Consider the following 72,089-nt stretch of genomic DNA (forward strand, 5'->3'; position numbering starts at 1 on the left):
TCAGCATCATTAGGCTCGATCCAAACTTATCCGGCCCTGTTCAGCGCTATTCAACTCTTTTCTACTTTATTCGTCTCTATTTGGCTCCATTCGACTCCATTCCACACCATTCCACTCTGTTCGACTCCATTCTACACTATTCTATTCTCTTCTCCCCCACCCTACTCTAATCTATTCGATTCATTGAGATTTGTCTCATTTCCTCTCCATTCGACTCGATTCAGCTCGAATGGGATCTATTCATCTCTATTCTGCACTACTCGACTCTGACTAGTCTACTCTACTCCACTCTACTCCATTCTACTCTTTGTATTCTCTTCTACTCTACGCTTCTCTAGTCTATTCCTCTGTGCCCTACCCTATTGAATCCCAGCCTAACCTACACTACTCTAAGCTGTTCTATTGAATTCGATTGCATTCGATTCGACCCGATTGGACACAATTGGACGGGATTCGGTGAGATTTCATGAGATCCGATGGGTTTTGGTGGGATTGGATGGACTTCGACGAGATTCGATGCAATAGGATGCGATTAGGTGCGATTTGGCTCGATCTAGCTTGGTCTCTATTTGGCTCATTCCAGCTCCATTCGGCTCCATTCAGCTCGAATCTGGTCGATTGGACTTGATTGGGCTCGATTGGGCTCGATTGGGCTCGACTCTGCCCTATATGTCCCTATTCGGTGCTATTCCGCTCTATTCAACTCTTTTCTAGTCTATTCATCTCGGTTTGACTGCATTTGACTCCATTCCACACCATTCTACGCTCTTCTATTCTACAGAACCCTATCCCGCCCGAGTCTTTCCTCATCTAGTCTCTTCTTTTCGATTCTGTTGTATTGGATTCTCGTTTTCTCTTTTCTCTATCCCATGCGATGCTACTCTACCATACCCTACACGAAACTAAGCTATCCTGACTTATCCTCTTCTATTCTATTGGATTCTGTTTTCTCTGTTCTACCGTCTGCTACCCTACCTTATGACACCCTACTGTACCATACCCTACTCCATGGGGGTACTCAAGAAGGGTACTAGTTTGGAAAAGGGACTACCTCAGGCAAGGGGACTAGTTCAGGCTACTAGTTAGGGCCACTGTACTAGTTAAGAGTACTAGTTCATGGACGGGTACTAGTTAAGGCTACTAGGAAAGCAAGGTACAAGTGAAGGCTACGACTTCAGGCAAGTGTGTTAGTTTAGGCTACTAGTTGATGCAAGGGTACAAGTTCATACTACTAATTAAGGCCAGGGTACTAGTTAAGGCAACTGGTCAAGGCAAGGGTAGTAGTTATGGGTAGCGATAAGGCCAGGGTACTAGTTAAGACTACTAGTTAATGCCAGGGTACTAGTTGAGGCAAGGGTACGAGTGACGGCCAGGGTACTAGTTAAGGCTGGGCTACTAGTCCATGCAAGGCTACTCCTTCAGTGTACTAGTTAAGGTTTTGCTACTAGTTAAGAGGACTAGTAAGGCAAGGGTAGACGTTAAGACTGTTCCTTAAGGCAAGGCGACTAGTTAAGGGTACTAGTTACCACAAGGCTTCTAGTTCAGAATACTAGTTAGGGCCACTGTACTAGTTCAGAGTACTAGTTAAGGCTACTAGGAAGGCAAGGAACGTGTTAAGGCCACTACTTCAGGCAAGAGTCCTAGTTAAGTCTACTAGTCGATGCAAGGGTACATGTTAATACCACTGGCTAAGTCCAGCTTGCTAGGTAAGGCAACTGGTTAAGGCAAGGGTAGTAGTTATGGGTACTGATAAGGCCAGGGTACTAGTTAAGACTACTAGTTAATGCAAGGGTACTAGTTAAGGGTACTTGTTGAGGCAAGGGTAGCCATTAAGACTATTCCTTAAGGCAAGGCTCCTAGTTAAGGGTACTAGTTAGGACAAGGCTACCAGTTCAGGATACTAGTTAGGGGCACTGTACTAGTTAAGAGTACTAGTAAAGGCACGTGTGCTAGTTAAGGCTGCTAGTTAAGGCAAGGTAGAAATAAAGGCCACTGCTTAAGGCAGGAGTACTAGTTAAGGCTACTAGTTGATGCAAGATTACAAGTGAATACTACTAGTTAGGGCCAGGGTACTAGTTAAGGCAACTGGTTACGGCAAGGGTAGTAGTTCTGGGTACTGATACGGCCAGGGTACTAGTTCAGACTAAATGCGAGGGTACTAGTTAAGGGTACTAGTTGAGGCAAGGCTACTAGTGAAGGCCAGGGTCTTAGTTAAGGCTACTGGAGAAGGCCAGGGTACTAGTGAAGGTAAGGCAACTAGTTGAGGGTACTAGTTTAGAGAAGGCTACTAGTTCAGGATACTAGTTAGGGGCACTGTACTAGTTCAGAGTACTAGCTAAGGCACGAGTACTAGTTCAGGCCACTACTTAAGGCAAGAGTACTAGTTAAGGCTACTAGTTGATGCAAAAATACAAGTGAATACTACTAGTTAAGGCCAGGGTACTACTTAAGGAAACTGGTTACGGCAAGGGTAGTAGTTCTGGGTACTGATACGGCCAGGGTACTAGTTCAGACTACTAGTGAATGCGAGGGTACTAGTTAAGGGTACTATTTAAGGCTACCAGTGAAGGCCAGGGTCTTAGTAAAGGCTACTGGCGAAGGCCAGGGTACTAGTGAAGGCAAGGCTACTAGTTAAGGGTGCTAGTTTAGAGAAGGCTACTAGTTCAGGATACTAGTTAGAGGCACTGTACTAGTTAAGAGTACTAGCTAAGGCACGAGTACTAGTTCAGGCCACTACTTAAGGCAAGAGTACTAGTTAAGGCTACTATTGGATGCAAGTTTACAAGTTGATACTTCTAGTTAAGGCCGGGGTATTACTTAAGGCAACTGGTTAAGGCAAGGGTACTAGTTACGGCAAGGCTACTAGTTAGGGGTAGTAGTTAAGGCTTGGCTACTAGTTAAGCGTACTAGGAAGGCAAGGGCAGACGTTAAGACGATTACTTAAAGCAAGGCTACTAGTTCAGGGTACTAATTCAGACAAGGCTACTAGTTCAGGCTGCTCGTTCTGGCCGCTGTACTAGTTAAGAGTACTAGTTAAGGCATAGGTACTAGTTAAGGATACTAGTTAAGGCAAGGTACAAGTGAAGGCTACTACTGAAGGCAAGGCGACTAGTTTAGGCTACCAGTGGATTCAAGGGTACAAGTGAATACTACTAGTTCAGACCAGGGTACCAGTTAAGGCAGCTGGTTAAGGCCAGGGTAGGACTTATGGGGACTGAGAAGGCCAGGTACTAGTTAAGACTACTAGTTAATGCGAGGGTACTAGTGAAGGGTACTAGTTGAGGCAAGGGTACGAGTGAAGGCCAGGGTACTAGTTAAGGCTACTGGTGAAGGCCAGGGTCCTAGTTAAGGCTGGGCTACTAGTTCAGGGTACTAGTAAGGCAAGGGTAGACATTAAGACTATTACTTAAGGCAAGGCTACTAGTTAAGGGGAGTAGTTCAGACAAGGCTCCTAGTTCAGGATACTAGTTAAGGCAAGGGGAGTAGTTCAGATTCAGAATTTAGGGGACTTGTCAGGGCAAGGGTACTCTTCAAGGCTAGTTGTCTAGCCTACTGATCTATACCACTAGTCTGGCTAGTCCAGCTGTCTTGTCTAGGCTACTACTCTAGACTTCTCTGGTCTACTCTACTCTAGTCTGCTTTCGTCTACCCTAGTCTACCCTATCCAAAACCACCCTACCCTAACCTTTTCGAATCTATTCAGTTGGATTCGATTCAAAGCATTTCAATGGGATTGGACGCGATGATGCTTGAATCGGCTCATTCGGCACCATCAGCTCGATTCAGCTCGATTTGGCTTGAATCGCTTCGATTCAGCTTGTTTCAACTCAATTCGACTTGCTTCAGCCTTATTCGGCTCGATTCGACTCTTTTCTACTCTAGTTTTCTCTATGCAACTCCATTCGACTCGATTCTACTCTATTCTGTTCTACCCTACCCTACTCTAATCTATTCTAATGGATTCGATTGGACGCTATTCGACGCGATTCACCACGTTTTGTTTCCATTGGGCTCGATTCGGCTAGAATTGGCTCTATTCAGCTCTATTCTGCACTATTCCACTCTATTCGACTCTACTCTTCTCTACTTTACTCTGCTCTACCGTACTGTGCTATCTTCTGTTCCTTCTATTATGTACTGTTCTATTCTATTCTGTTCTACCCTCCCAGCCGCTCCCCTCCCCTTCTCTAATCTTTGATTCTGTTCGAGTCATCGCATTTTCACGCCATTCGACCCGATTAGGCTTGAATCAGATCAATTCGCTTCGAGTCGGTCCGATTGGGCTCCATTTCGCTCCATTCAGCTCCAATGGCATCGATTCTGCTGGATTCTGCTCGATTAGGCCTTCTTTGGCCCTATTCGGCCCAACTATGCTCTATTCGACTCTTTTCTACTCTATTCGTCTCTAGTCGGCTCCGTTCTAATCCATTCCACACCATTCTGACTATTCTCCTCTATTCTCGTCTACCCTTCCCTACCCTAATCTATTCCAATGGATTCGATTGGACCCGATTCGAAGCGATTCAACGCGATTCATCTTGTTTTGTCTCCATTCGCCTCAATTCGGCTATGTTCTGCACTATCTGACTCTTTTCTACTCTATTCTATTCTGCTGGATTCTTTCTCTTCTGTTCTGTTCTCTCCTATTCTGTTGGACTCTGTTCTATCCTACCCTACCCAAGCCTACTGCACCCCACCCAAACCCACCCTACTTGAATCGATTTGATTCAATTCGATTCACTTCGACGCCATTGGACAGGATTCGACGGGATTCGACAAGGTCCGAAGGCATTTGACGGGATTCAAAGAGATTAGACGAGATTCCATACGATTCGACGTGATTCAGCAGAATTCTGGGAGATTGGACGCAATTCGAAGTTATTTGACGTGATGGGACGTGATTCGTCGTGATTCGACGACATTCGATGCAATCCGATGCGATCCGAAGCGATTCGACCCGGTCCGACACAAAACGATGTGATTTGATGCGATTCGACGTGATTCGATGTGATTCGACGCTATTCAGTGACAGTCGGCGTGATTCTGCTTGATTCAGCTCGATTAGGTGCGAATCGGCTCTATATGGCTCCTTTACGTCTCTATTCGGCTCCATTCAGCTCTGTTTTCTCTATTCGTCTCTATTGGGCCTCTTCGTCTCTAATCGACTCTATTCGAGTCTATTCGACCCTACTCTTTTCTACTCTATTCTATTCCTTCTATTCTGTTCTAATCTCTTCTATTCTAGTCTACTCTATTCTATTCCACCCTCCTCTCCGCTTCTCTAATCTATACGTTTGGATTGGATTGGATGCATTGAACGGGACTCGACGTGATTAAGCTTGAATCAGCTCGATTCGATTCCATTTGGCTCTATTCGGTTCGTTTGGCTTGAATTGCTTCGATTCTGCTCAATTCCGCCTCTTTCGGCCCTATTCTGCTCTATTCGACTCTTCTCTACTCTTTTTGTCTCTATTTGACTCCATTCTACTCCATTCTATTTATTCCACACCATTCTACACTATTCTGCTCTACTCTATCCTACACCACTCTAATTTACTCGAATCGATTAGACGTGATTCCTCTCATTTCGACTCCATTCGGCTCTATTCAGCTGTATTCGCGTCTACCCTATTCTACACTAGCCTACTCTATCGTCCTCTAGTCTACTCTTCTCTATTTTCTTTATTCTTCCTATTCTGTTCTGTTCTATTCTACTCCATTCTACTCTATGCTACCCTACCCTATGCTACCCAACTCTAATCTATTCTAATCCATTTGATTGGATTGGATTCAACCCATTTGGACACGATTCGGCTCAGTTTGGCTCTATTTAGCTCTGTTCGAATCTATTCTACTCTACTCTGTTTCCCTCTACGCTACCCTAGCCTACTGTTTTCTGTATTCGTTCTGTATTGTTCTGTTCTCTTCTATTCTCTTCTGTTTTATTCTATGCTACTCTACTCTATTCCACCCTGCCATACCCGAACCTCCCCTACTCTAATCTGTTCAATTCGATTCCATGAATTTGGACACGATTCAGGTCGAATTGGTTCGATTCATGTCCATTCGGCTCCACTTGGCTCGAAGAGTGTCGATTCAGCTGGATTAGGCTCAATTCGGCTCGACTCGGCCCTCTTCGGCCCTCTTCAGCACTATTCGGCTCTATTCGGCTCTTTTCTCCCCTTTTCGACTCCATTCGATTGTGTTGCACAGCATTCTACTCCACTCAACACTGTTTTACTCTACCCTACCCTAATTGACTGGAATTGGTTCGAGGGGATTCAACGCGATTTGCCTTGTTTCTTCTCCATTTGGCTCGATTCGACTCTATTCGACTCTGTTCTACTCTACACTATTCTGCTCTGCTCTAACCTTTTGGACTCGATTCTCTTGTATTCTTTTTATTCTCTTTTACTGTGTTCAATTCTCTTCTACTCTATTTTAACCAACCCTACTCTAATCTATTCCACTGGATTCGATTCCACGCATTTCGATGCGATTCGGCTCCAGTCGGCTCCGTTGTACTCCATTCATCCCTCTTGGGCTCCAATCGGTTCGATTCAGTTCTAATCGGCTCCATTTCGCCCTGGTCAGCTCTATTCAGCTTGAATAGGCTCTATTCAACTCTATATGGCTCTATGAGTCTACTCAACTCTATTATCTCTTTTCAACTCCATTCTACACCATTCTACTCCATCCGACTGTATTCTTCTCTAGTCTATTGTCTTGTACTCTACCCTTCTCTAGTCTATTCTAATCGATTCGATTGGATTGGACTTGAATGGATGGGATTCAATGCAATTCAACGGGATTCGACGAGATCCAGCATGATTCCGCGGGATTCGGCGCCATTCATCTTGATTTCTATCACGTTGGGTCTTTTGGGCTCTATTTTGCTCTAGTCGGCAATATTCAACTCTATTCTTCTAGACTGCACTACTCGACCCTATTCTATTCTTTCAGTTCTCTTCTATCCTGTTCTGTTCTACTGCATTTTGGTCTATCCTACCCTACTCTAACTTAGCCTACTGTAATCTCTTCTATTCTATTCAACAGACTTGAATGGGATTCGACCTGATTCAGGTCATATCGGCTCGAATCAGCTCCTTTTTGTGCGAATTCAACTCGATTCGGTTGGACTTGGCCCTTTTCCTCTCTATTCGGCTCTTTTCGGCAGGATTTGACTCGATTTGACTCTAGTCTACTCTTCTCTATTCTTTCTGGTCTATTCTAATCTATTCTTTTCTACCCTCCCCTCCCCTCATCTTACCTGCCCTACACTAAACTAGTTGATTGGATTCGACACTTTTCAACGCGATTCGACATGATTCTTCTCGATTCACCTCGAATTTGGTGGATTCGGCTGCATTCAGCTCTCTTTGGCTCTATTCAACTCTATTGGACTCTATTCTACTGTACTCGTCTCTACTTCATTCGATTCGATTCTTTCTCTTGTGTTCTGTTCTGTTCTAGTTTAACCCCTCCTACTCTACCCTCCTCTACTCTAATCTATTCCATTCGATTCAATGCCTTTCAAGGCGATTCCATGGGATTAGGCTTGAATTTGGCTTGATTTAGCTCTCTTTGGCTTGAATCGGGTCAATTTGGCTCGATTCTGCTCGATTCAGCATCATTAGGCTCGATCCAAACTTATCCGGCCCTGTTCAGCGCTATCCAACTCTTTTCTACTTTATTCGTCTCTATTTGGCTCCATTCGACTCCATTCCACACCATTCCACTCTGTTCGACTCCATTCTACACTATTCTATTCTCTTCTCCCCCACCCTACTCTAATCTATTCGATTCATTGAGATTTGTCTCATTTCCTCTCCATTCGACTCGATTCAGCTCGAATGGGATCTATTCATCTCTATTCTGCACTACTCGACTCTGACTAGTCTACTCTACTCCACTCTACTCCATTCTACTCTTTGTATTCTCTTCTACTCTACGCTTCTCTAGTCTATTCCTCTGTGCCCTACCCTATTGAATCCCAGCCTAACCTACACTACTCTAAGCTGTTCTATTGAATTCGATTGCATTCGATTCGACCCGATTGGACACAATTGGACGGGATTCGGTGAGATTTCATGAGATCCGATGGGTTTTGGTGGGATTGGATGGACTTCGACGAGATTCGATGCAATAGGATGCGATTAGGTGCGATTTGGCTCGATCTAGCTTGGTCTCTATTTGGCTCATTCCAGCTCCATTCGGCTCCATTCAGCTCGAATCTGGTCGATTGGACTTGATTGGGCTCGATTGGGCTCGATTGGGCTCGACTCTGCCCTATATGTCCCTATTCGGTGCTATTCCGCTCTATTCAACTCTTTTCTAGTCTATTCATCTCGGTTTGACTGCATTTGACTCCATTCCACACCATTCTACGCTCTTCTATTCTACAGAACCCTATCCCGCCCGAGTCTTTCCTCATCTAGTCTCTTCTTTTCGATTCTGTTGTATTGGATTCTCGTTTTCTCTTTTCTCTATCCCATGCGATGCTACTCTACCATACCCTACACGAAACTAAGCTATCCTGACTTATCCTCTTCTATTCTATTGGATTCTGTTTTCTCTGTTCTACCGTCTGCTACCCTACCTTATGACACCCTACTGTACCATACCCTACTCCATGGGGGTACTCAAGAAGGGTACTAGTTTGGAAAAGGGACTACCTCAGGCAAGGGGACTAGTTCAGGCTACTAGTTAGGGCCACTGTATAGTTAAGAGTACTAGTTCATGGACGGGTACTAGTTAAGGCTACTAGGAAAGCAAGGTACAAGTGAAGGCTACGACTTCAGGCAAGTGTGTTAGTTTAGGCTACTAGTTGATGCAAGGGTACAAGTTCATACTACTAATTAAGGCCAGGGTACTAGTTAAGGCAACTGGTCAAGGCAAGGGTAGTAGTTATGGGTAGCGATAAGGCCAGGGTACTAGTTAAGACTACTAGTTAATGCCAGGGTACTAGTTGAGGCAAGGGTACGAGTGACGGCCAGGGTACTAGTTAAGGCTGGGCTACTAGTCCATGCAAGGCTACTCCTTCAGTGTACTAGTTAAGGTTTTGCTACTAGTTAAGAGGACTAGTAAGGCAAGGGTAGACGTTAAGACTGTTCCTTAAGGCAAGGCGACTAGTTAAGGGTACTAGTTACCACAAGGCTTCTAGTTCAGAATACTAGTTAGGGCCACTGTACTAGTTCAGAGTACTAGTTAAGGCTACTAGGAAGGCAAGGAACGTGTTAAGGCCACTACTTCAGGCAAGAGTCCTAGTTAAGTCTACTAGTCGATGCAAGGGTACATGTTAATACCACTGGCTAAGTCCAGCTTGCTAGGTAAGGCAACTGGTTAAGGCAAGGGTAGTAGTTATGGGTACTGATAAGGCCAGGGTACTAGTTAAGACTACTAGTTAATGCAAGGGTACTAGTTAAGGGTACTTGTTGAGGCAAGGGTAGCCATTAAGACTATTCCTTAAGGCAAGGCTCCTAGTTAAGGGTACTAGTTAGGACAAGGCTACCAGTTCAGGAGACTAGTTAGGGGCACTGTACTAGTTAAGAGTACTAGTAAAGGCACGTGTGCTAGTTAAGGCTGCTAGTTAAGGCAAGGTAGAAATAAAGGCCACTGCTTAAGGCAGGAGTACTAGTTAAGGCTACTAGTTGATGCAAGATTACAAGTGAATACTACTAGTTAGGGCCAGGGTACTAGTTAAGGCAACTGGTTACGGCAAGGGTAGTAGTTCTGGGTACTGATACGGCCAGGGTACTAGTTCAGACTAAATGCGAGGGTACTAGTTAAGGGTACTAGTTGAGGCAAGGCTACTAGTGAAGGCCAGGGTCTTAGTTAAGGCTACTGGAGAAGGCCAGGGTACTAGTGAAGGTAAGGCAACTAGTTGAGGGTACTAGTTTAGAGAAGGCTACTAGTTCAGGATACTAGTTAGGGGCACTGTACTAGTTAAGAGTACTAGCTAAGGCACGAGTACTAGTTCAGGCCACTACTTAAGGCAAGAGTACTAGTTAAGGCTACTAGTTGATGCAAAAATACAAGTGAATACTACTAGTTAAGGCCAGGGTACTACTTAAGGAAACTGGTTACGGCAAGGGTAGTAGTTCTGGGTACTGATACGGCCAGGGTACTAGTTCAGACTACTAGTGAATGCGAGGGTACTAGTTAAGGGTACTATTTAAGGCTACCAGTGAAGGCCAGGGTCTTAGTAAAGGCTACTGGCGAAGGCCAGGGTACTAGTGAAGGCAAGGCTACTAGTTAAGGGTGCTAGTTTAGAGAAGGCTACTAGTTCAGGATACTAGTTAGAGGCACTGTACTAGTTAAGAGTACTAGCTAAGGCACGAGTACTAGTTCAGGCCACTACTTAAGGCAAGAGTACTAGTTAAGGCTACTATTGGATGCAAGTTTACAAGTTGATACTTCTAGTTAAGGCCGGGGTATTACTTAAGGCAACTGGTTAAGGCAAGGGTACTAGTTACGGCAAGGCTACTAGTTAGGGGTAGTAGTTAAGGCTTGGCTACTAGTTAAGCGTACTAGGAAGGCAAGGGCAGACGTTAAGACGATTACTTAAAGCAAGGCTACTAGTTCAGGGTACTAATTCAGACAAGGCTACTAGTTCAGGCTGCTCGTTCTGGCCGCTGTACTAGTTAAGAGTACTAGTTAAGGCATAGGTACTAGTTAAGGATACTAGTTAAGGCAAGGTACAAGTGAAGGCTACTACTGAAGGCAAGGCGACTAGTTTAGGCTACCAGTGGATTCAAGGGTACAAGTGAATACTACTAGTTCAGACCAGGGTACCAGTTAAGGCAGCTGGTTAAGGCCAGGGTAGGACTTATGGGGACTGAGAAGGCCAGGTACTAGTTAAGACTACTAGTTAATGCGAGGGTACTAGTGAAGGGTACTAGTTGAGGCAAGGCTACGAGTGAAGGCCAGGGTACTAGTTAAGGCTACTGGTGAAGGCCAGGGTCCTAGTTAAGGCTGGGCTACTAGTTCAGGGTACTAGTAAGGCAAGGGTAGACATTAAGACTATTACTTAAGGCAAGGCTACTAGTTAAGGGGAGTAGTTCAGACAAGGCTCCTAGTTCAGGATACTAGTTAAGGCAAGGGGAGTAGTTCAGATTCAGAATTTAGGGGACTTGTCAGGGCAAGGGTACTCTTCAAGGCTAGTTGTCTAGCCTACTGATCTATACCACTAGTCTGGCTAGTCCAGCTGTCTTGTCTAGGCTACTACTCTAGACTTCTCTGGTCTACTCTACTCTAGTCTGCTTTCGTCTACCCTAGTCTACCCTATCCAAAACCACCCTACCCTAACCTTTTCGAATCTATTCAGTTGGATTCGATTCAAAGCATTTCAATGGGATTGGACGCGATGATGCTTGAATCGGCTCATTCGGCACCATCAGCTCGATTCAGCTCGATTTGGCTTGAATCGCTTCGATTCAGCTTGTTTCAACTCAATTCGACTTGCTTCAGCCTTATTCGGCTCGATTCGACTCTTTTCTACTCTAGTTTTCTCTATGCAACTCCATTCGACTCGATTCTACTCTATTCTGTTCTACCCTACCCTACTCTAATCTATTCTAATGGATTCGATTGGACGCTATTCGACGCGATTCACCACGTTTTGTTTCCATTGGGCTCGATTCGGCTAGAATTGGCTCTATTCAGCTCTATTCTGCACTATTCCACTCTATTCGACTCTACTCTTCTCTACTTTACTCTGCTCTACCGTACTGTGCTATCTTCTGTTCCTTCTATTATGTACTGTTCTATTCTATTCTGTTCTACCCTCCCAGCCGCTCCCCTCCCCTTCTCTAATCTTTGATTCTGTTCGAGTCATCGCATTTTCACGCCATTCGACCCGATTAGGCTTGAATCAGATCAATTCGCTTCGAGTCGGTCCGATTGGGCTCCATTTCGCTCCATTCAGCTCCAATGGCATCGATTCTGCTGGATTCTGCTCGATTAGGCCTTCTTTGGCCCTATTCGGCCCAACTATGCTCTATTCGACTCTTTTCTACTCGATTCGTCTCTAGTCGGCTCCGTTCTAATCCATTCCACACCATTCTGACTATTCTCCTCTATTCTCGTCTACCCTTCCCTACCCTAATCTATTCCAATGGATTCGATTGGACCCGATTCGAAGCGATTCAACGCGATTCATCTTGTTTTGTCTCCATTCGCCTCAATTCGGCTATGTTCTGCACTATCTGACTCTTTTCTACTCTATTCTATTCTGCTGGATTCTTTCTCTTCTGTTCTGTTCTCTCCTATTCTGTTGGACTCTGTTCTATCCTACCCTACCCAAGCCTACTGCACCCCACCCAAACCCACCCTACTTGAATCGATTTGATTCAATTCGATTCACTTCGACGCCATTGGACAGGATTCGACGGGATTCGACAAGGTCCGAAGGCATTTGACGGGATTCAAAGAGATTAGACGAGATTCCATACGATTCGACGTGATTCAGCAGAATTCTGGGAGATTGGACGCAATTCGAAGTTATTTGACGTGATGGGACGTGATTCGTCGTGATTCGACGACATTCGATGCAATCCGATGCGATCCGAAGCGATTCGACCCGGTCCGACACAAAACGATGTGATTTGATGCGATTCGACGTGATTCGATGTGATTCGACGCTATTCAGTGACAGTCGGCGTGATTCTGCTTGATTCAGCTCGATTAGGTGCGAATCGGCTCTATATGGCTCCTTTACGTCTCTATTCGGCTCCATTCAGCTCTGTTTTCTCTATTCGTCTCTATTGGGCCTCTTCGTCTCTAATCGACTCTATTCGAGTCTATTCGACCCTACTCTTTTCTACTCTATTCTATTCCTTCTATTCTGTTCTAATCTCTTCTATTCTAGTCTACTCTATTCTATTCCACCCTCCTCTCCGCTTCTCTAATCTATACGTTTGGATTGGATTGGATGCATTGAACGGGACTCGACGTGATTAAGCTTGAATCAGCTCGATTCGATTCCATTTGGCTCTATTCGGTTCGTTTGGCTTGAATTGCTTCGATTCTGCTCAATTCCGCCTCTTTCGGCCCTATTCTGCTCTATTCGACTCTTCTCTACTCTTTTTGTCTCTATTTGACTCCATTCTACTCCATTCTATTTATTCCACACCATTCTACACTATTCTGCTCTACTCTATCCTACACCACTCTAATTTACTCGAATCGATTAGACGTGATTCCTCTCATTTCGACTCCATTCGGCTCTATTCAGCTGTATTCGCGTCTACCCTATTCTACACTAGCCTACTCTATCGTCCTCTAGTCTACTCTTCTCTATTTTCTTTATTCTTCCTATTCTGTTCTGTTCTATTCTACTCCATTCTACTCTATGCTACCCTACCCTATGCTACCCAACTCTAATCTATTCTAATCCATTTGATTGGATTGGATTCAACCCATTTGGACACGATTCGGCTCAGTTTGGCTCTATTTAGCTCTGTTCGAATCTATTCTACTCTACTCTGTTTCCCTCTACGCTACCCTAGCCTACTGTTTTCTGTATTCGTTCTGTATTGTTCTGTTCTCTTCTATTCTCTTCTGTTTTATTCTATGCTACTCTACTCTATTCCACCCTGCCATACCCGAACCTCCCCTACTCTAATCTGTTCAATTCGATTCCATGAATTTGGACACGATTCAGGTCGAATTGGTTCGATTCATGTCCATTCGGCTCCACTTGGCTCGAAGAGTGTCGATTCAGCTGGATTAGGCTCAATTCGGCTCGACTCGGCCCTCTTCGGCCCTCTTCAGCACTATTCGGCTCTATTCGGCTCTTTTCTCCCCTTTTCGACTCCATTCGATTGTGTTGCACAGCATTCTACTCCACTCAACACTGTTTTACTCTACCCTACCCTAATTGACTGGAATTGGTTCGAGGGGATTCAACGCGATTTGCCTTGTTTCTTCTCCATTTGGCTCGATTCGACTCTATTCGACTCTGTTCTACTCTACACTATTCTGCTCTGCTCTAACCTTTTGGACTCGATTCTCTTGTATTCTTTTTATTCTCTTTTACTGTGTTCAATTCTCTTCTACTCTATTTTAACCAACCCTACTCTAATCTATTCCACTGGATTCGATTCCACGCATTTCGATGCGATTCGGCTCCAGTCGGCTCCGTTGTACTCCATTCATCCCTCTTGGGCTCCAATCGGTTCGATTCAGTTCTAATCGGCTCCATTTCGCCCTGGTCAGCTCTATTCAGCTTGAATAGGCTCTATTCAACTCTATATGGCTCTATGAGTCTACTCAACTCTATTATCTCTTTTCAACTCCATTCTACACCATTCTACTCCATCCGACTGTATTCTTCTCTAGTCTATTGTCTTGTACTCTACCCTTCTCTAGTCTATTCTAATCGATTCGATTGGATTGGACTTGAATGGATGGGATTCAATGCAATTCAACGGGATTCGACGAGATCCAGCATGATTCCGCGGGATTCGGCGCCATTCATCTTGATTTCTATCACGTTGGGTCTTTTGGGCTCTATTTTGCTCTAGTCGGCAATATTCAACTCTATTCTTCTAGACTGCACTACTCGACCCTATTCTATTCTTTCAGTTCTCTTCTATCCTGTTCTGTTCTACTGCATTTTGGTCTATCCTACCCTACTCTAACTTAGCCTACTGTAATCTCTTCTATTCTATTCAACAGACTTGAACGGGATTCGACCTGATTCAGGTCATATCGGCTCGAATCAGCTCCTTTTTGTGCGAATTCAACTCGATTCGGTTGGACTTGGCCCTTTTCCTCTCTATTCGGCTCTTTTCGGCAGGATTTGACTCGATTTGACTCTAGTCTACTCTTCTCTATTCTTTCTGGTCTATTCTAATCTATTCTTTTCTACCCTCCCCTCCCCTCATCTTACCTGCCCTACACTAAACTAGTTGATTGGATTCGACACTTTTCAACGCGATTCGACATGATTCTTCTCGATTCACCTCGAATTTGGTGGATTCGGCTGCATTCAGCTCTCTTTGGCTCTATTCAACTCTATTGGACTCTATTCTACTGTACTCGTCTCTACTTCATTCGATTCGATTCTTTCTCTTGTGTTCTGTTCTGTTCTAGTTTAACCCCTCCTACTCTACCCTCCTCTACTCTAATCTATTCCATTCGATTCAATGCCTTTCAAGGCGATTCCATGGGATTAGGCTTGAATTTGGCTTGATTTAGCTCTCTTTGGCTTGAATCGGGTCAATTTGGCTCGATTCTGCTCGATTCAGCATCATTAGGCTCGATCCAAACTTATCCGGCCCTGTTCAGCGCTATTCAACTCTTTTCTACTTTATTCGTCTCTATTTGGCTCCATTCGACTCCATTCCACACCATTCCACTCTGTTCGACTCCATTCTACACTATTCTATTCTCTTCTCCCCCACCCTACTCTAATCTATTCGATTCATTGAGATTTGTCTCATTTCCTCTCCATTCGACTCGATTCAGCTCGAATGGGATCTATTCATCTCTATTCTGCACTACTCGACTCTGACTAGTCTACTCTACTCCACTCTACTCCATTCTACTCTTTGTATTCTCTTCTACTCTACGCTTCTCTAGTCTATTCCTCTGTGCCCTACCCTATTGAATCCCAGCCTAACCTACACTACTCTAAGCTGTTCTATTGAATTCGATTGCATTCGATTCGACCCGATTGGACACAATTGGACGGGATTCGGTGAGATTTCATGAGATCCGATGGGTTTTGGTGGGATTGGATGGACTTCGACGAGATTCGATGCAATAGGATGCGATTAGGTGCGATTTGGCTCGATCTAGCTTGGTCTCTATTTGGCTCATTCCAGCTCCATTCGGCTCCATTCAGCTCGAATCTGGTCGATTGGACTTGATTGGGCTCGATTGGGCTCGATTGGGCTCGACTCTGCCCTATATGTCCCTATTCGGTGCTATTCCGCTCTATTCAACTCTTTTCTAGTCTATTCATCTCGGTTTGACTGCATTTGACTCCATTCCACACCATTCTACGCTCTTCTATTCTACAGAACCCTATCCCGCCCGAGTCTTTCCTCATCTAGTCTCTTCTTTTCGATTCTGTTGTATTGGATTCTCGTTTTCTCTTTTCTCTATCCCATGCGATGCTACTCTACCATACCCTACACGAAACTAAGCTATCCTGACTTATCCTCTTCTATTCTATTGGATTCTGTTTTCTCTGTTCTACCGTCTGCTACCCTACCTTATGACACCCTACTGTACCATACCCTACTCCATGGGGGTACTCAAGAAGGGTACTAGTTTGGAAAAGGGACTACCTCAGGCAAGGGGACTAGTTCAGGCTACTAGTTAGGGCCACTGTATAGTTAAGAGTACTAGTTCATGGACGGGTACTAGTTAAGGCTACTAGGAAAGCAAGGTACAAGTGAAGGCTACGACTTCAGGCAAGTGTGTTAGTTTAGGCTACTAGTTGATGCAAGGGTACAAGTTCATACTACTAATTAAGGCCAGGGTACTAGTTAAGGCAACTGGTCAAGGCAAGGGTAGTAGTTATGGGTAGCGATAAGGCCAGGGTACTAGTTAAGACTACTAGTTAATGCCAGGGTACTAGTTGAGGCAAGGGTACGAGTGACGGCCAGGGTACTAGTTAAGGCTGGGCTACTAGTCCATGCAAGGCTACTCCTTCAGTGTACTAGTTAAGGTTTTGCTACTAGTTAAGAGGACTAGTAAGGCAAGGGTAGACGTTAAGACTGTTCCTTAAGGCAAGGCGACTAGTTAAGGGTACTAGTTACCACAAGGCTTCTAGTTCAGAATACTAGTTAGGGCCACTGTACTAGTTCAGAGTACTAGTTAAGGCTACTAGGAAGGCAAGGAACGTGTTAAGGCCACTACTTCAGGCAAGAGTCCTAGTTAAGTCTACTAGTCGATGCAAGGGTACATGTTAATACCACTGGCTAAGTCCAGCTTGCTAGGTAAGGCAACTGGTTAAGGCAAGGGTAGTAGTTATGGGTACTGATAAGGCCAGGGTACTAGTTAAGACTACTAGTTAATGCAAGGGTACTAGTTAAGGGTACTTGTTGAGGCAAGGGTAGCCATTAAGACTATTCCTTAAGGCAAGGCTCCTAGTTAAGGGTACTAGTTAGGACAAGGCTACCAGTTCAGGAGACTAGTTAGGGGCACTGCACTAGTTAAGAGTACTAGTAAAGGCACGTGTGCTAGTTAAGGCTGCTAGTTAAGGCAAGGTAGAAATAAAGGCCACTGCTTAAGGCAGGAGTACTAGTTAAGGCTACTAGTTGATGCAAGATTACAAGTGAATACTACTAGTTAGGGCCAGGGTACTAGTTAAGGCAACTGGTTACGGCAAGGGTAGTAGTTCTGGGTACTGATACGGCCAGGGTACTAGTTCAGACTAAATGCGAGGGTACTAGTTAAGGGTACTAGTTGAGGCAAGGCTACTAGTGAAGGCCAGGGTCTTAGTTAAGGCTACTGGAGAAGGCCAGGGTACTAGTGAAGGTAAGGCAACTAGTTGAGGGTACTAGTTTAGAGAAGGCTACTAGTTCAGGATACTAGTTAGGGGCACTGTACTAGTTAAGAGTACTAGCTAAGGCACGAGTACTAGTTCAGGCCACTACTTAAGGCAAGAGTACTAGTTAAGGCTACTAGTTGATGCAAAAATACAAGTGAATACTACTAGTTAAGGCCAGGGTACTACTTAAGGAAACTGGTTACGGCAAGGGTAGTAGTTCTGGGTACTGATACGGCCAGGGTACTAGTTCAGACTACTAGTGAATGCGAGGGTACTAGTTAAGGGTACTATTTAAGGCTACCAGTGAAGGCCAGGGTCTTAGTAAAGGCTACTGGCGAAGGCCAGGGTACTAGTGAAGGCAAGGCTACTAGTTAAGGGTGCTAGTTTAGAGAAGGCTACTAGTTCAGGATACTAGTTAGAGGCACTGTACTAGTTAAGAGTACTAGCTAAGGCACGAGTACTAGTTCAGGCCACTACTTAAGGCAAGAGTACTAGTTAAGGCTACTATTGGATGCAAGTTTACAAGTTGATACTTCTAGTTAAGGCCGGGGTATTACTTAAGGCAACTGGTTAAGGCAAGGGTACTAGTTACGGCAAGGCTACTAGTTAGGGGTAGTAGTTAAGGCTTGGCTACTAGTTAAGCGTACTAGGAAGGCAAGGGCAGACGTTAAGACGATTACTTAAAGCAAGGCTACTAGTTCAGGGTACTAATTCAGACAAGGCTACTAGTTCAGGCTGCTCGTTCTGGCCGCTGTACTAGTTAAGAGTACTAGTTAAGGCATAGGTACTAGTTAAGGATACTAGTTAAGGCAAGGTACAAGTGAAGGCTACTACTGAAGGCAAGGCGACTAGTTTAGGCTACCAGTGGATTCAAGGGTACAAGTGAATACTACTAGTTCAGACCAGGGTACCAGTTAAGGCAGCTGGTTAAGGCCAGGGTAGGACTTATGGGGACTGAGAAGGCCAGGTACTAGTTAAGACTACTAGTTAATGCGAGGGTACTAGTGAAGGGTACTAGTTGAGGCAAGGCTACGAGTGAAGGCCAGGGTACTAGTTAAGGCTACTGGTGAAGGCCAGGGTCCTAGTTAAGGCTGGGCTACTAGTTCAGGGTACTAGTAAGGCAAGGGTAGACATTAAGACTATTACTTAAGGCAAGGCTACTAGTTAAGGGGAGTAGTTCAGACAAGGCTCCTAGTTCAGGATACTAGTTAAGGCAAGGGGAGTAGTTCAGATTCAGAATTTAGGGGACTTGTCAGGGCAAGGGTACTCTTCAAGGCTAGTTGTCTAGCCTACTGATCTATACCACTAGTCTGGCTAGTCCAGCTGTCTTGTCTAGGCTACTACTCTAGACTTCTCTGGTCTACTCTACTCTAGTCTGCTTTCGTCTACCCTAGTCTACCCTATCCAAAACCACCCTACCCTAACCTTTTCGAATCTATTCAGTTGGATTCGATTCAAAGCATTTCAATGGGATTGGACGCGATGATGCTTGAATCGGCTCATTCGGCACCATCAGCTCGATTCAGCTCGATTTGGCTTGAATCGCTTCGATTCAGCTTGTTTCAACTCAATTCGACTTGCTTCAGCCTTATTCGGCTCGATTCGACTCTTTTCTACTCTAGTTTTCTCTATGCAACTCCATTCGACTCGATTCTACTCTATTCTGTTCTACCCTACCCTACTCTAATCTATTCTAATGGATTCGATTGGACGCTATTCGACGCGATTCACCACGTTTTGTTTCCATTGGGCTCGATTCGGCTAGAATTGGCTCTATTCAGCTCTATTCTGCACTATTCCACTCTATTCGACTCTACTCTTCTCTACTTTACTCTGCTCTACCGTACTGTGCTATCTTCTGTTCCTTCTATTATGTACTGTTCTATTCTATTCTGTTCTACCCTCCCAGCCGCTCCCCTCCCCTTCTCTAATCTTTGATTCTGTTCGAGTCATCGCATTTTCACGCCATTCGACCCGATTAGGCTTGAATCAGATCAATTCGCTTCGAGTCGGTCCGATTGGGCTCCATTTCGCTCCATTCAGCTCCAATGGCATCGATTCTGCTGGATTCTGCTCGATTAGGCCTTCTTTGGCCCTATTCGGCCCAACTATGCTCTATTCGACTCTTTTCTACTCTATTCGTCTCTAGTCGGCTCCGTTCTAATCCATTCCACACCATTCTGACTATTCTCCTCTATTCTCGTCTACCCTTCCCTACCCTAATCTATTCCAATGGATTCGATTGGACCCGATTCGAAGCGATTCAACGCGATTCATCTTGTTTTGTCTCCATTCGCCTCAATTCGGCTATGTTCTGCACTATCTGACTCTTTTCTACTCTATTCTATTCTGCTGGATTCTTTCTCTTCTGTTCTGTTCTCTCCTATTCTGTTGGACTCTGTTCTATCCTACCCTACCCAAGCCTACTGCACCCCACCCAAACCCACCCTACTTGAATCGATTTGATTCAATTCGATTCACTTCGACGCCATTGGACAGGATTCGACGGGATTCGACAAGGTCCGAAGGCATTTGACGGGATTCAAAGAGATTAGACGAGATTCCATACGATTCGACGTGATTCAGCAGAATTCTGGGAGATTGGACGCAATTCGAAGTTATTTGACGTGATGGGACGTGATTCGTCGTGATTCGACGACATTCGATGCAATCCGATGCGATCCGAAGCGATTCGACCCGGTCCGACACAAAACGATGTGATTTGATGCGATTCGACGTGATTCGATGTGATTCGACGCTATTCAGTGACAGTCGGCGTGATTCTGCTTGATTCAGCTCGATTAGGTGCGAATCGGCTCTATATGGCTCCTTTACGTCTCTATTCGGCTCCATTCAGCTCTGTTTTCTCTATTCGTCTCTATTGGGCCTCTTCGTCTCTAATCGACTCTATTCGAGTCTATTCGACCCTACTCTTTTCTACTCTATTCTATTCCTTCTATTCTGTTCTAATCTCTTCTATTCTAGTCTACTCTATTCTATTCCACCCTCCTCTCCGCTTCTCTAATCTATACGTTTGGATTGGATTGGATGCATTGAACGGGACTCGACGTGATTAAGCTTGAATCAGCTCGATTCGATTCCATTTGGCTCTATTCGGTTCGTTTGGCTTGAATTGCTTCGATTCTGCTCAATTCCGCCTCTTTCGGCCCTATTCTGCTCTATTCGACTCTTCTCTACTCTTTTTGTCTCTATTTGACTCCATTCTACTCCATTCTATTTATTCCACACCATTCTACACTATTCTGCTCTACTCTATCCTACACCACTCTAATTTACTCGAATCGATTAGACGTGATTCCTCTCATTTCGACTCCATTCGGCTCTATTCAGCTGTATTCGCGTCTACCCTATTCTACACTAGCCTACTCTATCGTCCTCTAGTCTACTCTTCTCTATTTTCTTTATTCTTCCTATTCTGTTCTGTTCTATTCTACTCCATTCTACTCTATGCTACCCTACCCTATGCTACCCAACTCTAATCTATTCTAATCCATTTGATTGGATTGGATTCAACCCATTTGGACACGATTCGGCTCAGTTTGGCTCTATTTAGCTCTGTTCGAATCTATTCTACTCTACTCTGTTTCCCTCTACGCTACCCTAGCCTACTGTTTTCTGTATTCGTTCTGTATTGTTCTGTTCTCTTCTATTCTCTTCTGTTTTATTCTATGCTACTCTACTCTATTCCACCCTGCCATACCCGAACCTCCCCTACTCTAATCTGTTCAATTCGATTCCATGAATTTGGACACGATTCAGGTCGAATTGGTTCGATTCATGTCCATTCGGCTCCACTTGGCTCGAAGAGTGTCGATTCAGCTGGATTAGGCTCAATTCGGCTCGACTCGGCCCTCTTCGGCCCTCTTCAGCACTATTCGGCTCTATTCGGCTCTTTTCTCCCCTTTTCGACTCCATTCGATTGTGTTGCACAGCATTCTACTCCACTCAACACTGTTTTACTCTACCCTACCCTAATTGACTGGAATTGGTTCGAGGGGATTCAACGCGATTTGCCTTGTTTCTTCTCCATTTGGCTCGATTCGACTCTATTCGACTCTGTTCTACTCTACACTATTCTGCTCTGCTCTAACCTTTTGGACTCGATTCTCTTGTATTCTTTTTATTCTCTTTTACTGTGTTCAATTCTCTTCTACTCTATTTTAACCAACCCTACTCTAATCTATTCCACTGGATTCGATTCCACGCATTTCGATGCGATTCGGCTCCAGTCGGCTCCGTTGTACTCCATTCATCCCTCTTGGGCTCCAATCGGTTCGATTCAGTTCTAATCGGCTCCATTTCGCCCTGGTCAGCTCTATTCAGCTTGAATAGGCTCTATTCAACTCTATATGGCTCTATGAGTCTACTCAACTCTATTATCTCTTTTCAACTCCATTCTACACCATTCTACTCCATCCGACTGTATTCTTCTCTAGTCTATTGTCTTGTACTCTACCCTTCTCTAGTCTATTCTAATCGATTCGATTGGATTGGACTTGAATGGATGGGATTCAATGCAATTCAACGGGATTCGACGAGATCCAGCATGATTCCGCGGGATTCGGCGCCATTCATCTTGATTTCTATCACGTTGGGTCTTTTGGGCTCTATTTTGCTCTAGTCGGCAATATTCAACTCTATTCTTCTAGACTGCACTACTCGACCCTATTCTATTCTTTCAGTTCTCTTCTATCCTGTTCTGTTCTACTGCATTTTGGTCTATCCTACCCTACTCTAACTTAGCCTACTGTAATCTCTTCTATTCTATTCAACAGACTTGAACGGGATTCGACCTGATTCAGGTCATATCGGCTCGAATCAGCTCCTTTTTGTGCGAATTCAACTCGATTCGGTTGGACTTGGCCCTTTTCCTCTCTATTCGGCTCTTTTCGGCAGGATTTGACTCGATTTGACTCTAGTCTACTCTTCTCTATTCTTTCTGGTCTATTCTAACCTATTCTTTTCTACCCTCCCCTCCCCTCATCTTACCTGCCCTACACTAAACTAGTTGATTGGATTCGACACTTTTCAACGCGATTCGACATGATTCTTCTCGATTCACCTCGAATTTGGTGGATTCGGCTGCATTCAGCTCTCTTTGGCTCTATTCAACTCTATTGGACTCTATTCTACTGTACTCGTCTCTACTTCATTCGATTCGATTCTTTCTCTTGTGTTCTGTTCTGTTCTAGTTTAACCCCTCCTACTCTACCCTCCTCTACTCTAATCTATTCCATTCGATTCAATGCCTTTCAAGGCGATTCCATGGGATTAGGCTTGAATTTGGCTTGATTTAGCTCTCTTTGGCTTGAATCGGGTCAATTTGGCTCGATTCTGCTCGATTCAGCATCATTAGGCTCGATCCAAACTTATCCGGCCCTGTTCAGCGCTATCCAACTCTTTTCTACTTTATTCGTCTCTATTTGGCTCCATTCGACTCCATTCCACACCATTCCACTCTGTTCGACTCCATTCTACACTATTCTATTCTCTTCTCCCCCACCCTACTCTAATCTATTCGATTCATTGAGATTTGTCTCATTTCCTCTCCATTCGACTCGATTCAGCTCGAATGGGATCTATTCATCTCTATTCTGCACTACTCGACTCTGACTAGTCTACTCTACTCCACTCTACTCCATTCTACTCTTTGTATTCTCTTCTACTCTACGCTTCTCTAGTCTATTCCTCTGTGCCCTACCCTATTGAATCCCAGCCTAACCTACACTACTCTAAGCTGTTCTATTGAATTCGATTGCATTCGATTCGACCCGATTGGACACAATTGGACGGGATTCGGTGAGATTTCATGAGATCCGATGGGTTTTGGTGGGATTGGATGGACTTCGACGAGATTCGATGCAATAGGATGCGATTAGGTGCGATTTGGCTCGATCTAGCTTGGTCTCTATTTGGCTCATTCCAGCTCCATTCGGCTCCATTCAGCTCGAATCTGGTCGATTGGACTTGATTGGGCTCGATTGGGCTCGATTGGGCTCGACTCTGCCCTATATGTCCCTATTCGGTGCTATTCCGCTCTATTCAACTCTTTTCTAGTCTATTCATCTCGGTTTGACTGCATTTGACTCCATTCCACACCATTCTACGCTCTTCTATTCTACAGAACCCTATCCCGCCCGAGTCTTTCCTCATCTAGTCTCTTCTTTTCGATTCTGTTGTATTGGATTCTCGTTTTCTCTTTTCTCTATCCCATGCGATGCTACTCTACCATACCCTACACGAAACTAAGCTATCCTGACTTATCCTCTTCTATTCTATTGGATTCTGTTTTCTCTGTTCTACCGTCTGCTACCCTACCTTATGACACCCTACTGTACCATACCCTACTCCATGGGGGTACTCAAGAAGGGTACTAGTTTGGAAAAGGGACTACCTCAGGCAAGGGGACTAGTTCAGGCTACTAGTTAGGGCCACTGTACTAGTTAAGAGTACTAGTTCATGGACGGGTACTAGTTAAGGCTACTAGGAAAGCAAGGTACAAGTGAAGGCTACGACTTCAGGCAAGTGTGTTAGTTTAGGCTACTAGTTGATGCAAGGGTACAAGTTCATACTACTAATTAAGGCCAGGGTACTAGTTAAGGCAACTGGTCAAGGCAAGGGTAGTAGTTATGGGTAGCGATAAGGCCAGGGTACTAGTTAAGACTACTAGTTAATGCCAGGGTACTAGTTGAGGCAAGGGTACGAGTGACGGCCAGGGTACTAGTTAAGGCTGGGCTACTAGTCCATGCAAGGCTACTCCTTCAGTGTACTAGTTAAGGTTTTGCTACTAGTTAAGAGGACTAGTAAGGCAAGGGTAGACGTTAAGACTGTTCCTTAAGGCAAGGCGACTAGTTAAGGGTACTAGTTACCACAAGGCTTCTAGTTCAGAATACTAGTTAGGGCCACTGTACTAGTTCAGAGTACTAGTTAAGGCTACTAGGAAGGCAAGGAACGTGTTAAGGCCACTACTTCAGGCAAGAGTCCTAGTTAAGTCTACTAGTCGATGCAAGGGTACATGTTAATACCACTGGCTAAGTCCAGCTTGCTAGGTAAGGCAACTGGTTAAGGCAAGGGTAGTAGTTATGGGTACTGATAAGGCCAGGGTACTAGTTAAGACTACTAGTTAATGCAAGGGTACTAGTTAAGGGTACTTGTTGAGGCAAGGGTAGCCATTAAGACTATTCCTTAAGGCAAGGCTCCTAGTTAAGGGTACTAGTTAGGACAAGGCTACCAGTTCAGGAGACTAGTTAGGGGCACTGCACTAGTTAAGAGTACTAGTAAAGGCACGTGTGCTAGTTAAGGCTGCTAGTTAAGGCAAGGTAGAAATAAAGGCCACTGCTTAAGGCAGGAGTACTAGTTAAGGCTACTAGTTGATGCAAGATTACAAGTGAATACTACTAGTTAGGGCCAGGGTACTAGTTAAGGCAACTGGTTACGGCAAGGGTAGTAGTTCTGGGTACTGATACGGCCAGGGTACTAGTTCAGACTAAATGCGAGGGTACTAGTTAAGGGTACTAGTTGAGGCAAGGCTACTAGTGAAGGCCAGGGTCTTAGTTAAGGCTACTGGAGAAGGCCAGGGTAGTAGTGAAGGTAAGGCAACTAGTTGAGGGTACTAGTTTAGAGAAGGCTACTAGTTCAGGATACTAGTTAGGGGCACTGTACTAGTTAAGAGTACTAGCTAAGGCACGAGTACTAGTTCAGGCCACTACTTAAGGCAAGAGTACTAGTTAAGGCTACTAGTTGATGCAAAAATACAAGTGAATACTACTAGTTAAGGCCAGGGTACTACTTAAGGAAACTGGTTACGGCAAGGGTAGTAGTTCTGGGTACTGATACGGCCAGGGTACTAGTTCAGACTACTAGTGAATGCGAGGGTACTAGTTAAGGATACTATTTAAGGCTACCAGTGAAGGCCAGGGTCTTAGTAAAGGCTACTGGCGAAGGCCAGGGTACTAGTGAAGGCAAGGCTACTAGTTAAGGGTGCTAGTTTAGAGAAGGCTACTAGTTCAGGATACTAGTTAGAGGCACTGTACTAGTTAAGAGTACTAGCTAAGGCACGAGTACTAGTTCAGGCCACTACTTAAGGCAAGAGTACTAGTTAAGGCTACTATTGGATGCAAGTTTACAAGTTGATACTTCTAGTTAAGGCCGGGGTATTACTTAAGGCAACTGGTTAAGGCAAGGGTACTAGTTACGGCAAGGCTACTAGTTAGGGGTAGTAGTTAAGGCTTGGCTACTAGTTAAGCGTACTAGGAAGGCAAGGGCAGACGTTAAGACGATTACTTAAAGCAAGGCTACTAGTTCAGGGTACTAATTCAGACAAGGCTACTAGTTCAGGCTGCTCGTTCTGGCCGCTGTACTAGTTAAGAGTACTAGTTAAGGCATAGGTACTAGTTAAGGATACTAGTTAAGGCAAGGTACAAGTGAAGGCTACTACTGAAGGCAAGGCGACTAGTTTAGGCTACCAGTGGATTCAAGGGTACAAGTGAATACTACTAGTTCAGACCAGGGTACCAGTTAAGGCAGCTGGTTAAGGCCAGGGTAGGACTTATGGGGACTGAGAAGGCCAGGTACTAGTTAAGACTACTAGTTAATGCGAGGGTACTAGTGAAGGGTACTAGTTGAGGCAAGGCTACGAGTGAAGGCCAGGGTACTAGTTAAGGCTACTGGTGAAGGCCAGGGTCCTAGTTAAGGCTGGGCTACTAGTTCAGGGTACTAGTAAGGCAAGGGTAGACATTAAGACTATTACTTAAGGCAAGGCTACTAGTTAAGGGGAGTAGTTCAGACAAGGCTCCTAGTTCAGGATACTAGTTAAGGCAAGGGGAGTAGTTCAGATTCAGAATTTAGGGGACTTGTCAGGGCAAGGGTACTCTTCAAGGCTAGTTGTCTAGCCTACTGATCTATACCACTAGTCTGGCTAGTCCAGCTGTCTTGTCTAGGCTACTACTCTAGACTTCTCTGGTCTACTCTACTCTAGTCTGCTTTCGTCTACCCTAGTCTACCCTATCCAAAACCACCCTACCCTAACCTTTTCGAATCTATTCAGTTGGATTCGATTCAAAGCATTTCAATGGGATTGGACGCGATGATGCTTGAATCGGCTCATTCGGCACCATCAGCTCGATTCAGCTCGATTTGGCTTGAATCGCTTCGATTCAGCTTGTTTCAACTCAATTCGACTTGCTTCAGCCTTATTCGGCTCGATTCGACTCTTTTCTACTCTAGTTTTCTCTATGCAACTCCATTCGACTCGATTCTACTCTATTCTGTTCTACCCTACCCTACTCTAATCTATTCTAATGGATTCGATTGGACGCTATTCGACGCGATTCACCACGTTTTGTTTCCATTGGGCTCGATTCGGCTAGAATTGGCTCTATTCAGCTCTATTCTGCACTATTCCACTCTATTCGACTCTACTCTTCTCTACTTTACTCTGCTCTACCGTACTGTGCTATCTTCTGTTCCTTCTATTATGTACTGTTCTATTCTATTCTGTTCTACCCTCCCAGCCGCTCCCCTCCCCTTCTCTAATCTTTGATTCTGTTCGAGTCATCGCATTTTCACGCCATTCGACCCGATTAGGCTTGAATCAGATCAATTCGCTTCGAGTCGGTCCGATTGGGCTCCATTTCGCTCCATTCAGCTCCAATGGCATCGATTCTGCTGGATTCTGCTCGATTAGGCCTTCTTTGGCCCTATTCGGCCCAACTATGCTCTATTCGACTCTTTTCTACTCGATTCGTCTCTAGTCGGCTCCGTTCTAATCCATTCCACACCATTCTGACTATTCTCCTCTATTCTCGTCTACCCTTCCCTACCCTAATCTATTCCAATGGATTCGATTGGACCCGATTCGAAGCGATTCAACGCGATTCATCTTGTTTTGTCTCCATTCGCCTCAATTCGGCTATGTTCTGCACTATCTGACTCTTTTCTACTCTATTCTATTCTGCTGGATTCTTTCTCTTCTGTTCTGTTCTCTCCTATTCTGTTGGACTCTGTTCTATCCTACCCTACCCAAGCCTACTGCACCCCACCCAAACCCACCCTACTTGAATCGATTTGATTCAATTCGATTCACTTCGACGCCATTGGACAGGATTCGACGGGATTCGACAAGGTCCGAAGGCATTTGACGGGATTCAAAGAGATTAGACGAGATTCCATACGATTCGACGTGATTCAGCAGAATTCTGGGAGATTGGACGCAATTCGAAGTTATTTGACGTGATGGGACGTGATTCGTCGTGATTCGACGACATTCGATGCAATCCGATGCGATCCGAAGCGATTCGACCCGGTCCGACACAAAACGATGTGATTTGATGCGATTCGACGTGATTCGATGTGATTCGACGCTATTCAGTGACAGTCGGCGTGATTCTGCTTGATTCAGCTCGATTAGGTGCGAATCGGCTCTATATGGCTCCTTTACGTCTCTATTCGGCTCCATTCAGCTCTGTTTTCTCTATTCGTCTCTATTGGGCCTCTTCGTCTCTAATCGACTCTATTCGAGTCTATTCGACCCTACTCTTTTCTACTCTATTCTATTCCTTCTATTCTGTTCTAATCTCTTCTATTCTAGTCTACTCTATTCTATTCCACCCTCCTCTCCGCTTCTCTAATCTATACGTTTGGATTGGATTGGATGCATTGAACGGGACTCGACGTGATTAAGCTTGAATCAGCTCGATTCGATTCCATTTGGCTCTATTCGGTTCGTTTGGCTTGAATTGCTTCGATTCTGCTCAATTCCGCCTCTTTCGGCCCTATTCTGCTCTATTCGACTCTTCTCTACTCTTTTTGTCTCTATTTGACTCCATTCTACTCCATTCTATTTATTCCACACCATTCTACACTATTCTGCTCTACTCTATCCTACACCACTCTAATTTACTCGAATCGATTAGACGTGATTCCTCTCATTTCGACTCCATTCGGCTCTATTCAGCTGTATTCGCGTCTACCCTATTCTACACTAGCCTACTCTATCGTCCTCTAGTCTACTCTTCTCTATTTTCTTTATTCTTCCTATTCTGTTCTGTTCTATTCTACTCCATTCTACTCTATGCTACCCTACCCTATGCTACCCAACTCTAATCTATTCTAATCCATTTGATTGGATTGGATTCAACCCATTTGGACACGATTCGGCTCAGTTTGGCTCTATTTAGCTCTGTTCGAATCTATTCTACTCTACTCTGTTTCCCTCTACGCTACCCTAGCCTACTGTTTTCTGTATTCGTTCTGTATTGTTCTGTTCTCTTCTATTCTCTTCTGTTTTATTCTATGCTACTCTACTCTATTCCACCCTGCCATACCCGAACCTCCCCTACTCTAATCTGTTCAATTCGATTCCATGAATTTGGACACGATTCAGGTCGAATTGGTTCGATTCATGTCCATTCGGCTCCACTTGGCTCGAAGAGTGTCGATTCAGCTGGATTAGGCTCAATTCGGCTCGACTCGGCCCTCTTCGGCCCTCTTCAGCACTATTCGGCTCTATTCGGCTCTTTTCTCCCCTTTTCGACTCCATTCGATTGTGTTGCACAGCATTCTACTCCACTCAACACTGTTTTACTCTACCCTACCCTAATTGACTGGAATTGGTTCGAGGGGATTCAACGCGATTTGCCTTGTTTCTTCTCCATTTGGCTCGATTCGACTCTATTCGACTCTGTTCTACTCTACACTATTCTGCTCTGCTCTAACCTTTTGGACTCGATTCTCTTGTATTCTTTTTATTCTCTTTTACTGTGTTCAATTCTCTTCTACTCTATTTTAACCAACCCTACTCTAATCTATTCCACTGGATTCGATTCCACGCATTTCGATGCGATTCGGCTCCAGTCGGCTCCGTTGTACTCCATTCATCCCTCTTGGGCTCCAATCGGTTCGATTCAGTTCTAATCGGCTCCATTTCGCCCTGGTCAGCTCTATTCAGCTTGAATAGGCTCTATTCAACTCTATATGGCTCTATGAGTCTACTCAACTCTATTATCTCTTTTCAACTCCATTCTACACCATTCTACTCCATCCGACTGTATTCTTCTCTAGTCTATTGTCTTGTACTCTACCCTTCTCTAGTCTATTCTAATCGATTCGATTGGATTGGACTTGAATGGATGGGATTCAATGCAATTCAACGGGATTCGACGAGATCCAGCATGATTCCGCGGGATTCGGCGCCATTCATCTTGATTTCTATCACGTTGGGTCTTTTGGGCTCTATTTTGCTCTAGTCGGCAATATTCAACTCTATTCTTCTAGACTGCACTACTCGACCCTATTCTATTCTTTCAGTTCTCTTCTATCCTGTTCTGTTCTACTGCATTTTGGTCTATCCTACCCTACTCTAACTTAGCCTACTGTAATCTCTTCTATTCTATTCAACAGACTTGAACGGGATTCGACCTGATTCAGGTCATATCGGCTCGAATCAGCTCCTTTTTGTGCGAATTCAACTCGATTCGGTTGGACTTGGCCCTTTTCCTCTCTATTCGGCTCTTTTCGGCAGGATTTGACTCGATTTGACTCTAGTCTACTCTTCTCTATTCTTTCTGGTCTATTCTAACCTATTCTTTTCTACCCTCCCCTCCCCTCATCTTACCTGCCCTACACTAAACTAGTTGATTGGATTCGACACTTTTCAACGCGATTCGACATGATTCTTCTCGATTCACCTCGAATTTGGTGGATTCGGCTGCATTCAGCTCTCTTTGGCTCTATTCAACTCTATTGGACTCTATTCTACTGTACTCGTCTCTACTTCATTCGATTCGATTCTTTCTCTTGTGTTCTGTTCTGTTCTAGTTTAACCCCTCCTACTCTACCCTCCTCTACTCTAATCTATTCCATTCGATTCAATGCCTTTCAAGGCGATTCCATGGGATTAGGCTTGAATTTGGCTTGATTTAGCTCTCTTTGGCTTGAATCGGGTCAATTTGGCTCGATTCTGCTCGATTCAGCATCATTAGGCTCGATCCAAACTTATCCGGCCCTGTTCAGCGCTATCCAACTCTTTTCTACTTTATTCGTCTCTATTTGGCTCCATTCGACTCCATTCCACACCATTCCACTCTGTTCGACTCCATTCTACACTATTCTATTCTCTTCTCCCCCACCCTACTCTAATCTATTCGATTCATTGAGATTTGTCTCATTTCCTCTCCATTCGACTCGATTCAGCTCGAATGGGATCTATTCATCTCTATTCTGCACTACTCGACTCTGACTAGTCTACTCTACTCCACTCTACTCCATTCTACTCTTTGTATTCTCTTCTACTCTACGCTTCTCTAGTCTATTCCTCTGTGCCCTACCCTATTGAATCCCAGCCTAACCTACACTACTCTAAGCTGTTCTATTGAATTCGATTGCATTCGATTCGACCCGATTGGACACAATTGGACGGGATTCGGTGAGATTTCATGAGATCCGATGGGTTTTGGTGGGATTGGATGGACTTCGACGAGATTCGATGCAATAGGATGCGATTAGGTGCGATTTGGCTCGATCTAGCTTGGTCTCTATTTGGCTCATTCCAGCTCCATTCGGCTCCATTCAGCTCGAATCTGGTCGATTGGACTTGATTGGGCTCGATTGGGCTCGATTGGGCTCGACTCTGCCCTATATGTCCCTATTCGGTGCTATTCCGCTCTATTCAACTCTTTTCTAGTCTATTCATCTCGGTTTGACTGCATTTGACTCCATTCCACACCATTCTACGCTCTTCTATTCTACAGAACCCTATCCCGCCCGAGTCTTTCCTCATCTAGTCTCTTCTTTTCGATTCTGTTGTATTGGATTCTCGTTTTCTCTTTTCTCTATCCCATGCGATGCTACTCTACCATACCCTACACGAAACTAAGCTATCCTGACTTATCCTCTTCTATTCTATTGGATTCTGTTTTCTCTGTTCTACCGTCTGCTACCCTACCTTATGACACCCTACTGTACCATACCCTACTCCATAGGGGTACTCAAGAAGGGTACTAGTTTGGAAAAGGGACTACCTCAGGCAAGGGGACTAGTTCAGGCTACTAGTTAGGGCCACTGTACTAGTTAAGAGTACTAGTTCATGGACGGGTACTAGTTAAGGCTACTAGGAAAGCAAGGTACAAGTGAAGGCTACGACTTCAGGCAAGTGTGTTAGTTTAGGCTACTAGTTGATGCAAGGGTACAAGTTCATACTACTAATTAAGGCCAGGGTACTAGTTAAGGCAACTGGTCAAGGCAAGGGTAGTAGTTATGGGTAGCGATAAGGCCAGGGTACTAGTTAAGACTACTAGTTAATGCCAGGGTACTAGTTGAGGCAAGGGTACGAGTGACGGCCAGGGTACTAGTTAAGGCTGGGCTACTAGTCCATGCAAGGCTACTCCTTCAGTGTACTAGTTAAGGTTTTGCTACTAGTTAAGAGGACTAGTAAGGCAAGGGTAGACGTTAAGACTGTTCCTTAAGGCAAGGCGACTAGTTAAGGGTACTAGTTACCACAAGGCTTCTAGTTCAGAATACTAGTTAGGGCCACTGTACTAGTTCAGAGTACTAGTTAAGGCTACTAGGAAGGCAAGGAACGTGTTAAGGCCACTACTTCAGGCAAGAGTCCTAGTTAAGTCTACTAGTCGATGCAAGGGTACATGTTAATACCACTGGCTAAATCCAGCTTGCTAGGTAAGGCAACTGGTTAAGGCAAGGGTAGTAGTTATGGGTACTGATAAGGCCAGGGTACTAGTTAAGACTACTAGTTAATGCAAGGGTACTAGTTAAGGGTACTTGTTGAGGCAAGGGTAGCCATTAAGACTATTCCTTAAGGCAAGGCTCCTAGTTAAGGGTACTAGTTAGGACAAGGCTACCAGTTCAGGAGACTAGTTAGGGGCACTGCACTAGTTAAGAGTACTAGTAAAGGCACGTGTGCTAGTTAAGGCTGCTAGTTAAGGCAAGGTAGAAATAAAGGCCACTGCTTAAGGCAGGAGTACTAGTTAAGGCTACTAGTTGATGCAAGATTACAAGTGAATACTACTAGTTAGGGCCAGGGTACTAGTTAAGGCAACTGGTTACGGCAAGGGTAGTAGTTCTGGGTACTGATACGGCCAGGGTACTAGTTCAGACTAAATGCGAGGGTACTAGTTAAGGGTACTAGTTGAGGCAAGGCTACTAGTGAAGGCCAGGGTCTTAGTTAAGGCTACTGGAGAAGGCCAGGGTAGTAGTGAAGGTAAGGCAACTAGTTGAGGGTACTAGTTTAGAGAAGGCTACTAGTTCAGGATACTAGTTAGGGGCACTGTACTAGTTAAGAGTACTAGCTAAGGCACGAGTACTAGTTCAGGCCACTACTTAAGGCAAGAGTACTAGTTAAGGCTACTAGTTGATGCAAAAATACAAGTGAATACTACTAGTTAAGGCCAGGGTACTACTTAAGGAAACTGGTTACGGCAAGGGTAGTAGTTCTGGGTACTGATACGGCCAGGGTACTAGTTCAGACTACTAGTGAATGCGAGGGTACTAGTTAAGGATACTATTTAAGGCTACCAGTGAAGGCCAGGGTCTTAGTAAAGGCTACTGGCGAAGGCCAGGGTACTAGTGAAGGCAAGGCTACTAGTTAAGGGTGCTAGTTTAGAGAAGGCTACTAGTTCAGGATACTAGTTAGAGGCACTGTACTAGTTAAGAGTACTAGCTAAGGCACGAGTACTAGTTCAGGCCACTACTTAAGGCAAGAGTACTAGTTAAGGCTACTATTGGATGCAAGTTTACAAGTTGATACTTCTAGTTAAGGCCGGGGTATTACTTAAGGCAACTGGTTAAGGCAAGGGTACTAGTTACGGCAAGGCTACTAGTTAGGGGTAGTAGTTAAGGCTTGGCTACTAGTTAAGCGTACTAGGAAGGCAAGGGCAGACGTTAAGACGATTACTTAAAGCAAGGCTACTAGTTCAGGGTACTAATTCAGACAAGGCTACTAGTTCAGGCTGCTCGTTCTGGCCGCTGTACTAGTTAAGAGTACTAGTTAAGGCATAGGTACTAGTTAAGGATACTAGTTAAGGCAAGGTACAAGTGAAGGCTACTACTGAAGGCAAGGCGACTAGTTTAGGCTACCAGTGGATTCAAGGGTACAAGTGAATACTACTAGTTCAGACCAGGGTACCAGTTAAGGCAGCTGGTTAAGGCCAGGGTAGGACTTATGGGGACTGAGAAGGCCAGGTACTAGTTAAGACTACTAGTTAATGCGAGGGTACTAGTGAAGGGTACTAGTTGAGGCAAGGCTACGAGTGAAGGCCAGGGTACTAGTTAAGGCTACTGGTGAAGGCCAGGGTCCTAGTTAAGGCTGGGCTACTAGTTCAGGGTACTAGTAAGGCAAGGGTAGACATTAAGACTATTACTTAAGGCAAGGCTACTAGTTAAGGGGAGTAGTTCAGACAAGGCTCCTAGTTCAGGATACTAGTTAAGGCAAGGGGAGTAGTTCAGATTCAGAATTTAGGGGACTTGTCAGGGCAAGGGTACTCTTCAAGGCTAGTTGTCTAGCCTACTGATCTATACCACTAGTCTGGCTAGTCCAGCTGTCTTGTCTAGGCTACTACTCTAGACTTCTCTGGTCTACTCTACTCTAGTCTGCTTTCGTCTACCCTAGTCTACCCTATCCAAAACCACCCTACCCTAACCTTTTCGAATCTATTCAGTTGGATTCGATTCAAAGCATTTCAATGGGATTGGACGCGATGATGCTTGAATCGGCTCATTCGGCACCATCAGCTCGATTCAGCTCGATTTGGCTTGAATCGCTTCGATTCAGCTTGTTTCAACTCAATTCGACTTGCTTCAGCCTTATTCGGCTCGATTCGACTCTTTTCTACTCTAGTTTTCTCTATGCAACTCCATTCGACTCGATTCTACTCTATTCTGTTCTACCCTACCCTACTCTAATCTATTCTAATGGATTCGATTGGACGCTATTCGACGCGATTCACCACGTTTTGTTTCCATTGGGCTCGATTCGGCTAGAATTGGCTCTATTCAGCTCTATTCTGCACTATTCCACTCTATTCGACTCTACTCTTCTCTACTTTACTCTGCTCTACCGTACTGTGCTATCTTCTGTTCCTTCTATTATGTACTGTTCTATTCTATTCTGTTCTACCCTCCCAGCCGCTCCCCTCCCCTTCTCTAATCTTTGATTCTGTTCGAGTCATCGCATTTTCACGCCATTCGACCCGATTAGGCTTGAATCAGATCAATTCGCTTCGAGTCGGTCCGATTGGGCTCCATTTCGCTCCATTCAGCTCCAATGGCATCGATTCTGCTGGATTCTGCTCGATTAGGCCTTCTTTGGCCCTATTCGGCCCAACTATGCTCTATTCGACTCTTTTCTACTCGATTCGTCTCTAGTCGGCTCCGTTCTAATCCATTCCACACCATTCTGACTATTCTCCTCTATTCTCGTCTACCCTTCCCTACCCTAATCTATTCCAATGGATTCGATTGGACCCGATTCGAAGCGATTCAACGCGATTCATCTTGTTTTGTCTCCATTCGCCTCAATTCGGCTATGTTCTGCACTATCTGACTCTTTTCTACTCTATTCTATTCTGCTGGATTCTTTCTCTTCTGTTCTGTTCTCTCCTATTCTGTTGGACTCTGTTCTATCCTACCCTACCCAAGCCTACTGCACCCCACCCAAACCCACCCTACTTGAATCGATTTGATTCAATTCGATTCACTTCGACGCCATTGGACAGGATTCGACGGGATTCGACAAGGTCCGAAGGCATTTGACGGGATTCAAAGAGATTAGACGAGATTCCATACGATTCGACGTGATTCAGCAGAATTCTGGGAGATTGGACGCAATTCGAAGTTATTTGACGTGATGGGACGTGATTCGTCGTGATTCGACGACATTCGATGCAATCCGATGCGATCCGAAGCGATTCGACCCGGTCCGACACAAAACGATGTGATTTGATGCGATTCGACGTGATTCGATGTGATTCGACGCTATTCAGTGACAGTCGGCGTGATTCTGCTTGATTCAGCTCGATTAGGTGCGAATCGGCTCTATATGGCTCCTTTACGTCTCTATTCGGCTCCATTCAGCTCTGTTTTCTCTATTCGTCTCTATTGGGCCTCTTCGTCTCTAATCGACTCTATTCGAGTCTATTCGACCCTACTCTTTTCTACTCTATTCTATTCCTTCTATTCTGTTCTAATCTCTTCTATTCTAGTCTACTCTATTCTATTCCACCCTCCTCTCCGCTTCTCTAATCTATACGTTTGGATTGGATTGGATGCATTGAACGGGACTCGACGTGATTAAGCTTGAATCAGCTCGATTCGATTCCATTTGGCTCTATTCGGTTCGTTTGGCTTGAATTGCTTCGATTCTGCTCAATTCCGCCTCTTTCGGCCCTATTCTGCTCTATTCGACTCTTCTCTACTCTTTTTGTCTCTATTTGACTCCATTCTACTCCATTCTATTTATTCCACACCATTCTACACTATTCTGCTCTACTCTATCCTACACCACTCTAATTGACTCGAATCGATTAGACGTGATTCCTCTCATTTCGACTCCATTCGGCTCTATTCAGCTGTATTCGCGTCTACCCTATTCTACACTAGCCTACTCTATCGTCCTCTAGTCTACTCTTCTCTATTTTCTTTATTCTTCCTATTCTGTTCTGTTCTATTCTACTCCATTCTACTCTATGCTACCCTACCCTATGCTACCCAACTCTAATCTATTCTAATCCATTTGATTGGATTGGATTCAACCCATTTGGACACGATTCGGCTCAGTTTGGCTCTATTTAGCTCTGTTCGAATCTATTCTACTCTACTCTGTTTCCCTCTACGCTACCCTAGCCTACTGTTTTCTGTATTCGTTCTGTATTGTTCTGTTCTCTTCTATTCTCTTCTGTTTTATTCTATGCTACTCTACTCTATTCCACCCTGCCATACCCGAACCTCCCCTACTCTAATCTGTTCAATTCGATTCCATGAATTTGGACACGATTCAGGTCGAATTGGTTCGATTCATGTCCATTCGGCTCCACTTGGCTCGAAGAGTGTCGATTCAGCTGGATTAGGCTCAATTCGGCTCGATTCGGCCCTCTTCGGCCCTCTTCAGCACTATTCGGCTCTATTCGGCTCTTTTCTCCCCTTTTCGACTCCATTCGATTGTGTTGCACAGCATTCTACTCCACTCAACACTGTTTTACTCTACCCTACCCTAATTGACTGGAATTGGTTCGAGGGGATTCAACGCGATTTGCCTTGTTTCTTCTCCATTTGGCTCGATTCGACTCTATTCGACTCTGTTCTACTCTACACTATTCTGCTCTGCTCTAACCTTTTGGACTCGATTCTCTTGTATTCTTTTTATTCTCTTTTACTGTGTTCAATTCTCTTCTACTCTATTTTAACCAACCCTACTCTAATCTATTCCACTGGATTCGATTCCACGCATTTCGATGCGATTCGGCTCCAGTCGGCTCCGTTGTACTCCATTCATCCCTCTTGGGCTCCAATCGGTTCGATTCAGTTCTAATCGGCTCCATTTCGCCCTGGTCAGCTCTATTCAGCTTGAATAGGCTCTATTCAACTCTATATGGCTCTATGAGTCTACTCAACTCTATTATCTCTTTTCAACTCCATTCTACACCATTCTACTCCATCCGACTGTATTCTTCTCTAGTCTATTGTCTTGTACTCTACCCTTCTCTAGTCTATTCTAATCGATTCGATTGGATTGGACTTGAATGGATGGGATTCAATGCAATTCAACGGGATTCGACGAGATCCAGCATGATTCCGCGGGATTCGGCGCCATTCATCTTGATTTCTAGCACGTTGGGTCTTTTGGGCTCTATTTTGCTCTAGTCGGCAATATTCAACTCTATTCTTCTAGACTGCACTACTCGACCCTATTCTATTCTTTCAGTTCTCTTCTATCCTGTTCTGTTCTACTGCATTTTGGTCTATCCTACCCTACTCTAACTTAGCCTACTGTAATCTCTTCTATTCTATTCAACAGACTTGAACGGGATTCGACCTGATTCAGGTCATATCGGCTCGAATCAGCTCCTTTTTGTGCGAATTCAACTCGATTCGGTTGGACTTGGCCCTTTTCCTCTCTATTCGGCTCTTTTCGGCAGGATTTGACTCGATTTGACTCTAGTCTACTCTTCTCTATTCTTTCTGGTCTATTCTAATCTATTCTTTTCTACCCTCCCCTCCCCTCATCTTACCTGCCCTACACTAAACTAGTTGATTGGATTCGACACTTTTCAACGCGATTCGACATGATTCTTCTCGATTCACCTCGAATTTGGTGGATTCGGCTGCATTCAGCTCTCTTTGGCTCTATTCAACTCTATTGGACTCTATTCTACTGTACTCGTCTCTACTTCATTCGATTCGATTCTTTCTCTTGTGTTCTGTTCTGTTCTAGTTTAACCCCTCCTACTCTACCCTCCTCTACTCTAATCTATTCCATTCGATTCAATGCCTTTCAAGGCGATTCCATGGGATTAGGCTTGAATTTGGCTTGATTTAGCTCTCTTTGGCTTGAATCGGGTCAATTTGGCTCGATTCTGCTCGATTCAGCATCATTAGGCTCGATCCAAACTTATCCGGCCCTGTTCAGCGCTATTCAACTCTTTTCTACTTTATTCGTCTCTATTTGGCTCCATTCGACTCCATTCCACACCATTCCACTCTGTTCGACTCCATTCTACACTATTCTATTCTCTTCTCCCCCACCCTACTCTAATCTATTCGATTCATTGAGATTTGTCTCATTTCCTCTCCATTCGACTCGATTCAGCTCGAATGGGATCTATTCATCTCTATTCTGCACTACTCGACTCTGACTAGTCTACTCTACTCCACTCTACTCCATTCTACTCTTTGTATTCTCTTCTACTCTACGCTTCTCTAGTCTATTCCTCTGTGCCCTACCCTATTGAATCCCAGCCTAACCTACACTACTCTAAGCTGTTCTATTGAATTCGATTGCATTCGATTCGACCCGATTGGACACAATTGGACGGGATTCGGTGAGATTTCATGAGATCCGATGGGTTTTGGTGGGATTGGATGGACTTCGACGAGATTCGATGCAATAGGATGCGATTAGGTGCGATTTGGCTCGATCTAGCTTGGCTCATTTTCTTGGTCTCTATTTGGCTCATTCCAGCTCCATTCGGCTCCATTCAGCTCGAATCTGGTCGATTGGACTTGATTGGGCTCGATTGGGCTCGATTGGGCTCGACTCTGCCCTATATGTCCCTATTCGGTGCTATTCCGCTCTATTCAACTCTTTTCTAGTCTATTCATCTCGGTTTGACTGCATTTGACTCCATTCCACACCATTCTACGCTCTTCTATTCTACAGAACCCTATCCCGCCCGAGTCTTTCCTCATCTAGTCTCTTCTTTTCGATTCTGTTGTATTGGATTCTCGTTTTCTCTTTTCTCTATCCCATGCGATGCTACTCTACCATACCCTACACGAAACTAAGCTATCCTGACTTATCCTCTTCTATTCTATTGGATTCTGTTTTCTCTGTTCTACCGTCTGCTACCCTACCTTATGACACCCTACTGTACCATACCCTACTCCATAGGGGTACTCAAGAAGGGTACTAGTTTGGAAAAGGGACTACCTCAGGCAAGGGGACTAGTTCAGGCTACTAGTTAGGGCCACTGTACTAGTTAAGAGTACTAGTTCATGGACGGGTACTAGTTAAGGCTACTAGGAAAGCAAGGTACAAGTGAAGGCTACGACTTCAGGCAAGTGTGTTAGTTTAGGCTACTAGTTGATGCAAGGGTACAAGTTCATACTACTAATTAAGGCCAGGGTACTAGTTAAGGCAACTGGTCAAGGCAAGGGTAGTAGTTATGGGTAGCGATAAGGCCAGGGTACTAGTTAAGACTACTAGTTAATGCCAGGGTACTAGTTGAGGCAAGGGTACGAGTGACGGCCAGGGTACTAGTTAAGGCTGGGCTACTAGTCCATGCAAGGCTACTCCTTCAGTGTACTAGTTAAGGTTTTGCTACTAGTTAAGAGGACTAGTAAGGCAAGGGTAGACGTTAAGACTGTTCCTTAAGGCAAGGCGACTAGTTAAGGGTACTAGTTACCACAAGGCTTCTAGTTCAGAATACTAGTTAGGGCCACTGTACTAGTTCAGAGTACTAGTTAAGGCTACTAGGAAGGCAAGGAACGTGTTAAGGCCACTACTTCAGGCAAGAGTCCTAGTTAAGTCTACTAGTCGATGCAAGGGTACATGTTAATACCACTGGCTAAGTCCAGCTTGCTAGGTAAGGCAACTGGTTAAGGCAAGGGTAGTAGTTATGGGTACTGATAAGGCCAGGGTACTAGTTAAGACTACTAGTTAATGCAAGGGTACTAGTTAAGGGTACTTGTTGAGGCAAGGGTAGCCATTAAGACTATTCCTTAAGGCAAGGCTCCTAGTTAAGGGTACTAGTTAGGACAAGGCTACCAGTTCAGGAGACTAGTTAGGGGCACTGTACTAGTTAAGAGTACTAGTAAAGGCACGTGTGCTAGTTAAGGCTGCTAGTTAAGGCAAGGTAGAAATAAAGGCCACTGCTTAAGGCAGGAGTACTAGTTAAGGCTACTAGTTGATGCAAGATTACAAGTGAATACTACTAGTTAGGGCCAGGGTACTAGTTAAGGCAACTGGTTACGGCAAGGGTAGTAGTTCTGGGTACTGATACGGCCAGGGTACTAGTTCAGACTAAATGCGAGGGTACTAGTTAAGGGTACTAGTTGAGGCAAGGCTACTAGTGAAGGCCAGGGTCTTAGTTAAGGCTACTGGAGAAGGCCAGGGTACTAGTGAAGGTAAGGCAACTAGTTGAGGGTACTAGTTTAGAGAAGGCTACTAGTTCAGGATACTAGTTAGGGGCACTGTACTAGTTAAGAGTACTAGCTAAGGCACGAGTACTAGTTCAGGCCACTACTTAAGGCAAGAGTACTAGTTAAGGCTACTAGTTGATGCAAAAATACAAGTGAATACTACTAGTTAAGGCCAGGGTACTACTTAAGGAAACTGGTTACGGCAAGGGTAGTAGTTCTGGGTACTGATACGGCCAGGGTACTAGTTCAGACTACTAGTGAATGCGAGGGTACTAGTTAAGGGTACTAGTTAAGGCTACCAGTGAAGGCCAGGGTCTTAGTTAAGGCTACTGGCGAAGGCCAGGGTACTAGTGAAGGCAAGGCTACTAGTTAAGGGTGCTAGTTTAGAGAAGGCTACTAGTTCAGGATACTAGTTAGAGGCACCGTACTAGTTAAGAGTACTAGCTAAGGCACGAGTACTAGTTCAGGCCACTACTTAAGGCAAGAGTACTAGTTAAGGCTACTATTGGATGCAAGTTTACAAGTTGATACTTCTCGTTAAGGCCGGGGTATTACTTAAGGCAACTGGTTAAGGCAAGGGTACTAGTTACGGCAAGGCTACTAGTTAGGGGTAGTAGTTAAGGCTTGGCTACTAGTTTAGGACACTAGTAAGGCAAGGGCAGACGTTAAGACGATTACTTAAAGCAAGGCTACTAGTTCAGGGTACTAATTCAGACAAGGCTACTAGTTCAGGCTGCTCGTTCTGGCCGCTGTACTAGTTAAGAGTACTAGTTAAGGCATAGGTACTAGTTAAGGATACTAGTTAAGGCAAGGTACAAGTGAAGGCTACTACTTAAGGCAAGGCGACTAGTTTAGGCTACCAGTGGATTCAAGGGTACAAGTGAATACTACTAGTTCAGACCAGGGTACCAGTTAAGGCAGCTGGTTAAGGCCAGGGTAGGACTTATGGGGACTGAGAAGGCCAGGTACTAGTTAAGACTACTAGTTAATGCGAGGGTACTAGTGAAGGGTACTAGTTGAGGCAAGGGTACGAGTGAAGGCCAGGGTACTAGTTAAGGCTACTGGTGAAGGCCAGGGTCCTAGTTAAGGCTGGGCTACTAGTTCAGGGTACTAGTAAGGCAAGGGTAGACATTAAGACTATTACTTAAGGCAAGGCTACTAGTTAAGGGGAGTAGTTCAGACAAGGCTCCTAGTTCAGGATACTACTTAAGGCAAGGGGAGTAGTTCAGATTCAGAATTTAGGGGACTTGTCAGGGCAACGGTACTCTTCAAGGCTAGTTGTCTAGCCTACTGATCTATACCACTAGTCTGGCTAGTCCAGCTGTCTTGTCTAGGCTACTACTCTAGACTTCTCTGGTCTACTCTACTCTAGTCTGCTTTCGTCTACCCTAGTCTACCCTATCCAAAACCACCCTACCCTAACCTTTTCGAATCTATTCAATTGGATTCGATTCAAAGCATTTCAATGGGATTGGACGCGATGATGCTTGAATCGGCTCATTCGGCACCATCAGCTCGATTCAGCTCGATTTGGCTTGAATCGCTTCGATTCAGCTTGTTTCAACTCAATTCGACTTGCTTCAGCCTTATTCGGCTCGATTCGACTCTTTTCTACTCTAGTTTTCTCTATGCAACTCCATTCGACTCGATTCTACTCTATTCTGTTCTACCCTACCCTACTCTAATCTATTCTAATGGATTCGATTGGACGCTATTCGACGCGATTCACCACGTTTTGTTTCCATTGGGCTCGATTCGGCTAGAATTGGCTCTATTCAGCTCTATTCTGCACTATTCCACTCTATTCGACTCTACTCTTCTCTACTTTACTCTGCTCTACCGTACTGTGCTATCTTCTGTTCCTTCTATTATGTACTGTTCTATTCTATTCTGTTCTACCCTCCCAGCCGCTCCCCTCCCCTTCTCTAATCTTTGATTCTGTTCGAGTCATCGCATTTTCACGCCATTCGACCCGATTAGGCTTGAATCAGATCAATTCGCTTCGAGTCGGTCCGATTGGGCTCCATTTCGCTCCATTCAGCTCCAATGGCATCGATTCTGCTGGATTCTGCTCGATTAGGCCTTCTTTGGCCCTATTCGGCCCAACTATGCTCTATTCGACTCTTTTCTACTCTATTCGTCTCTAGTCGGCTCCGTTCTAATCCATTCCACACCATTCTGCACTATTCTCCTCTATTCTCGTCTACCCTTCCCTACCCTAATCTATTCCAATGGATTCGATTGGACCCGATTCGAAGCGATTCAACGCGATTCATCTTGTTTTGTCTCCATTCGCCTCAATTCGGCTATGTTCTGCACTATCTGACTCTTTTCTACTCTATTCTATTCTGCTGGATTCTTTCTCTTCTGTTCTGTTCTCTCCTATTCTGTTGGACTCTGTTCTATCCTACCCTACCCAAGCCTACTGCACCCCACCCAAACCCACCCTACTTGAATCGATTTGATTCAATTCGATTCACTTCGACGCCATTGGACAGGATTCGACGGGATTCGACAAGGTCCGAAGGCATTTGACGGGATTCAAAGAGATTAGACGAGATTCCATACGATTCGACGTGATTCAGCAGAATTCTGGGAGATTGGACGCAATTCGAAGTTATTTGACGTGATGGGACGTGATTCGTCGTGATTCGACGACATTCGATGCAATCCGATGCGATCCGAAGCGATTCGACCCGGTCCGACACAAAACGATGTGATTTGATGCGATTCGACGTGATTCGATGTGATTCGACGCTATTCAGTGACAGTCGGCGTGATTCTGCTTGATTCAGCTCGATTAGGTGCGAATCGGCTCTATATGGCTCCTTTACGTCTCTATTCGGCTCCATTCAGCTCTGTTTTCTCTATTCGTCTCTATTGGGCCTCTTCGTCTCTAATCGACTCTATTCGAGTCTATTCGACCCTACTCTTTTCTACTCTATTCTATTCCTTCTATTCTGTTCTAATCTCTTCTATTCTAGTCTACTCTATTCTATTCCACCCTCCTCTCCGCTTCTCTAATCTATACGTTTGGATTGGATTGGATGCATTGAACGGGACTCGACGTGATTAAGCTTGAATCAGCTCGATTCGATTCCATTTGGCTCTATTCGGTTCGTTTGGCTTGAATTGCTTCGATTCTGCTCAATTCCGCCTCTTTCGGCCCTATTCTGCTCTATTCGACTCTTCTCTACTCTTTTTGTCTCTATTTGACTCCATTCTACTCCATTCTATTTATTCCACACCATTCTACACTATTCTGCTCTACTCTATCCTACACCACTCTAATTGACTCGAATCGATTAGACGTGATTCCTCTCATTTCGACTCCATTCGGCTCTATTCAGCTGTATTCGCGTCTACCCTATTCTACACTAGCCTACTCTATCGTCCTCTAGTCTACTCTTCTCTATTTTCTTTATTCTTCCTATTCTGTTCTGTTCTATTCTACTCCATTCTACTCTATGCTACCCTACCCTATGCTACCCAACTCTAATCTATTCTAATCCAATTGATTGGATTGGATTCAACCCATTTGGACACGATTCGGCTCAGTTTGGCTCTATTTAGCTCTGTTCGAATCTATTCTACTCTACTCTGTTTCCCTCTACGCTACCCTAGCCTACTGTTTTCTGTATTCGTTCTGTATTGTTCTGTTCTCTTCTATTCTCTTCTGTTTTATTCTATGCTACTCTACTCTATTCCACCCTGCCATACCCGAACCTCCCCTACTCTAATCTGTTCAATTCGATTCCATGAATTTGGACACGATTCAGGTCGAATTGGTTCGATTCATGTCCATTCGGCTCCACTTGGCTCGAAGAGTGTCGATTCAGCTGGATTAGGCTCAATTCGGCTCGACTCGGCCCTCTTCGGCCCTCTTCAGCACTATTCGGCTCTATTCGGCTCTTTTCTCCCCTTTTCGACTCCATTCGATTGTGTTGCACAGCATTCTACTCCACTCAACACTGTTTTACTCTACCCTACCCTAATTGACTGGAATTGGTTCGAGGGGATTCAACGCGATTTGCCTTGTTTCTTCTCCATTTGGCTCGATTCGACTCTATTCGACTCTGTTCTACTCTACACTATTCTGCTCTGCTCTAACCTTTTGGACTCGATTCTCTTGTATTCTTTTTATTCTCTTTTACTGTGTTCAATTCTCTTCTACTCTATTTTAACCAACCCTACTCTAATCTATTCCACTGGATTCGATTCCACGCATTTCGATGCGATTCGGCTCCAGTCGGCTCCGTTGTACTCCATTCATCCCTCTTGGGCTCCAATCGGTTCGATTCAGTTCTAATCGGCTCCATTTCGCCCTGGTCAGCTCTATTCAGCTTGAATAGGCTCTATTCAACTCTATATGGCTCTATGAGTCTACTCAACTCTATTATCTCTTTTCAACTCCATTCTACACCATTCTACTCCATCCGACTGTATTCTTCTCTAGTCTATTGTCTTGTACTCTACCCTTCTCTAGTCTATTCTAATCGATTCGATTGGATTGGACTTGAATGGATGGGATTCAATGCAATTCAACGGGATTCGACGAGATCCAGCATGATTCCGCGGGATTCGGCGCCATTCATCTTGATTTCTATCACGTTGGGTCTTTTGGGCTCTATTTTGCTCTAGTCGGCAATATTCAACTCTATTCTTCTAGACTGCACTACTCGACCCTATTCTATTCTTTCAGTTCTCTTCTATCCTGTTCTGTTCTACTGCATTTTGGTCTATCCTACCCTACTCTAACTTAGCCTACTGTAATCTCTTCTATTCTATTCAACAGACTTGAACGGGATTCGACCTGATTCAGGTCATATCGGCTCGAATCAGCTCCTTTTTGTGCGAATTCAACTCGATTCGGTTGGACTTGGCCCTTTTCCTCTCTATTCGGCTCTTTTCGGCAGGATTTGACTCGATTTGACTCTAGTCTACTCTTCTCTATTCTTTCTGGTCTATTCTAATCTATTCTTTTCTACCCTCCCCTCCCCTCATCTTACCTGCCCTACACTAAACTAGTTGATTGGATTCGACACTTTTCAACGCGATTCGACATGATTCTTCTCGATTCACCTCGAATTTGGTGGATTCGGCTGCATTCAGCTCTCTTTGGCTCTATTCAACTCTATTGGACTCTATTCTACTGTACTCGTCTCTACTTCATTCGATTCGATTCTTTCTCTTGTGTTCTGTTCTGTTCTAGTTTAACCCCTCCTACTCTACCCTCCTCTACTCTAATCTATTCCATTCGATTCAATGCCTTTCAAGGCGATTCCATGGGATTAGGCTTGAATTTGGCTTGATTTAGCTCTCTTTGGCTTGAATCGGGTCAATTTGGCTCGATTCTGCTCGATTCAGCATCATTAGGCTCGATCCAAACTTATCCGGCCCTGTTCAGCGCTATTCAACTCTTTTCTACTTTATTCGTCTCTATTTGGCTCCATTCGACTCCATTCCACACCATTCCACTCTGTTCGACTCCATTCTACACTATTCTATTCTCTTCTCCCCCACCCTACTCTAATCTATTCGATTCATTGAGATTTGTCTCATTTCCTCTCCATTCGACTCGATTCAGCTCGAATGGGATCTATTCATCTCTATTCTGCACTACTCGACTCTGACTAGTCTACTCTACTCCACTCTACTCCATTCTACTCTTTGTATTCTCTTCTACTCTACGCTTCTCTAGTCTATTCCTCTGTGCCCTACCCTATTGAATCCCAGCCTAACCTACACTACTCTAAGCTGTTCTATTGAATTCGATTGCATTCGATTCGACCCGATTGGACACAATTGGACGGGATTCGGTGAGATTTCATGAGATCCGATGGGTTTTGGTGGGATTGGATGGACTTCGACGAGATTCGATGCAATAGGATGCGATTAGGTGCGATTTGGCTCGATCTAGCTTGGTCTCTATTTGGCTCATTCCAGCTCCATTCGGCTCCATTCAGCTCGAATCTGGTCGATTGGACTTGATTGGGCTCGATTGGGCTCGATTGGGCTCGACTCTGCCCTAGATGTCCCTATTCGGTGCTATTCCGCTCTATTCAACTCTTTTCTAGTCTATTCATCTCGGTTTGACTGCATTTGACTCCATTCCACACCATTCTACGCTCTTCTATTCTACAGAACCCTATCCCGCCCGAGTCTTTCCTCATCTAGTCTCTTCTTTTCGATTCTGTTGTATTGGATTCTCGTTTTCTCTTTTCTCTATCCCATGCGATGCTACTCTACCATACCCTACACGAAACTAAGCTATCCTGACTTATCCTCTTCTATTCTATTGGATTCTGTTTTCTCTGTTCTACCGTCTGCTACCCTACCTTATGACACCCTACTGTACCATACCCTACTCCATAGGGGTACTCAAGAAGGGTACTAGTTTGGAAAAGGGACTACCTCAGGCAAGGGGACTAGTTCAGGCTACTAGTTAGGGCCACTGTACTAGTTAAGAGTACTAGTTCATGGACGGGTACTAGTTAAGGCTACTAGGAAAGCAAGGTACAAGTGAAGGCTACGACTTCAGGCAAGTGTGTTAGTTTAGGCTACTAGTTGATGCAAGGGTACAAGTTCATACTACTAATTAAGGCCAGGGTACTAGTTAAGGCAACTGGTCAAGGCAAGGGTAGTAGTTATGGGTAGCGATAAGGCCAGGGTACTAGTTAAGACTACTAGTTAATGCCAGGGTACTAGTTGAGGCAAGGGTACGAGTGACGGCCAGGGTACTAGTTAAGGCTGGGCTACTAGTCCATGCAAGGCTACTCCTTCAGTGTACTAGTTAAGGTTTTGCTACTAGTTAAGAGGACTAGTAAGGCAAGGGTAGACGTTAAGACTGTTCCTTAAGGCAAGGCGACTAGTTAAGGGTACTAGTTACCACAAGGCTTCTAGTTCAGAATACTAGTTAGGGCCACTGTACTAGTTCAGAGTACTAGTTAAGGCTACTAGGAAGGCAAGGAACGTGTTAAGGCCACTACTTCAGGCAAGAGTCCTAGTTAAGTCTACTAGTCGATGCAAGGGTACATGTTAATACCACTGGCTAAGTCCAGCTTGCTAGGTAAGGCAACTGGTTAAGGCAAGGGTAGTAGTTATGGGTACTGATAAGGCCAGGGTACTAGTTAAGACTACTAGTTAATGCAAGGGTACTAGTTAAGGGTACTTGTTGAGGCAAGGGTAGCCATTAAGACTATTCCTTAAGGCAAGGCTCCTAGTTAAGGGTACTAGTTAGGACAAGACTACCAGTTCAGGAGACTAGTTAGGGGCACTGTACTAGTTAAGAGTACTAGTAAAGGCACGTGTGCTAGTTAAGGCTGCTAGTTAAGGCAAGGTAGAAATAAAGGCCACTGCTTAAGGCAGGAGTACTAGTTAAGGCTACTAGTTGATGCAAGATTACAAGTGAATACTACTAGTTAGGGCCAGGGTACTAGTTAAGGCAACTGGTTACGGCAAGGGTAGTAGTTCTGGGTACTGATACGGCCAGGGTACTAGTTCAGACTAAATGCGAGGGTACTAGTTAAGGGTACTAGTTGAGGCAAGGCTACTAGTGAAGGCCAGGGTCTTAGTTAAGGCTACTGGAGAAGGCCAGGGTACTAGTGAAGGTAAGGCAACTAGTTGAGGGTACTAGTTTAGAGAAGGCTACTAGTTCAGGATACTAGTTAGGGGCACTGTACTAGTTAAGAGTACTAGCTAAGGCACGAGTACTAGTTCAGGCCACTACTTAAGGCAAGAGTACTAGTTAAGGCTACTAGTTGATGCAAAAATACAAGTGAATACTACTAGTTAAGGCCAGGGTACTAGTTAAGGAAACTGGTTACGGCAAGGGTAGTAGTTCTGGGTACTGATACGGCCAGGGTACTAGTTCAGACTACTAGTGAATGCGAGGGTACTAGTTAAGGGTACTAGTTAAGGCTACCAGTGAAGGCCAGGGTCTTAGTTAAGGCTACTGGCGAAGGCCAGGGTACTAGTGAAGGCAAGGCTACTAGTTAAGGGTGCTAGTTTAGAGAAGGCTACTAGTTCAGGATACTAGTTAGAGGCACCGTACTAGTTAAGAGTACTAGCTAAGGCACGAGTACTAGTTCAGGCCACTACTTAAGGCAAGAGTACTAGTTAAGGCTACTATTGGATGCAAGTTTACAAGTTGATACTTCTCGTTAAGGCCGGGGTATTACTTAAGGCAACTGGTTAAGGCAAGGGTACTAGTTACGGCAAGGCTACTAGTTAGGGGTAGTAGTTAAGGCTTGGCTACTAGTTTAGGACACTAGTAAGGCAAGGGCAGACGTTAAGACGATTACTTAAAGCAAGGCTACTAGTTCAGGGTACTAATTCAGACAAGGCTACTAGTTCAGGCTGCTCGTTCTGGCCGCTGTACTAGTTAAGAGTACTAGTTAAGGCATAGGTACTAGTTAAGGATACTAGTTAAGGCAAGGTACAAGTGAAGGCTACTACTTAAGGCAAGGCGACTAGTTTAGGCTACCAGTGGATTCAAGGGTACAAGTGAATACTACTAGTTCAGACCAGGGTACCAGTTAAGGCAGCTGGTTAAGGCCAGGGTAGGACTTATGGGGACTGAGAAGGCCAGGTACTAGTTAAGACTACTAGTTAATGCGAGGGTACTAGTGAAGGGTACTAGTTGAGGCAAGGGTACGAGTGAAGGCCAGGGTACTAGTTAAGGCTACTGGTGAAGGCCAGGGTCCTAGTTAAGGCTGGGCTACTAGTTCAGGGTACTAGTAAGGCAAGGGTAGACATTAAGACTATTACTTAAGGCAAGGCTACTAGTTAAGGGGAGTAGTTCAGACAAGGCTCCTAGTTCAGGATACTACTTAAGGCAAGGGGAGTAGTTCAGATTCAGAATTTAGGGGACTTGTCAGGGCAACGGTACTCTTCAAGGCTAGTTGTCTAGCCTACTGATCTATACCACTAGTCTGGCTAGTCCAGCTGTCTTGTCTAGGCTACTACTCTAGACTTCTCTGGTCTACTCTACTCTAGTCTGCTTTCGTCTACCCTAGTCTACCCTATCCAAAACCACCCTACCCTAACCTTTTCGAATCTATTCAATTGGATTCGATTCAAAGCATTTCAATGGGATTGGACGCGATGATGCTTGAATCGGCTCATTCGGCACCATCAGCTCGATTCAGCTCGATTTGGCTTGAATCGCTTCGATTCAGCTTGTTTCAACTCAATTCGACTTGCTTCAGCCTTATTCGGCTCGATTCGACTCTTTTCTACTCTAGTTTTCTCTATGCAACTCCATTCGACTCGATTCTACTCTATTCTGTTCTACCCTACCCTACTCTAATCTATTCTAATGGATTCGATTGGACGCTATTCGACGCGATTCACCACGTTTTGTTTCCATTGGGCTCGATTCGGCTAGAATTGGCTCTATTCAGCTCTATTCTGCACTATTCCACTCTATTCGACTCTACTCTTCTCTACTTTACTCTGCTCTACCGTACTGTGCTATCTTCTGTTCCTTCTATTATGTACTGTTCTATTCTATTCTGTTCTACCCTCCCAGCCGCTCCCCTCCCCTTCTCTAATCTTTGATTCTGTTCGAGTCATCGCATTTTCACGCCATTCGACCCGATTAGGCTTGAATCAGATCAATTCGCTTCGAGTCGGTCCGATTGGGCTCCATTTCGCTCCATTCAGCTCCAATGGCATCGATTCTGCTGGATTCTGCTCGATTAGGCCTTCTTTGGCCCTATTCGGCCCAACTATGCTCTATTCGACTCTTTTCTACTCTATTCGTCTCTAGTCGGCTCCGTTCTAATCCATTCCACACCATTCTGCACTATTCTCCTCTATTCTCGTCTACCCTTCCCTACCCTAATCTATTCCAATGGATTCGATTGGACCCGATTCGAAGCGATTCAACGCGATTCATCTTGTTTTGTCTCCATTCGCCTCAATTCGGCTATGTTCTGCACTATCTGACTCTTTTCTACTCTATTCTATTCTGCTGGATTCTTTCTCTTCTGTTCTGTTCTCTCCTATTCTGTTGGACTCTGTTCTATCCTACCCTACCCAAGCCTACTGCACCCCACCCAAACCCACCCTACTTGAATCGATTTGATTCAATTCGATTCACTTCGACGCCATTGGACAGGATTCGACGGGATTCGACAAGGTCCGAAGGCATTTGACGGGATTCAAAGAGATTAGACGAGATTCCATACGATTCGACGTGATTCAGCAGAATTCTGGGAGATTGGACGCAATTCGAAGTTATTTGACGTGATGGGACGTGATTCGTCGTGATTCGACGACATTCGATGCAATCCGATGCGATCCGAAGCGATTCGACCCGGTCCGACACAAAACGATGTGATTTGATGCGATTCGACGTGATTCGATGTGATTCGACGCTATTCAGTGACAGTCGGCGTGATTCTGCTTGATTCAGCTCGATTAGGTGCGAATCGGCTCTATATGGCTCCTTTACGTCTCTATTCGGCTCCATTCAGCTCTGTTTTCTCTATTCGTCTCTATTGGGCCTCTTCGTCTCTAATCGACTCTATTCGAGTCTATTCGACCCTACTCTTTTCTACTCTATTCTATTCCTTCTATTCTGTTCTAATCTCTTCTATTCTAGTCTACTCTATTCTATTCCACCCTCCTCTCCGCTTCTCTAATCTATACGTTTGGATTGGATTGGATGCATTGAACGGGACTCGACGTGATTAAGCTTGAATCAGCTCGATTCGATTCCATTTGGCTCTATTCGGTTCGTTTGGCTTGAATTGCTTCGATTCTGCTCAATTCCGCCTCTTTCGGCCCTATTCTGCTCTATTCGACTCTTCTCTACTCTTTTTGTCTCTATTTGACTCCATTCTACTCCATTCTATTTATTCCACACCATTCTACACTATTCTGCTCTACTCTATCCTACACCACTCTAATTGACTCGAATCGATTAGACGTGATTCCTCTCATTTCGACTCCATTCGGCTCTATTCAGCTGTATTCGCGTCTACCCTATTCTACACTAGCCTACTCTATCGTCCTCTAGTCTACTCTTCTCTATTTTCTTTATTCTTCCTATTCTGTTCTGTTCTATTCTACTCCATTCTACTCTATGCTACCCTACCCTATGCTACCCAACTCTAATCTATTCTAATCCAATTGATTGGATTGGATTCAACCCATTTGGACACGATTCGGCTCAGTTTGGCTCTATTTAGCTCTGTTCGAATCTATTCTACTCTACTCTGTTTCCCTCTACGCTACCCTAGCCTACTGTTTTCTGTATTCGTTCTGTATTGTTCTGTTCTCTTCTATTCTCTTCTGTTTTATTCTATGCTACTCTACTCTATTCCACCCTGCCATACCCGAACCTCCCCTACTCTAATCTGTTCAATTCGATTCCATGAATTTGGACACGATTCAGGTCGAATTGGTTCGATTCATGTCCATTCGGCTCCACTTGGCTCGAAGAGTGTCGATTCAGCTGGATTAGGCTCAATTCGGCTCGACTCGGCCCTCTTCGGCCCTCTTCAGCACTATTCGGCTCTATTCGGCTCTTTTCTCCCCTTTTCGACTCCATTCGATTGTGTTGCACAGCATTCTACTCCACTCAACACTGTTTTACTCTACCCTACCCTAATTGACTGGAATTGGTTCGAGGGGATTCAAGGCGATTTGCCTTGTTTCTTCTCCATTTGGCTCGATTCGACTCTATTCGACTCTGTTCTACTCTACACTATTCTGCTCTGCTCTAACCTTTTGGACTCGATTCTCTTGTATTCTTTTTATTCTCTTTTACTGTGTTCAATTCTCTTCTACTCTATTTTAACCAACCCTACTCTAATCTATTCCACTGGATTCGATTCCACGCATTTCGATGCGATTCGGCTCCAGTCGGCTCCGTTGTACTCCATTCATCCCTCTTGGGCTCCAATCGGTTCGATTCAGTTCTAATCGGCTCCATTTCGCCCTGGTCAGCTCTATTCAGCTTGAATAGGCTCTATTCAACTCTATATGGCTCTATGAGTCTACTCAACTCTATTATCTCTTTTCAACTCCATTCTACACCATTCTACTCCATCCGACTGTATTCTTCTCTAGTCTATTGTCTTGTACTCTACCCTTCTCTAGTCTATTCTAATCGATTCGATTGGATTGGACTTGAATGGATGGGATTCAATGCAATTCAACGGGATTCGACGAGATCCAGCATGATTCCGCGGGATTCGGCGCCATTCATCTTGATTTCTATCACGTTGGGTCTTTTGGGCTCTATTTTGCTCTAGTCGGCAATATTCAACTCTATTCTTCTAGACTGCACTACTCGACCCTATTCTATTCTTTCAGTTCTCTTCTATCCTGTTCTGTTCTACTGCATTTTGGTCTATCCTACCCTACTCTAACTTAGCCTACTGTAATCTCTTCTATTCTATTCAACAGACTTGAACGGGATTCGACCTGATTCAGGTCATATCGGCTCGAATCAGCTCCTTTTTGTGCGAATTCAACTCGATTCGGTTGGACTTGGCCCTTTTCCTCTCTATTCGGCTCTTTTCGGCAGGATTTGACTCGATTTGACTCTAGTCTACTCTTCTCTATTCTTTCTGGTCTATTCTAATCTATTCTTTTCTACCCTCCCCTCCCCTCATCTTACCTGCCCTACACTAAACTAGTTGATTGGATTCGACACTTTTCAACGCGATTCGACATGATTCTTCTCGATTCACCTCGAATTTGGTGGATTCGGCTGCATTCAGCTCTCTTTGGCTCTATTCAACTCTATTGGACTCTATTCTACTGTACTCGTCTCTACTTCATTCGATTCGATTCTTTCTCTTGTGTTCTGTTCTGTTCTAGTTTAACCCCTCCTACTCTACCCTCCTCTACTCTAATCTATTCCATTCGATTCAATGCCTTTCAAGGCGATTCCATGGGATTAGGCTTGAATTTGGCTTGATTTAGCTCTCTTTGGCTTGAATCGGGTCAATTTGGCTCGATTCTGCTCGATTCAGCATCATTAGGCTCGATCCAAACTTATCCGGCCCTGTTCAGCGCTATTCAACTCTTTTCTACTTTATTCGTCTCTATTTGGCTCCATTCGACTCCATTCCACACCATTCCACTCTGTTCGACTCCATTCTACACTATTCTATTCTCTTCTCCCCCACCCTACTCTAATCTATTCGATTCATTGAGATTTGTCTCATTTCCTCTCCATTCGACTCGATTCAGCTCGAATGGGATCTATTCATCTCTATTCTGCACTACTCGACTCTGACTAGTCTACTCTACTCCACTCTACTCCATTCTACTCTTTGTATTCTCTTCTACTCTACGCTTCTCTAGTCTATTCCTCTGTGCCCTACCCTATTGAATCCCAGCCTAACCTACACTACTCTAAGCTGTTCTATTGAATTCGATTGCATTCGATTCGACCCGATTGGACACAATTGGACGGGATTCGGTGAGATTTCATGAGATCCGATGGGTTTTGGTGGGATTGGATGGACTTCGACGAGATTCGATGCAATAGGATGCGATTAGGTGCGATTTGGCTCGATCTAGCTTGGTCTCTATTTGGCTCATTCCAGCTCCATTCGGCTCCATTCAGCTCGAATCTGGTCGATTGGACTTGATTGGGCTCGATTGGGCTCGATTGGGCTCGACTCTGCCCTAGATGTCCCTATTCGGTGCTATTCCGCTCTATTCAACTCTTTTCTAGTCTATTCATCTCGGTTTGACTGCATTTGACTCCATTCCACACCATTCTACGCTCTTCTATTCTACAGAACCCTATCCCGCCCGAGTCTTTCCTCATCTAGTCTCTTCTTTTCGATTCTGTTGTATTGGATTCTCGTTTTCTCTTTTCTCTATCCCATGCGATGCTACTCTACCATACCCTACACGAAACTAAGATATCCTGACTTATCCTCTTCTATTCTATTGGATTCTGTTTTCTCTGTTCTACCGTGTGCTACCCTACCTTATGACACCCTACTGTACCATACCCTACTCCATAGGGGTACTCAAGAAGTGTACTAGTTTGGAAAAGGGACTACCTCAGGCAAGGGGACTAGTTCAGGCTACTAGTTAGGGCCACTGTACTAGTTAAGAGTACTAGTTCATGGACGGGTACTAGTTAAGGCTACTAGGAAAGCAAGGTACAAGTGAAGGCTACGACTTCAGGCAAGTGTGTTAGTTTAGGCTACTAGTTGATGCAAGGGTACAAGTTCATACTACTAATTAAGGCCAGGGTACTAGTTAAGGCAACTGGTCAAGGCAAGGGTAGTAGTTATGGGTAGCGAGAAGGCCAGGGTACTAGTTAAGACTACTAGTTAATGCCAGGGTACTAGTTGAGGCAAGGGTACGAGTGACGGCCAGGGTACTAGTTAAGGCTGGGCTACTAGTCCATGCAAGGCTACTCCTTCAGTGTACTAGTTAAGGTTTTGCTACTAGTTAAGAGGACTAGTAAGGCAAGGGTAGACGTTAAGACTGTTCCTTAAGGCAAGGCGACTAGTTAAGGGTACTAGTTACCACAAGGCTTCTAGTTCAGAATACTAGTTAGGGCCACTGTACTAGTTCAGAGTACTAGTTAAGGCTACTAGGAAGGCAAGGAACGTGTTAAGGCCACTACTTCAGGCAAGAGTCCTAGTTAAGTCTACTAGTCGATGCAAGGGTACATGTTAATACCACTGGCTAAGTCCAGCTTGCTAGGTAAGGCAACTGGTTAAGGCAAGGGTAGTAGTTATGGGTACTGATAAGGCCAGGGTACTAGTTAAGACTACTAGTTAATGCAAGGGTACTAGTTAAGGGTACTTGTTGAGGCAAGGGTAGCCATTAAGACTATTCCTTAAGGCAAGGCTCCTAGTTAAGGGTACTAGTTAGGACAAGGCTACCAGTTCAGGAGACTAGTTAGGGGCACTGTACTAGTTAAGAGTACTAGTAAAGGCACGTGTGCTAGTTAAGGCTGCTAGTTAAGGCAAGGTAGAAATAAAGGCCACTGCTTAAGGCAGGAGTACTAGTTAAGGCTACTAGTTGATGCAAGATTACAAGTGAATACTACTAGTTAGGGCCAGGGTACTAGTTAAGGCAACTGGTTACGGCAAGGGTAGTAGTTCTGGGTACTGATACGGCCAGGGTACTAGTTCAGACTAAATGCGAGGGTACTAGTTAAGGGTACTAGTTGAGGCAAGGCTACTAGTGAAGGCCAGGGTCTTAGTTAAGGCTACTGGAGAAGGCCAGGGTACTAGTGAAGGTAAGGCAACTAGTTGAGGGTACTAGTTTAGAGAAGGCTACTAGTTCAGGATACTAGTTAGGGGCACTGTACTAGTTAAGAGTACTAGCTAAGGCACGAGTACTAGTTCAGGCCACTACTTAAGGCAAGAGTACTAGTTAAGGCTACTAGTTGATGCAAAAATACAAGTGAATACTACTAGTTAAGGCCAGGGTACTACTTAAGGAAACTGGTTACGGCAAGGGTAGTAGTTCTGGGTACTGATACGGCCAGGGTACTAGTTCAGACTACTAGTGAATGCGAGGGTACTAGTTAAGGGTACTATTTAAGGCTACCAGTGAAGGCCAGGGTCTTAGTTAAGGCTACTGGCGAAGGCCAGGGTACTAGTGAAGGCAAGGCTACTAGTTAAGGGTGCTAGTTTAGAGAAGGCTACTAGTTCAGGATACTAGTTAGAGGCACCGTACTAGTTAAGAGTACTAGCTAAGGCACGAGTACTAGTTCAGGCCACTACTTAAGGCAAGAGTACTAGTTAAGGCTACTATTGGATGCAAGTTTACAAGTTGATACTTCTAGTTAAGGCCGGGGTATTACTTAAGGCAACTGGTTAAGGCAAGGGTACTAGTTACGGCAAGGCTACTAGTTAGGGGTAGTAGTTAAGGCTTGGCTACTAGTTTAGGACACTAGGAAGGCAAGGGCAGACGTTAAGACGATTACTTAAAGCAAGGCTACTAGTTCAGGGTACTAATTCAGACAAGGCTACTAGTTCAGGCTGCTCGTTCTGGCCGCTGTACTAGTTAAGAGTACTAGTTAAGGCATAGGTACTAGTTAAGGATACTAGTTAAGGCAAGGTACAAGTGAAGGCTACTACTTAAGGCAAGGCGACTAGTTTAGGCTACCAGTGGATTCAAGGGTACAAGTGAATACTACTAGTTCAGACCAGGGTACCAGTTAAGGCAGCTGGTTAAGGCCAGGGTAGGACTTATGGGGACTGAGAAGGCCAGGTGCTAGTTAAGACTACTAGTTAATGCGAGGGTACTAGTGAAGGGTACTAGTTGAGGCAAGGGTACGAGTGAAGGCCAGGGTACTAGTTAAGGCTACTGGTGAAGGCCAGGGTCCTAGTTAAGGCTGGGCTACTAGTTCAGGGTACTAGTAAGGTAAGGGTAGACATTAAGACTATTACTTAAGGCAAGGCTACTAGTTAAGGGGAGTAGTTCAGACAAGGCTCCTAGTTCAGGATACTAGTTAAGGCAAGGGGAGTAGTTCAGATTCAGAATTTAGGGGACTTGTCAGGGCAAGGGTACTCTTCAAGGCTAGTTGTCTAGCCTACTGATCTATACCACTAGTCTGGCTAGTCCAGCTGTCTTGTCTAGGCTACTACTCTAGACTTCTCTGGTCTACTCTACTCTAGTCTGCTTTCGTCTACCCTAGTCTACCCTATCCAAAACCACCCTACCCTAACCTTTTCGAATCTATTCAGTTGGATTCGATTCAAAGCATTTCAATGTGATGGGACGCGATGATGCTTGAATCGGCTCATTCGGCACCATCAGCTCGATTCAGCTCGATTTGGCTTGAATCGCTTCGATTCAGCTTGTTTCAACTCAATTCGACTTGGTTCAGCCTTATTCGGCTCGATTCGACTCTTTTCTACTCTAGTTTTCTCTATGCAACTCCATTCGACTCGATTCTACTCTATTCTGTTCTACCCTACCCTACTCTAATCTATTCTAATGGATTCGATTGGACGCTATTCGACGCGATTCACCACGTTTTGTTTCCATTGGGCTCGATTCGGCTAGAATTGGCTCTATTCAGCTCTATTCTGCACTATTCCACTCTATTCGACTCTACTCTTCTCTACTTTACTCTGCTCTACCGTACTGTGCTATCTTCTGTTCCTTCTATTATGTACTGTTCTATTCTATTCTGTTCTACCCTCCCAGCCGCTCCCCTCCCCTTCTCTAATCTTTGATTCTGTTCGAGTCATCGCATTTTCACGCCATTCGACCCGATTAGGCTTGAATCAGATCAATTCGCTTCGAGTCGGTCCGATTGGGCTCCATTTCGCTCCATTCAGCTCCAATGGCATCGATTCTGCTGGATTCTGCTCGATTAGGCCTTCTTTGGCCCTATTCGGCCCAACTATGCTCTATTCGACTCTTTTCTACTCTATTCGTCTCTAGTCGGCTCCGTTCTAATCCATTCCACACCATTCTGCACTATTCTCCTCTATTCTCGTCTACCCTTCCCTACCCTAATCTATTCCAATGGATTCGATTGGACCCGATTCGAAGCGATTCAACGCGATTCATCTTGTTTTGTCTCCATTCGCCTCAATTCGGCTATGTTCTGCACTATCTGACTCTTTTCTACTCTATTCTATTCTGCTGGATTCTTTCTCTTCTGTTCTGTTCTCTCCTATTCTGTTGGACTCTGTTCTATCCTACCCTACCCAAGCCTACTGCACCCCACCCAAACCCACCCTACTTGAATCGATTTGATTCAATTCGATTCACTTCGACGCCATTGGACAGGATTCGACGGGATTCGACAAGGTCCGAAGGCATTTGACGGGATTCAAAGAGATTAGACGAGATTCCATACGATTCGACGTGATTCAGCAGAATTCTGGGAGATTGGACGCAATTCGAAGTTATTTGACGTGATGGGACGTGATTCGTCGTGATTCGACGACATTCGATGCAATCCGATGCGATCCGAAGCGATTCGACCCGGTCCGACACAAAACGATGTGATTTGATGCGATTCGACGTGATTCGATGTGATTCGACGCTATTCAGTGACAGTCGGCGTGATTCTGCTTGATTCAGCTCGATTAGGTGCGAATCGGCTCTATATGGCTCCTTTACGTCTCTATTCGGCTCCATTCAGCTCTGTTTTCTCTATTCGTCTCTATTGGGCCTCTTCGTCTCTAATCGACTCTATTCGAGTCTATTCGACCCTACTCTTTTCTACTCTATTCTATTCCTTCTATTCTGTTCTAATCTCTTCTATTCTAGTCTACTCTATTCTATTCCACCCTCCTCTCCGCTTCTCTAATCTATACGTTTGGATTGGATTGGATGCATTGAACGGGACTCGACGTGATTAAGCTTGAATCAGCTCGATTCGATTCCATTTGGCTCTATTCGGTTCGTTTGGCTTGAATTGCTTCGATTCTGCTCAATTCCGCCTCTTTCGGCCCTATTCTGCTCTATTCGACTCTTCTCTACTCTTTTTGTCTCTATTTGACTCCATTCTACTCCATTCTATTTATTCCACACCATTCTACACTATTCTGCTCTACTCTATCCTACACCACTCTAATTGACTCGAATCGATTAGACGTGATTCCTCTCATTTCGACTCCATTCGGCTCTATTCAGCTGTATTCGCGTCTACCCTATTCTACACTAGCCTACTCTATCGTCCTCTAGTCTACTCTTCTCTATTTTCTTTATTCTTCCTATTCTGTTCTGTTCTATTCTACTCCATTCTACTCTATGCTACCCTACCCTATGCTACCCAACTCTAATCTATTCTAATCCAATTGATTGGATTGGATTCAACCCATTTGGACACGATTCGGCTCAGTTTGGCTCTATTTAGCTCTGTTCGAATCTATTCTACTCTACTCTGTTTCCCTCTACGCTACCCTAGCCTACTGTTTTCTGTATTCGTTCTGTATTGTTCTGTTCTCTTCTATTCTCTTCTGTTTTATTCTATGCTACTCTACTCTATTCCACCCTGCCATACCCGAACCTCCCCTACTCTAATCTGTTCAATTCGATTCCATGAATTTGGACACGATTCAGGTCGAATTGGTTCGATTCATGTCCATTCGGCTCCACTTGGCTCGAAGAGTGTCGATTCAGCTGGATTAGGCTCAATTCGGCTCGACTCGGCCCTCTTCGGCCCTCTTCAGCACTATTCGGCTCTATTCGGCTCTTTTCTCCCCTTTTCGACTCCATTCGATTGTGTTGCACAGCATTCTACTCCACTCAACACTGTTTTACTCTACCCTACCCTAATTGACTGGAATTGGTTCGAGGGGATTCAACGCGATTTGCCTTGTTTCTTCTCCATTTGGCTCGATTCGACTCTATTCGACTCTGTTCTACTCTACACTATTCTGCTCTGCTCTAACCTTTTGGACTCGATTCTCTTGTATTCTTTTTATTCTCTTTTACTGTGTTCAATTCTCTTCTACTCTATTTTAACCAACCCTACTCTAATCTATTCCACTGGATTCGATTCCACGCATTTCGATGCGATTCGGCTCCAGTCGGCTCCGTTGTACTCCATTCATCCCTCTTGGGCTCCAATCGGTTCGATTCAGTTCTAATCGGCTCCATTTCGCCCTGGTCAGCTCTATTCAGCTTGAATAGGCTCTATTCAACTCTATATGGCTCTATGAGTCTACTCAACTCTATTATCTCTTTTCAACTCCATTCTACACCATTCTACTCCATCCGACTGTATTCTTCTCTAGTCTATTGTCTTGTACTCTACCCTTCTCTAGTCTATTCTAATCGATTCGATTGGATTGGACTTGAATGGATGGGATTCAATGCAATTCAACGGGATTCGACGAGATCCAGCATGATTCCGCGGGATTCGGCGCCATTCATCTTGATTTCTATCACGTTGGGTCTTTTGGGCTCTATTTTGCTCTAGTCGGCAATATTCAACTCTATTCTTCTAGACTGCACTACTCGACCCTATTCTATTCTTTCAGTTCTCTTCTATCCTGTTCTGTTCTACTGCATTTTGGTCTATCCTACCCTACTCTAACTTAGCCTACTGTAATCTCTTCTATTCTATTCAACAGACTTGAACGGGATTCGACCTGATTCAGGTCCTATCGGCTCGAATCAGCTCCTTTTTGTGCGAATTCAACTCGATTCGGTTGGACTTGGCCCTTTTCCTCTCTATTCGGCTCTTTTCGGCAGGATTTGACTCGATTTGACTCTAGTCTACTCTTCTCTATTCTTTCTGGTCTATTCTAATCTATTCTTTTCTACCCTCCCCTCCCCTCATCTTACCTGCCCTACACTAAACTAGTTGATTGGATTCGACACTTTTCAACGCGATTCGACATGATTCTTCTCGATTCACCTCGAATTTGGTGGATTCGGCTGCATTCAGCTCTCTTTGGCTCTATTCAACTCTATTGGACTCTATTCTACTGTACTCGTCTCTACTTCATTCGATTCGATTCTTTCTCTTGTGTTCTGTTCTGTTCTAGTTTAACCCCTCCTACTCTACCCTCCTCTACTCTAATCTATTCCATTCGATTCAATGCCTTTCAAGGCGATTCCATGGGATTAGGCTTGAATTTGGCTTGATTTAGCTCTCTTTGGCTTGAATCGGGTCAATTTGGCTCGATTCTGCTCGATTCAGCATCATTAGGCTCGATCCAAACTTATCCGGCCCTGTTCAGTGCTATTCAACTCTTTTCTACTTTATTCGTCTCTATTTGGCTCCATTCGACTCCATTCCACACCATTCCACTCTGTTCGACTCCATTCTACACTATTCTATTCTCTTCTCCCCCACCCTACTCTAATCTATTCGATTCATTGAGATTTGTCTCATTTCCTCTCCATTCGACTCGATTCAGCTCGAATGGGATCTATTCATCTCTATTCTGCACTACTCGACTCTGACTAGTCTACTCTACTCCACTCTACTCCATTCTACTCTTTGTATTCTCTTCTACTCTACGCTTCTCTAGTCTATTCCTCTGTGCCCTACCCTATTGAATCCCAGCCTAACCTACACTACTCTAAGCTGTTCTATTGAATTCGATTGCATTCGATTCGACCCGATTGGACACAATTGGACGGGATTCGGTGAGATTTCATGAGATCCGATGGGTTTTGGTGGGATTGGATGGACTTCGACGAGATTCGATGCAATAGGATGCGATTAGGTGCGATTTGGCTCGATCTAGCTTGGTCTCTATTTGGCTCATTCCAGCTCCATTCGGCTCCATTCAGCTCGAATCTGGTCGATTGGACTTGATTGGGCTCGATTGGGCTCGATTGGGCTCGACTCAGCCCTAGATGTCCCTATTCGGTGCTATTCCGCTCTATTCAACTCTTTTCTAGTCTATTCATCTCGGTTTGACTGCATTTGACTCCATTCCACACCATTCTACGCTCTTCTATTCTACAGAACCCTATCCCGCCCGAGTCTTTCCTCATCTAGTCTCTTCTTTTCGATTCTGTTGTATTGGATTCTCGTTTTCTCTTTTCTCTATCCCATGCGATGCTACTCTACCATACCCTACACGAAACTAAGATATCCTGACTTATCCTCTTCTATTCTATTGGATTCTGTTTTCTCTGTTCTACCGTGTGCTACCCTACCTTATGACACCCTACTGTACCATACCCTACTCCATAGGGGTACTCAAGAAGTGTACTAGTTTGGAAAAGGGACTACCTCAGGCAAGGGGACTAGTTCAGGCTACTAGTTAGGGCCACTGTACTAGTTAAGAGTACTAGTTCATGGACGGGTACTAGTTAAGGCTACTAGGAAAGCAAGGTACAAGTGAAGGCTACGACTTCAGGCAAGTGTGTTAGTTTAGGCTAGTAGTTGATGCAAGGGTACAAGTTCATACTACTAATTAAGGCCAGGGTACTAGTTAAGGCAACTGGTCAAGGCAAGGGTAGTAGTTATGGGTAGCGATAAGGCCAGGGTACTAGTTAAGACTACTAGTTAATGCCAGCGTACTAGTTGAGGCAAGGGTACGAGTGACGGCCAGGGTACTAGTTAAGGCTGGGCTACTAGTCCATGCAAGGCTACTCCTTCAGTGTACTAGTTAAGGTTTTGCTACTAGTTAAGAGGACTAGTAAGGCAAGGGTAGACGTTAAGACTGTTCCTTAAGGCAAGGCGACTAGTTAAGGGTACTAGTTACCACAAGGCTTCTAGTTCAGAATACTAGTTAGGGCCACTGTACTAGTTCAGAGTACTAGTTAAGGCTACTAGGAAGGCAAGGAACGTGTTAAGGCCACTACTTCAGGCAAGAGTCCTAGTTAAGTCTACTAGTCGATGCAAGGGTACATGTTAATACCACTGGCTAAGTCCAGCTTGCTAGGTAAGGCAACTGGTTAAGGCAAGGGTAGTAGTTATGGGTACTGATAAGGCCAGGGTACTAGTTAAGACTACTAGTTAATGCAAGGGTACTAGTTAAGGGTACTTGTTGAGGCAAGGGTAGCCATTAAGACTATTCCTTAAGGCAAGGCTCCTAGTTAAGGGTACTAGTTAGGACAAGGCTACCAGTTCAGGAGACTAGTTAGGGGCACTGTACTAGTTAAGAGTACTAGTAAAGGCACGTGTGCTAGTTAAGGCTGCTAGTTAAGGCAAGGTAGAAATAAAGGCCACTGCTTAAGGCAGGAGTACTAGTTAAGGCTACTAGTTGATGCAAGATTACAAGTGAATACTACTAGTTAGGGCCAGGGTACTAGTTAAGGCAACTGGTTACGGCAAGGGTAGTAGTTCTGGGTACTGATACGGCCAGGGTACTAGTTCAGACTAAATGCGAGGGTACTAGTTAAGGGTACTAGTTGAGGCAAGGCTACTAGTGAAGGCCAGGGTCTTAGTTAAGGCTACTGGAGAAGGCCAGGGTACTAGTGAAGGTAAGGCAACTAGTTGAGGGTACTAGTTTAGAGAAGGCTACTAGTTCAGGATACTAGTTAGGGGCACTGTACTAGTTAAGAGTACTAGCTAAGGCACGAGTACTAGTTCAGGCCACTACTTAAGGCAAGAGTACTAGTTAAGGCTACTAGTTGATGCAAAAATACAAGTGAATACTACTAGTTAAGGCCAGGGTACTACTTAAGGAAACTGGTTACGGCAAGGGTAGTAGTTCTGGGTACTGATACGGCCAGGGTACTAGTTCAGACTACTAGTGAATGCGAGGGTACTAGTTAAGGGTACTATTTAAGGCTACCAGTGAAGGCCAGGGTCTTAGTTAAGGCTACTGGCGAAGGCCAGGGTACTAGTGAAGGCAAGGCTACTAGTTAAGGGTGCTAGTTTAGAGAAGGCTACTAGTTCAGGATACTAGTTAGAGGCACCGTACTAGTTAAGAGTACTAGCTAAGGCACGAGTACTAGTTCAGGCCACTACTTAAGGCAAGAGTACTAGTTAAGGCTACTATTGGATGCAAGTTTACAAGTTGATACTTCTAGTTAAGGCCGGGGTATTACTTAAGGCAACTGGTTAAGGCAAGGGTACTAGTTACGGCAAGGCTACTAGTTAGGGGTAGTAGTTAAGGCTTGGCTACTAGTTTAGGACACTAGGAAGGCAAGGGCAGACGTTAAGACGATTACTTAAAGCAAGGCTACTAGTTCAGGGTACTAATTCAGACAAGGCTACTAGTTCAGGCTGCTCGTTCTGGCCGCTGTACTAGTTAAGAGTACTAGTTAAGGCATAGGTACTAGTTAAGGATACTAGTTAAGGCAAGGTACAAGTGAAGGCTACTACTTAAGGCAAGGCGACTAGTTTAGGCTACCAGTGGATTCAAGGGTACAAGTGAATACTACTAGTTCAGACCAGGGTACCAGTTAAGGCAGCTGGTTAAGGCCAGGGTAGGACTTATGGGGACTGAGAAGGCCAGGTACTAGTTAAGACTACTAGTTAATGCGAGGGTACTAGTGAAGGGTACTAGTTGAGGCAAGGGTACGAGTGAAGGCCAGGGTACTAGTTAAGGCTACTGGTGAAGGCCAGGGTCCTAGTTAAGGCTGGGCTACTAGTTCAGGGTACTAGTAAGGCAAGGGTAGACATTAAGACTATTACTTAAGGCAAGGCTACTAGTTAAGGGGAGTAGTTCAGACAAGGCTCCTAGTTCAGGATACTAGTTAAGGCAAGGGGAGTAGTTCAGATTCAGAATTTAGGGGACTTGTCAGGGCAAGGGTACTCTTCAAGGCTAGTTGTCTAGCCTACTGATCTATACCACTAGTCTGGCTAGTCCAGCTGTCTTGTCTAGGCTACTACTCTAGACTTCTCTGGTCTACTCTACTCTAGTCTGCTTTCGTCTACCCTAGTCTACCCTATCCAAAACCACCCTACCCTAACCTTTTCGAATCTATTCAGTTGGATTCGATTCAAAGCATTTCAATGTGATGGGACGCGATGATGCTTGAATCGGCTCATTCGGCACCATCAGCTCGATTCAGCTCGATTTGGCTTGAATCGCTTCGATTCAGCTTGTTTCAACTCAATTCGACTTGGTTCAGCCTTATTCGGCTCGATTCGACTCTTTTCTACTCTAGTTTTCTCTATGCAACTCCATTCGACTCGATTCTACTCTATTCTGTTCTACCCTACCCTACTCTAATCTATTCTAATGGATTCGATTGGACGCTATTCGACGCGATTCACCACGTTTTGTTTCCATTGGGCTCGATTCGGCTAGAATTGGCTCTATTCAGCTCTATTCTGCACTATTCCACTCTATTCGACTCTACTCTTCTCTACTTTACTCTGCTCTACCGTACTGTGCTATCTTCTGTTCCTTCTATTATGTACTGTTCTATTCTATTCTGTTCTACCCTCCCAGCCGCTCCCCTCCCCTTCTCTAATCTTTGATTCTGTTCGAGTCATCGCATTTTCACGCCATTCGACCCGATTAGGCTTGAATCAGATCAATTCGCTTCGAGTCGGTCCGATTGGGCTCCATTTCGCTCCATTCAGCTCCAATGGCATCGATTCTGCTGGATTCTGCTCGATTAGGCCTTCTTTGGCCCTATTCGGCCCAACTATGCTCTATTCGACTCTTTTCTACTCTATTCGTCTCTAGTCGGCTCCGTTCTAATCCATTCCACACCATTCTGCACTATTCTCCTCTATTCTCGTCTACCCTTCCCTACCCTAATCTATTCCAATGGATTCGATTGGACCCGATTCGAAGCGATTCAACGCGATTCATCTTGTTTTGTCTCCATTCGCCTCAATTCGGCTATGTTCTGCACTATCTGACTCTTTTCTACTCTATTCTATTCTGCTGGATTCTTTCTCTTCTGTTCTGTTCTCTCCTATTCTGTTGGACTCTGTTCTATCCTACCCTACCCAAGCCTACTGCACCCCACCCAAACCCACCCTACTTGAATCGATTTGATTCAATTCGATTCACTTCGACGCCATTGGACAGGATTCGACGGGATTCGACAAGGTCCGAAGGCATTTGACGGGATTCAAAGAGATTAGACGAGATTCCATACGATTCGACGTGATTCAGCAGAATTCTGGGAGATTGGACGCAATTCGAAGTTATTTGACGTGATGGGACGTGATTCGTCGTGATTCGACGACATTCGATGCAATCCGATGCGATCCGAAGCGATTCGACCCGGTCCGACACAAAACGATGTGATTTGATGCGATTCGACGTGATTCGATGTGATTCGACGCTATTCAGTGACAGTCGGCGTGATTCTGCTTGATTCAGCTCGATTAGGTGCGAATCGGCTCTATATGGCTCCTTTACGTCTCTATTCGGCTCCATTCAGCTCTGTTTTCTCTATTCGTCTCTATTGGGCCTCTTCGTCTCTAATCGACTCTATTCGAGTCTATTCGACCCTACTCTTTTCTACTCTATTCTATTCCTTCTATTCTGTTCTAATCTCTTCTATTCTAGTCTACTCTATTCTATTCCACCCTCCTCTCCGCTTCTCTAATCTATACGTTTGGATTGGATTGGATGCATTGAACGGGACTCGACGTGATTAAGCTTGAATCAGCTCGATTCGATTCCATTTGGCTCTATTCGGTTCGTTTGGCTTGAATTGCTTCGATTCTGCTCAATTCCGCCTCTTTCGGCCCTATTCTGCTCTATTCGACTCTTCTCTACTCTTTTTGTCTCTATTTGACTCCATTCTACTCCATTCTATTTATTCCACACCATTCTACACTATTCTGCTCTACTCTATCCTACACCACTCTAATTGACTCAAATCGATTAGACGTGATTCCTCTCATTTCGACTCCATTCGGCTCTATTCAGCTGTATTCGCGTCTACCCTATTCTACACTAGCCTACTCTATCGTCCTCTAGTCTACTCTTCTCTATTTTCTTTATTCTTCCTATTCTGTTCTGTTCTATTCTACTCCATTCTACTCTATGCTACCCTACCCTATGCTACCCAACTCTAATCTATTCTAATCCAATTGATTGGATTGGATTCAACCCATTTGGACACGATTCGGCTCAGTTTGGCTCTATTTAGCTCTGTTCGAATCTATTCTACTCTACTCTGTTTCCCTCTACGCTACCCTAGCCTACTGTTTTCTGTATTCGTTCTGTATTGTTCTGTTCTCTTCTATTCTCTTCTGTTTTATTCTATGCTACTCTACTCTATTCCACCCTGCCATACCCGAACCTCCCCTACTCTAATCTGTTCAATTCGATTCCATGAATTTGGACACGATTCAGGTCGAATTGGTTCGATTCATGTCCATTCGGCTCCACTTGGCTCGAAGAGTGTCGATTCAGCTGGATTAGGCTCAATTCGGCTCGACTCGGCCCTCTTCGGCCCTCTTCAGCACTATTCGGCTCTATTCGGCTCTTTTCTCCCCTTTTCGACTCCATTCGATTGTGTTGCACAGCATTCTACTCCACTCAACACTGTTTTACTCTACCCTACCCTAATTGACTGGAATTGGTTCGAGGGGATTCAACGCGATTTGCCTTGTTTCTTCTCCATTTGGCTCGATTCGACTCTATTCGACTCTGTTCTACTCTACACTATTCTGCTCTGCTCTAACCTTTTGGACTCGATTCTCTTGTATTCTTTTTATTCTCTTTTACTGTGTTCAATTCTCTTCTACTCTATTTTAACCAACCCTACTCTAATCTATTCCACTGGATTCGATTCCACGCATTTCGATGCGATTCGGCTCCAGTCGGCTCCGTTGTACTCCATTCATCCCTCTTGGGCTCCAATCGGTTCGATTCAGTTCTAATCGGCTCCATTTCGCCCTGGTCAGCTCTATTCAGCTTGAATAGGCTCTATTCAACTCTATATGGCTCTATGAGTCTACTCAACTCTATTATCTCTTTTCAACTCCATTCTACACCATTCTACTCCATCCGACTGTATTCTTCTCTAGTCTATTGTCTTGTACTCTACCCTTCTCTAGTCTATTCTAATCGATTCGATTGGATTGGACTTGAATGGATGGGATTCAATGCAATTCAACGGGATTCGACGAGATCCAGCATGATTCCGCGGGATTCGGCGCCATTCATCTTGATTTCTATCACGTTGGGTCTTTTGGGCTCTATTTTGCTCTAGTCGGCAATATTCAACTCTATTCTTCTAGACTGCACTACTCGACCCTATTCTATTCTTTCAGTTCTCTTCTATCCTGTTCTGTTCTACTGCATTTTGGTCTATCCTACCCTACTCTAACTTAGCCTACTGTAATCTCTTCTATTCTATTCAACAGACTTGAACGGGATTCGACCTGATTCAGGTCATATCGGCTCGAATCAGCTCCTTTTTGTGCGAATTCAACTCGATTCGGTTGGACTTGGCCCTTTTCCTCTCTATTCGGCTCTTTTCGGCAGGATTTGACTCGATTTGACTCTAGTCTACTCTTCTCTATTCTTTCTGGTCTATTCTAATCTATTCTTTTCTACCCTCCCCTCCCCTCATCTTACCTGCCCTACACTAAACTAGTTGATTGGATTCGACACTTTTCAACGCGATTCGACATGATTCTTCTCGATTCACCTCGAATTTGGTGGATTCGGCTGCATTCAGCTCTCTTTGGCTCTATTCAACTCTATTGGACTCTATTCTACTGTACTCGTCTCTACTTCATTCGATTCGATTCTTTCTCTTGTGTTCTGTTCTGTTCTAGTTTAACCCCTCCTACTCTACCCTCCTCTACTCTAATCTATTCCATTCGATTCAATGCCTTTCAAGGCGATTCCATGGGATTAGGCTTGAATTTGGCTTGATTTAGCTCTCTTTGGCTTGAATCGGGTCAATTTGGCTCGATTCTGCTCGATTCAGCATCATTAGGCTCGATCCAAACTTATCCGGCCCTGTTCAGCGCTATTCAACTCTTTTCTACTTTATTCGTCTCTATTTGGCTCCATTCGACTCCATTCCACACCATTCCACTCTGTTCGACTCCATTCTACACTATTCTATTCTCTTCTCCCCCACCCTACTCTAATCTATTCGATTCATTGAGATTTGTCTCATTTCCTCTCCATTCGACTCGATTCAGCTCGAATGGGATCTATTCATCTCTATTCTGCACTACTCGACTCTGACTAGTCTACTCTACTCCACTCTACTCCATTCTACTCTTTGTATTCTCTTCTACTCTACGCTTCTCTAGTCTATTCCTCTGTGCCCTACCCTATTGAATCCCAGCCTAACCTACACTACTCTAAGCTGTTCTATTGAATTCGATTGCATTCGATTCGACCCGATTGGACACAATTGGACGGGATTCGGTGAGATTTCATGAGATCCGATGGGTTTTGGTGGGATTGGATGGACTTCGACGAGATTCGATGCAATAGGATGCGATTAGGTGCGATTTGGCTCGATCTAGCTTGGTCTCTATTTGGCTCATTCCAGCTCCATTCGGCTCCATTCAGCTCGAATCTGGTCGATTGGACTTGATTGGGCTCGATTGGGCTCGATTGGGCTCGACTCAGCCCTAGATGTCCCTATTCGGTGCTATTCCGCTCTATTCAACTCTTTTCTAGTCTATTCATCTCGGTTTGACTGCATTTGACTCCATTCCACACCATTCTACGCTCTTCTATTCTACAGAACCCTATCCCGCCCGAGTCTTTCCTCATCTAGTCTCTTCTTTTCGATTCTGTTGTATTGGATTCTCGTTTTCTCTTTTCTCTATCCCATGCGATGCTACTCTACCATACCCTACACGAAACTAAGATATCCTGACTTATCCTCTTCTATTCTATTGGATTCTGTTTTCTCTGTTCTACCGTGTGCTACCCTACCTTATGACACCCTACTGTACCATACCCTACTCCATAGGGGTACTCAAGAAGTGTACTAGTTTGGAAAAGGGACTACCTCAGGCAAGGGGACTAGTTCAGGCTACTAGTTAGGGCCACTGTACTAGTTAAGAGTACTAGTTCATGGACGGGTACTAGTTAAGGCTACTAGGAAAGCAAGGTACAAGTGAAGGCTACGACTTCAGGCAAGTGTGTTAGTTTAGGCTACTAGTTGATGCAAGGGTACAAGTCCATACTACTAATTAAGGCCAGGGTACTAGTTAAGGCAACTGGTCAAGGCAAGGGTAGTAGTTATGGGTAGCGATAAGGCCAGGGTACTAGTTAAGACTACTAGTTAATGCCAGGGTACTAGTTGAGGCAAGGGTACGAGTGACGGCCAGGGTACTAGTTAAGGCTGGGCTACTAGTCCATGCAAGGCTACTCCTTCAGTGTACTAGTTAAGGTTTTGCTACTAGTTAAGAGGACTAGTAAGGCAAGGGTAGACGTTAAGACTGTTCCTTAAGGCAAGGCGACTAGTTAAGGGTACTAGTTACCACAAGGCTTCTAGTTCAGAATACTAGTTAGGGCCACTGTACTAGTTCAGAGTACTAGTTAAGGCTACTAGGAAGGCAAGGAACGTGTTAAGGCCACTACTTCAGGCAAGAGTCCTAGTTAAGTCTACTAGTCGATGCAAGGGTACATGTTAATACCACTGGCTAAGTCCAGCTTGCTAGGTAAGGCAACTGGTTAAGGCAAGGGTAGTAGTTATGGGTACTGATAAGGCCAGGGTACTAGTTAAGACTACTAGTTAATGCAAGGGTACTAGTTAAGGGTACTTGTTGAGGCAAGGGTAGCCATTAAGACTATTCCTTAAGGCAAGGCTCCTAGTTAAGGGTACTAGTTAGGACAAGGCTACCAGTTCAGGAGACTAGTTAGGGGCACTGTACTAGTTAAGAGTACTAGTAAAGGCACGTGTGCTAGTTAAGGCTGCTAGTTAAGGCAAGGTAGAAATAAAGGCCACTGCTTAAGGCAGGAGTACTAGTTAAGGCTACTAGTTGATGCAAGATTACAAGTGAATACTACTAGTTAGGGCCAGGGTACTAGTTAAGGCAACTGGTTACGGCAAGGGTAGTAGTTCTGGGTACTGATACGGCCAGGGTACTAGTTCAGACTAAATGCGAGGGTACTAGTTAAGGGTACTAGTTGAGGCAAGGCTACTAGTGAAGGCCAGGGTCTTAGTTAAGGCTACTGGAGAAGGCCAGGGTACTAGTGAAGGTAAGGCAACTAGTTGAGGGTACTAGTTTAGAGAAGGCTACTAGTTCAGGATACTAGTTAGGGGCACTGTACTAGTTCAGAGTACTAGCTAAGGCACGAGTACTAGTTCAGGCCACTACTTAAGGCAAGAGTACTAGTTAAGGCTACTAGTTGATGCAAAAATACAAGTGAATACTACTAGTTAAGGCCAGGGTACTACTTAAGGAAACTGGTTACGGCAAGGGTAGTAGTTCTGGGTACTGATACGGCCAGGGTACTAGTTCAGACTACTAGTGAATGCGAGGGTACTAGTTAAGGGTACTATTTAAGGCTACCAGTGAAGGCCAGGGTCTTAGTTAAGGCTACTGGCGAAGGCCAGGGTACTAGTGAAGGCAAGGCTACTAGTTAAGGGTGCTAGTTTAGAGAAGGCTACTAGTTCAGGATACTAGTTAGAGGCACCGTACTAGTTAAGAGTACTAGCTAAGGCACGAGTACTAGTTCAGGCCACTACTTAAGGCAAGAGTACTAGTTAAGGCTACTATTGGATGCAAGTTTACAAGTTGATACTTCTCGTTAAGGCCGGGGTATTACTTAAGGCAACTGGTTAAGGCAAGGGTACTAGTTACGGCAAGGCTACTAGTTAGGGGTAGTAGTTAAGGCTTGGCTACTGGTTTAGGACACTAGGAAGGCAAGGGCAGACGTTAAGACGATTACTTAAAGCAAGGCTACTAGTTCAGGGTACTAATTCAGACAAGGCTACTAGTTCAGGCTGCTCGTTCTGGCCGCTGTACTAGTTAAGAGTACTAGTTAAGGCATAGGTACTAGTTAAGGATACTAGTTAAGGCAAGGTACAAGTGAAGGCTACTACTTAAGGCAAGGCGACTAGTTTAGGCTACCAGTGGATTCAAGGGTACAAGTGAATACTACTAGTTCAGACCAGGGTACCAGTTAAGGCAGCTGGTTAAGGCCAGGGTAGGACTTATGGGGACTGAGAAGGCCAGGTGCTAGTTAAGACTACTAGTTAATGCGAGGGTACTAGTGAAGGGTACTAGTTGAGGCAAGGGTACGAGTGAAGGCCAGGGTACTAGTTAAGGCTACTGGTGAAGGCCAGGGTCCTAGTTAAGGCTGGGCTACTAGTTCAGGGTACTAGTAAGGTAAGGGTAGACATTAAGACTATTACTTAAGGCAAGGCTACTAGTTAAGGGGAGTAGTTCAGACAAGGCTCCTAGTTC

This window comes from Elephas maximus, chromosome 10 (assembly GCF_024166365.1).
Source record: "Elephas maximus indicus isolate mEleMax1 chromosome 10, mEleMax1 primary haplotype, whole genome shotgun sequence".
NCBI lineage: Eukaryota > Metazoa > Chordata > Mammalia > Proboscidea > Elephantidae > Elephas > Elephas maximus.